General features: G+C 49.2%; 1 protein-coding gene across 1 annotated transcript; it reads right to left on the reverse strand.

The window, feature by feature from the left end:
* Positions 1-14,129: 14,129 nt before the first annotated feature.
* Positions 14,130-57,008, reverse strand: LOC144766831 (apoptosis-associated speck-like protein containing a CARD). The gene is made up of 2 exons (XM_078650551.1): positions 56,710-57,008; positions 14,130-14,295 (listed from the first exon to the last, which is right to left on the reverse strand). The coding sequence occupies exons 1-2, from the start codon at positions 56,981-56,983 to the stop codon at positions 14,264-14,266; spliced, it is 306 nt and encodes a 101-aa protein (XP_078506677.1). The 5' UTR covers positions 56,984-57,008; the 3' UTR covers positions 14,130-14,263.
* Positions 57,009-72,089: the final 15,081 nt, after the last annotated feature.

The raw sequence follows: 72,089 nt of genomic DNA on the forward strand, positions 1-72,089 counted from the left end.
TTTAACTAAGCCCAGGGTTTAGCATCCTTCCCTGATAGAATTGAAACATATTACTGTCATATTATTTGTATTTCAGTCCTTATTATGTTAGCATTCATGTAGCTATCTTGTATTAAATTCTTGCTATATGTATATGTAATTAGTGAGTGCAGGTATTATCTAAGTCGGGTTGACATCTGTGCCACCATTTTGGTTTTCATAGACGCCATTTTAGGCATCAACCGAAACTGCTAATTACATTTACGGGAAATAGTCTTTGTTAAGTTTTGTTTCTCCAACACTCTAGCTCACATGCCTTTCTTGTTGCATAGAAGCCTTCTCCCACTTGTCTAGAAAGAAGAGTTGACCATACAACCTTGAATAGTAGATAGCTGGTGCAAAGCTCCAGGATTTGAAACTTATGTTCTGTGCCCCCATTGTATTATGACTGTAAGAAATGGGGTTACCCAAATCTCCAAGGGGGTAGCATGGAACCAAGCGGGCAGGCCAAGCTTCGAGGACATGTGAAGCACTCACGCAGTACCTACAGACAACACACCAGGCACACCACAAAAGAGGCAGGACACCAGTTTGAGTTGGAAAATTAAGAAGTTTAGTATCTCCAACCTGCAAAACAAAAATGCATAACAGTGGTATCATCACATGGCGCCAACTGGCACCAGAGCCAAGTGTATCAAGGGGGAATTATTTACATGGGACGTAAGGGCTGAGTCTGTAAGTCCATACCTGAAATATAAAAATGTGACTCAATTAACATTGAACCTGGGGCCAATCTGGCGGGGCCAACTCAGGCTCTCATCCTTAGTGAAAGGCTGTAATTGCAAATTACTATCAGCAGGAGTACACACCGTTCACTATAACTCCAGCCCGTCCCCTGCAAAGGAAAACGTCAGGGCATCAAGTAAATCCCAACATACAGGAACACCTGCAATAAATCAGCATAGGGATATCAAACATCAGGCAGGAAGCATTAATATGCATTGGCATCAGTAACATCAACAACAGGGGGTACCCTTAAACATTTCCTTCCCCAGGTTTCCTTAATAACTGGGGGACCTCAGGGCAACCCATACAGCAGGGATGATCAAGCACTTCCTCTAACCCGGTCACTGTGCAGGAATAAACATTTCACTAGTGCATGACTAGCCATTTCACCAGGCAGGGATGAGCCTCTCTTTATGTAAAGCAACCCTAGAAGTATATCCCTGTCAGAATCTAGGCGACATTTCAGTAGGGTGGCAAGAACAGCCTGCCATCAGAGGGTAAACAGCTCATCCGAGTACTCCCCAGTCAATTCCTTACTTATTAACCCTTTTCTTATGGGCAAGAATCATCAGGCAGTCACATTAGGCCCAAACACATTAGCCCGGAACATGAGTATGGGAGCATGGGGCCACAGACCTACAACAGCAGTAAAGGGACCACCGGGCCTCCTCTCTCCACAGGGGCCCCCTAATCACACTGGGGGGACCATGCTCTCCACAAAGACCTTTACTCAGGGCACCTTGCTGGGTTTGGTTCGGTCCCCACGGGCAGCTGCATACCGGTTGATAGGTCTTTTACTGATGGAGTCCCCTCCGGGACTCGGAAGTCATGTAGGTCCCTCCCGGGGCGGCTCCGCTCGAGCTCCCACTCACCGGCTTCCCCAGGGCTCTTCTTTCGCCTCAATGTGGGCACAGGACACCCGCAGGGCTCTCCTCCCTGCTTCACCAGGGCCCTCTGGAGCTCTCTTTCGATGCGGAGGAGGGACCGGCACCGATCCTATGCCTCGACGCTCCTCCCTCACGACGGCAGGGCTCCCTTTCCCACACGGAGCCCTGCAGATGATGCACCGCTCTTCTCCTTCCGTGGCGGGGGCGCTCACCGGCGGGATGGGCACCCGCTCCGGTGTCCAGGCAAAATGAGGGCTCCCTCCTCACTCCGGGGGCCCCGCAGCACCGCCGGATGGTCTCTGCGGCAGAGGCGGGGCAGGCACCGATCCTGTGCCTCGATGCCCCCCTCCTCCTCACTTACGGCGGTCTTCTCGATCCAGGCCACAGACCGGCGGGGTGGACTCCCGCTCCGGTCGTTCCTAATGGGGCTCCCTCCTGACCACAGGGGGTCCGCACCGACTCTTCACCCGGGTCCCCCTCCTACCTCACGGGGACCCGGGGCTTCGACTCGGCTTCTTCCTCTGGTCTCCCGGCCAGCAGCCAATCGCTGCGCGGCCTTCAGGGGGCGCGGCCGCTGGGCCAATCCGTGCGCGGCGTGGCTAGGGGCGTGGCGGAAGACGTCACCGGCGCCCCAGCCACGTGATGCGGGTCAGGCCGGCTTCAGGGCCTAGCGCGGCCCTCTCTTCACATCGGCGGCCCTCTCCTGGCACCGGGGGCCACCGCGACGATGCCGAACACGGCGGGGGTCTCCTTGACGGCAACAATAAGGGGTAGGCACCCTTCGATTTAATTATTTATATGGCGCTATTCACAGCGCACCGCTCTTCCCTCGGCCCACACAGCTTTCAGGGCCAACAGCACTTCGGGGGCCACACCAGCCCCAGCGGTTCCACAGGGGTCACAACTTCCCAAGGGGGGGCGGACAGTCCCAGAACAGCTCCTCAGGGGCACACTCCCACTGCCGCGCTTGATAGGCAGTACCTCACAAGGGGCAACAGTTCCTCCAGGCAGCCCAGGGGCACACTCCTCACCTCCTGGGGCTTCTATCGCGCTGCGCTGGCGCAGTTCCAGGTCCCAACAGCGTCAGTGTCCTGGTTAGGGGCCCTTCCTTGTCAGGGGCCCAGGGGACAGTAGAGTAGGGGGTTTTAGGGGTGCAGGGCCCAGCTCACAGGCCCATGTGGCGTTAGCTCCTCGCAGCAGGTCCCCTCTCTTTCTTGTCCCAGCGCTGACTGACTCTCTGGTGGCACATCCCCCTTACTTATACCCTCCTCCCAGGCAGTGCCAGAACCTTCTAAAATGTTGGCAAAGCTGGCCTAAACTGGTTCAAGGGGAGGGGTTGAGCCCCCTGGGTGCCAGGCTTTCCCTCCAAAAGCTAGGGGTAGCTGGGTAATATTATCTAGACCGCTGACCTATGGCAGTTCAGTGGCAAAACCCTTGGCCATGGCATCCATTTTAAACATAGGACATTTCAGTCAGGTGCATTTTACAATTGGGGGAATTTACAAGTGCTTACACCATTACATAGCATTACAATTTAACAAGGTGTCTCACACCACTCATGGAATATACAGGTTTAATCCCATGGAGGAGACATTTCAAATTAGGGGGGTAAAAAGCGAAAAAGTTTGGGGAAAAAGGGCCAAGTCCAACAATGACCAACCAGTGTTTTTTCTATAGTAGGCGGGTCTTTATGGGCTCCGCAACATATATAATGTAACTTTATCCTTGTTAGAGTTAATCCCTCTTCAGCCATCATAGGAGGCTGTTCTGATTAGGTTCCACTGCAGTGAATAAAATAGTTTGCTTCTATTCTCTACTGCGTCATCGACTCTTCATTTCTTGGAAGGCTAGAGGAGGTCAAAAGTGACCTGGGTGGCCCTAATTGCGTCACTTCCTTCAGTTGGTGTCCAAACAGGGACTCCGCCAGGTGACCCAGCCCACCCGTGATCGGGTAAAGTGAGGTCGGGGTTGCATCTGGTCGGATGGGCGGATCGGGGATCCCCATATTATAGAGCTCGGTTCTCGCGGCTGCCCCGCCTGTCAAATCGGGTGACTCCTCATCTTGCAGTCACCTAGGCTGGGGTCCTGAAAAGGCGAAACCCTTGGATTTGGCCGTTTGGTCCGAAGAGTCTGCAGTGGATAATAGCCTTGTTTGACCTGTGTGCAGCAGGTGAGTTTTTTTGGAGTCTGGTATATACAGCGCAGTCTTGGTTGACTTGGTGGGTCTGTGGACCTTTGTGATATTTAATGTTTCCGAATGCTCCGCCAAGCCACTTGTTGAATTCGGCGTATTCATGAAAAGGCCTGGGGCTAAAGCCTATCTTGTCTTGGTGCAGTCTGAGGACTGTCTTATATTGGTGCAGTTTGAGGACTGTCTTGTCTTGGTGCAGTCTGAGGACTTTCTTGTATTGGCGCGGTCTGAGGACTGCGATTTCTTGAGAGTTCTTTGTGTGTGTGTGGGTGTATTGATCGGGTGTGTGTGAATGCATCTCCTGCTAGAATGCCTTGTTGGAGTAGAATGATGTGTTTGGGGGGTCGTCGTTCTGTTGAGCATCGACTGGAGGAAAAGCAGCCTGCGCCTCCAAAACGTACTCCGGATTTTGGGGTGTCTGTGAAGCATGGTATTGGCCCTATTATGTGTCGTACATTACGGCACAAGTATACGAGAGACAATATTGCACCTCAGTGCCCACAGGATGGTTCTTTTGGTGGACAAAAATGTAATTATTTGCAGGATAAATTGTTTGCTAGGAGAAATAGGCCGTCAATGTTCGATTCTTTGCAGGTGTGGCAGAAGGAAGCTAAGCAGCGACGTATAAGAGCAGAGAAAGACTATAGAAAGAAAGCAATGTAAACAGTGGTTCAGAAGGCTGTAGCTTATGACAAAGAACATAAAGAAACAGATATCGAATGTGCAGATAGGAAGTTTCAATTCCAATGTAATAAGTCGTTTGTTGTTCGAGAGGAAGAAGATCCCTTTGTGGAGGATCTGCTGGAATCCTGCTCTCCACCTCCCTATGCCCGCAAAAAATATATGCTGTTGTTCCCTCATCTCAGTCTTCTGTTGTTTCTTCACCTCCTTCTAGTTTACCTTTATACTCGATTGCCTCTGCTCCAGTTCCGCCTATCTACCCTCTGGTTTCACAAGCTGCAAGTGTGGTGATTGCAGTCACCCCTGCAGTAGCTACTGCTTCTGTTAATGTGTCTTCTTCTCCTTCTCTTATGCCTACAACTCAGCTACTATTAATGTTATCTCCATCTCTGCCATTTGTGTCTCCTTCAAGTATTTTATCTCCAGTGGTAAGTAGTGTTGATACACCTGTGCGTGGAGGGTATGCAGGGTTTTGGGCAGCAGCATAGGAGCGAGTAGGAAGAGCATTGATTAGATCTGATGTGAGTGAACAGGATGAAAAAGATGGTGGCAGCGTAATTTGCTCAGAGCCAGATTTATACTATTGATGACATATGGAGTGTGAAGAAAGAGTTTGAGACGTTTATGCAACAACATGCCCTTCAGCATATGTCAGTCACATTGATTAGTTTGTGGGAGTAATGTGTTGGTGGCACTGCCCCTCAAATTATTAATGATATTTGAGATCATGTTTATTCGGCTGATATGGCCCCTGCTGAAGTTATCAATAATGTTGGTACACTTCTTGGTTATCGGAAGAGATTATGTCATCAGACTCCACCTGTTGCATCCCAATTCCCAATGAGAGAGGTACATCCTATTTATCATTCTGAGATTCCAGAGCAGCGTAATCAGGGCGGACAAGTGATTCAGCAGAGAATGGAGGCTCATTTTCAGGAACAGTAGGTTTATACTCTATGGAAGAGAAGCAAGGTGATTGCTATTAAGAATCAGTTACTAGATCCTAGAAAAGATCCAACTGCATATTACAAATAATTGACTGAGGCTGCCTCTTCGTCAGTTATGACTTTAGCAGATATTGAACTGTTCTTCTGGTGCTTGGTGCCAGTGGACATTTGGCGGCAGGTACATAAGCAGGATCATGTGGCAGAGTTGGGTGGCACTTGGGATGAGATAAGGGCATGGGATAAGGAGAGGAAGGCTGGTGAAAACCCTAAGGCAGATGTTTTGGCTTTGCCAAATCGTAATATTACCTTTATGCATTCTCTTATTCCACCTAGACGACTGGATTGGGGCAAGTTAACAGCGTGTCATCAGAAGAAGGAGGAGAGTTTGTCTGATTTTTTCACTCGTTTTGAAGGAGTGTGTAATGACCAGCATGTTCTGTATTACATAGTGTCCAGCTTGTCTTCTATTTCTTTGTGCGTGCTAAGATTCTCTATTCTAGAGTGTTGATAGAGTTTGAGATGGTGTTGAACTCTAGCGTGTCAGTTGCTGCTGGCAATGCGTGGATAGGACGTTTTCATCTGTAGATGCCTGCTTCAATAAAGATCAACCTTCAGATCATCTCTCCGTGTTACGAGAAACATTATTACAGAGTGTTTTTTTCTAGTGGGCAATATTTGTCAGTAGAAGGAAGTGTTTGCTTGTTTGTTGATAGGTTTGTTACAAATCTGCTTCCTAAAATTGTAGCTCCGCTGCAAGTCTTTGAGAGTATTTGGACTACCTCCTCTACTTCGTGATAATGAATATGGCTCAGTATTATGAGTACCGGGAGAATGAAGAAAAAGAAAAGGTAGAAAAGAAGAGCAAGGGGGCCTGGAAGAGGTAGAGGTGGTGGTCTGGCTCAGAGGTTGTGGGGTGCTGATAGAGTTGGTGCACCCCTGGGGCTGAATCAGTGTGTGTATTGTAATAAGAAGGGTCATTGGCGAAGCGAGTGTCTGGATTTGTTAAAGAAGATTGTGGTGCCCAGGGGACTGGGCTCAGGTGGAAGGGGCAGTGTACAGGTTGGTCGGGATGAAGATCAAGATGGTGCACTTACAGGGGGTCATTCTAATCAGAATTACTTTGATGATCCCGGGGAAGCAGTATTATCATGATGACTATGAAATGGATTCCGTTGCAGGGATGTCCTACAGCTAGGACAGCGAGGGACAGGGTGAGCGACCAGTCCAAATTCATGTAGATCTGCGTGGTCCTTATGTCACAGCAGATTTACATGGTTCAACACAGAAATTCTTGGTGGATACAGGTGCAATGAATAGCTCTGCTTCTCATTTGATGGTCCTGGCAGCCCTGTCTGGCCATAATAATATCTCTGTAGGTTTTTCAGGCATAAGGGTTGTGCGCCCCATTTCAAACCTCCTGCTTTGACTATTGGTCCTTTTACTATGGACTCCCCATTCTTGTTAACGGAAAATTGTGGGGAAAACCTGTTAGGATTGGATTTATTGAAGAAATTATATGTCACTATTTATTGTTCCCCGGGCGGTGTTTATTTGACTTTTCGACCTAATGTGAGCAGTGCAAAACAGTTTTTGGCGAAGGATGCCCTGCTTCCTGTTGAATTTAAGGCTGGACCATCCTCTTTGTGGGCCACAGGGAATACAGATGTGGAGCTGTTACAGATAACACCAATTTCCATAAAGGTTAAAGACAATGTTGTTCTTCCTCGCATTCCCCAGTACAAGATATCTTAGGCAGGGGGACAGACTTTGCTGCAGATTATACAGCATTTGATTAAACCAGGGGTGGTTGAGGAGACTCTAGCGAATGTGTGTGTAATAGTCCTAGCCTCCCCATTCTTAAAAAGGTCACCAGAGAACTTCTGAGCTGTTTAAGAGCCACTGTGCTGCGGCGGTCTCAATTCGGCAACTGGCAGGGCTCGTTCTTAATCATGATCTCACAGTAATAGTACTGCATGCTGTGGATTTACTTTTAATTTCAAATGTGTTTTTATTAAGTTTAAGAACAAAGAAGACAGGCAAAGCAATGCAATAGACATACAGTGGGCATATATGTGAGCGAGACAGACATACATGTCTTCTCTACGAATCGATAAAAATGCAGATAAATCATGCCTATATCGAGAAGCGTTGCCTACAGATCGGTAAAGGTGCCATGTAAGAGCGGTGACCGAACAAAACAATACTAAAAACCCAACCTCCCCCCCAACACCCAACGCCAACCCCCTCCCTCCTCCCCGACCAGTGTGCCAGTTGTCCATAGTCTCCATCATAGCATTTACAGGTTGATTTGCATCAAGGTGTATAGGGTCGTGTCTGGTCTCGTGGGTGTTCCGTAAGCCGCAAAATGCGGAGATATTTCGGGCACGTGATTTCGTGAAATTCTCTGGACAAGAGTGACAGGAGCGGTTGCCAGGTTTTCTGGAATGAATCAGCAGTGTGTGTGAGCGTGGCCTGGATACGTTCCATGCCTAACGTGAACCACAGTTTGTGTAGCCAGCCAGTGTGAGTGGGTAAGGTGGTCGATCCCATAGTGACAGGACGTGTTGTGACGCTGCTTGCATGGCAATGCCCATCTGTTTGCCACGAGGTGATATCAAGGGAAATGTAAGCGCATTGGGCAGCCCTAGGATTGTGTATGCTGGAAAGCGCGGGATTTCGGTGACAAATGTTGAGTCTATATCATCTAAGACTTCTTTCCAATACCCCTGCAGAGCGCGGCAGTCCCACATATTGCCCCTGGGCAGCTATGCCCGTCCCAATGCTCCATCACCTGACTTTGGCTGCGATCTACAGACCTCCACGCAGCTCCCATATCTGGGGATCACTCTTACCTTCTCCACGGACTCAACAGTGACCCTTAACTATAAAACATTGTCCTCCCAAATCCGAGCCGACCTCACGCGTTGGTCGAAACAACCCCTCTCCCTGCTAGGCCGCATAGCGGCAATAAAAATGTCCGTCTTACCTAGGATCTTGTATGTCTTCCAGACCCTCCCGGTACTGCCACCGCCAGGCGCGCTTGCAGACCTACAAAATGCTATCCACCAATTCATCTGGGAAAAGAAACGCGCACGGCTACACAAACGGGTGGCACATAGGAGTGTCGATGAGGGAGGCCTCGGGATCCCCAACCTCCTGCAATACTTTCAGGCCTCACAACTCCGCTATTTGGTGGAATGGTGCAGACTCGAGTCCGAGAAGAGGTGGCTTTTTCAAGACAGGGCAATGGCTCAGACATCTCTGTGGAAGATCCCATTCCTTGCCCGCCATCATAGACCACGATACCTCCTCCGCTCCCCTATTACACGCACCATCATGAAAACCTGGGACATGGTGGCGGTCAGGAGGGGTCTGACGACCTTCCCTTTCCCACTCACCCCTCTCTTTGACAACCCTGCATTCCCACCGGGCACCCAACCTCGCGCCTTTCCACAATGGCGTGATACGGCCTGCCGCTCGGCCGGCCATCTCTTCGATGTGGAGGGGTTTCTCCCACTCGCCGATATCACGCGAGACTACGGAATGACTAAACCCCACATGTTCCAATACTTCCAACTCCGCCACTGGCTCTTGCACCCGGAACGTGCCCCCCTGGTAGGCCGGCAGATGACACTATTCGAACGCTGGCTGGTGTCAAAGGACTCGGATAAGCACCTTATCTCAGACCTCTACAAGATGTTATCCCCTGAGACCGACCCGGTTAAAACGGCGGGACAGAAACGCTGGGAATCGGAACTCGGTAGGACACTTTCGCCCAAAGAATGGGGTTTCATACACTACAGAGCTGCACACACCACTCGCAATGCTAGTGCCAGGGAATTGGCGGTGAAACTGGCCATCTACTGGCATCTCACCCCAGCAAGACTCAACCAGGGTAACCCTCTTCGAAGCGCGCTGTGTTGGAGGGGCTGTATCAAGGATTTCCCCCGGTTAATTTTGAAGCCGGACACCGCTCCAAAGCTCTCCAGTTCCTCCAGGAAAGCAGGTATTGAGCTGGACGGTCGGTCTAAAGCAGCGATAATATCATCGGCATAAAGCCCCACCACGTGGGGTTCATGGCCGAAGGAGACGCCTGTGATGCGAGGATTGTCCCGAATCTTCTGCGCCAGGGGTTCCACGTATAGGGCGAATAGAAGGGGCGAGAGAGGGCACCCCTGACGTGTGCCCCGCTGTATCTCGAAGGGGTCCGATTTAAGGCCGCCTAGTCTGACCCGAGCCATGGGGTGGTGGTAGCAACTCGCGATCCAAGCCTGGAATCGGTCGCCCAGGTGGTATCGCTGCAGGACAGCTTGCAAGTAGGTCCAGTCGACGCGGTCGAATGCTTTCTCTGCGTCGATGGCCAGTAGTGCCGAATCCGAGTCCTGAAAGTGAGTTTTGTCCACGAGGTGCAATAACCGCTTAGTATTGTCGCTGCATTGGCGGTTCGGGACGAAACCCGATTGGTCCGGCTCGAGGATGCCCAGGAGGCAAGGACCTAGATGGGCCGCTAATACCCCCGTAAACAGTTTCAGGTCTAAGTTAAGTGAGGAGATGGGGCGGAACGCAGAGCAATGTGTCGGGGGTTTGCCCGGTTTGGGCAGCACCACTATGTCAGCCGCCAGCATATCCGGTGGTATGGAGCTTGGGCCCTCAAAGGAGTTAAACAGCCTCGCGAGTACTGGAGCCAGTATGTGGCCGAAGGTTTTATAAAAACCCGACGAAAAGCCATCAGGGCCTGGCGATTTAAGCGGGCGGAGGCGTGCGATGGCAGTAAGGACTTCGTCAGTATGAATAGGAGTGTCTAGGGCCTCTGTGTTCGCTGGGCATAGTGGCGTGATGTCGGCCGATTGCAGGTACGAGTCAATAGCCGTCGGTGACACTCCGTCCACGCTGTACAGGGAAGCATAAAAGAAGCGGAAGGCGGAAGCTACCTGTGCATCTTCGGCAATAGTGTTACCGGAGTCGTCCAGGAGCGTAGTGATTTTTGAGCGTTGAATCTTGGCCTTTAAGGCGCTGGCCAGGAGTCGTCCGGTGCGATTGCCTCCCACATAGTACGTGTGGCGGAGACGAAGAGCGGCAAACTCCGCTCTGTCAGTGTCGAGACTGGCCAGTTGAGCTCTGGCAGCTTTCAGTTGGCGCCAGATTCTCGGGGCACATGTGCGGCTATGAACCCTTTCTAGTTCAGCCACTTTAGTCGTGAGGTCAGCCCTCTTTTCTTTACGAACATTGGCATCAGCGGCAGCAATGGCTATCAGTTCCCCTCTCACCACGGCCTTCAAGGCCCCCCAAAGGGACGACATCGAGACTGCAGGGGTGTCGTTAGTGGCCAGGTAATCCGAAATGCATTTATGAAGTTGTTGGACAACGCCTGGTCTCTGTAACAGGGGTTCGTTGAGCCTCCACGAGCCTGGAATGCGTGGTGACCTAGGCACCTTGAGTGTCAATTCCACCGCATCATGGTCAGAGAGGGCTGCAGGGACAATGGAAACTTCGGTGATGTGAGGAACTAGTTCCGAGGAACCCAAGAAGTGGTCTAGACGCGCATAAGTGTGGTGTACATGGGAATAGAATGTGTAGCGCGCTGCGTTGGGGTGTGCCGTCCTCCAGAGATCTAAGAGGTCCCTTTCCTGTAACCAGGCTCTGCCTGCCTCTGAAAGCGCGCCAGTGTCACCATAGTGGTGCCCGGATCTATCCTTATTCGTATCCATGACGACATTGAGGTCCCCCCCAATGAGCAGCTGAGAGTGAGGTGATTGTAGTGTTTCGGAGAGTGCATTTTTTGAGGAAGGGTTCCTGACTCGTGTTGGGAGCGTAGATGGAACCTATCGTAAGTGCGCTAGCTCCTATCAAGAAGGTGTGGGCCAAGAGGCGTCCCTTGATCTCCCCTGTCTTGGCTCCCACCCGGCCCCGGAAACGTCGGGACACAAGAATGGCCACCCCTGCTTTCTTGGACGGGAGAGAAGAGAAGTATTGCTGGGGAAAGGCTCGGGAGCGCATCCTGTGCCAGTCTTTAGCCAGGAGGTGGGTTTCTTGCAACAAGCATATGTCAGCTTCTGAATTTTCCAAGTAGGAGATGACTGCCCTCCATTTAATCGGGTTGTTGAGGCCTTTTGTGGATTTACTTTTGAATAAAACGAAGACGCAGCACCTTTCTAGTGCTCACATGACTGAATTTGAATTGACATTGTTTGCACTTTACATTACTATCAAAAGGTGTGCCATTCTAAACCCAGCTCCATTACTACCCCTTCCTCCGTGAGCAGAGGACAAGGATGTCCATGATTGTTTCTTCAGGACCGAGGAAGAAACAAAGGGACTGGTAGACTTGATTGATGTTCCCTTATCTAACCCTCAAGGGGAACTATATGTTGACGGCTATTGTTTCAAATTGTCCTACAGTGGCGTGTGCTATTACCATGCTGTGCACTGTAGTTGAGACATCACTTTTGTTCCTTATCAATCTGCGCAAGCTGCTGCGCTGATAGCTCTTATGCTGGCATGCGAGTTAAGTGAAGGACTGACTGTAAATATTTATACTGACAGTCAATATGCCTTCGGGGTGGCGCATAACTTTGGGCACCTCTGGACAGAGAAAAGGTTCTTGACATCACAAGGGGCCAAGATACAACATGGGTCGTTGATAGAGAGGCTTTTGGCAGCTTTGACTCTTCCCAAGAAACTGGAAATAGTTAAGTGTAGTGCTCATAAAGCAATTACTGATGATGTAGGGAAAGGAAAAGCTTTTGCAGACCAGGTAGCAAAAGAGACAGCTAGATCGAGAACAATGAAGATGTTCGTGGCAGGGCCAGCTAGATGGGTACCTGATGTTACTATGTTTGAAACTACATTGGAGAGTGTCAGGGAAATACATACAGAGTGAGGCAACATTCAAGGAATTGGCAGTATGGCAGGAGAGCACAGGGTGACTAGATGATGAAGGATGCTGGACTGATAAGTCCAAGAAACAGATGGATGTTGCCTATTGCATATGTATTTCCTGTAGTTTCTACGGTGCATGGTCCAGCTCACATTAGCGCCATAGGCAGCTGCAAATTGCTAGATCCTGTGTGGCAGAATGACGACATTGCAAAAGTTGTTGTTCATTTGGTTAAACATAGTATGATTTGTTTAAAGCATAATCCTGGGAATGGTACTCCTACACCTTCTGGTAATTTTGCACCCCCTTGTTCCCTTTTGAGGTACTTAATATGGATTATATCGAGATGCAGCAAGTAAATACTTTGAAATATGTATTAGTGGTGGTTTGTGTATTCAGATTGGGCTCCACTGCAGTGAATAAACTAGTTTTCTTGTATTCTCTACTGCGTTATTGACTCATCATTTCTTGGAAGGTTAGAGGAGGTGGAGAGTGACACGGGTGGCCCGAATCCGGTCACTTCCTTCATCCCTTTGTGAACTTGCCACTGTATATGCTGCTCCTTACCTGGGCAGTTTCTTCAGGTGCAAAACCTTCCTATGATTGCGGCTGTTCACTGCAAGAGGCGAAAACGGAGGCACACAAGAAACAGAACATTTACTGGAACAGGTTGAAGGTCCACTGTATCTGCTACAGGCGTGTCCTTGGGTATCACAGTGCTCACATCAGTACATACCCACTCCAACAAACAAGAGTGCACCTCACAGAGAATCCTCAAATTCACCGGATAGAACCCAGAGAAGCCATCCGCTGGTATTATGGCTTGACAGCAGTACCCGCGATCTCTCGTAAGCACACTCACCAATCTGTCAACAAGGTGCAAGCCAAATAATCTAGGCAGCACTTACGGTAAGCATCTTGGCAAAAACTACAACCACACTAAGCAAACCTTATAGCCCATCAAATTATCAACGATAAAACATATCAGGTTTAGATAATAACAGAAAAACTACAAGAATACCAGGGCCACTAGAATTATGCAGCAGGAAAAGACCACATTACGTGGCAAGGTTGACTTAATTATGTGGCAAGACAAGGCAAAGTGTAGTATAATGTGGCACATTTTGTGATAGCATTGCTTCCTTATTTTGACATTTTTATATAGGTTAACACTGTCTAGACAAAGTTTCATTAGTATTAGTTTAGCACTGAAATAGAGTACCAAGCAACTGAATGGGGACCATTCAACATTTGCAAAGAGGCTCCCACTCTGTGGCAACATATGCAGATGCATTTTTAGTAGCTTTTGATCCATTTGAGATAATAATTATTTTTGCAGATTATGCATCAGATGACTGATTATGTGGCAAATGTGGCTAATCCATAAATATGCAGAAAACAACACAGCTGCAAAATCACATAATTCCTGTGGACCTGACTAATGCTTACAACGCAAACAAAACCAAACTCCAGCCTGTGATGTAAATCTTGAAACCAGAGCATGAGGTAAAAGCCTTTATAGCTCTAAAGAGACATCATAATGTGTACGGCAGGGCGTCTCTTCCAGAGGGAAAGAATGTACAGTTTTTAAATCTATATCAATAAAGTTTAATCTCAACGATGTTCAGATTTATCGAAGGTTAAAACTGTGAACTATATCACAGGCAATGACAACTGGAGACATTTTGGAGGAATCCTTTTATTATTGGTAATGACTACAGTACGTCCTGGTTTCTTGGTTCTTCCCCACACCATCCACCATGCAGAGCTGATCCCTTTCCGGTACCGAATAGTCCTGATCTTCTCCAGTCTTTCACCTTTCAAGATTTTCAAGCTTTCCAGTTCCTCGGAGTCTGTAAAATGAGTCGCTCTGCAGTGATGTGTACCAGGAAATCATCTTGTAAACATTCAGGCCTCATCTCTGGTCAGGGCCGGCACCTTTGTTTTCTGTAGAGAGAAGCAGAGAATATGCTGATTGTGTGCCCGTCTAATATTTAACCTCGAGACCACCCCAATCGAGAAAAAAGCTCAGTTAACCACGGATGTATGAGCACTTCCCTGATTCAAGACTATTAGCACTGCCCTACTTTTTTGTTGTTCAAACAGAGGGTCTACTTTTTATCATAGGGTACCCCAGGCCCGTTCTGCCCACACCTGAAGTATGAGCCCCAACGTAGGCCCTGCCAGCCTAATTTGTAGGCCTTTTGATAAGTTGACCAAACTCCTGCAACCATCTTTACTGAACAGCAGGCTTTGAGCTTGTTTGACCAAGAATCACAGCAAGCCTCTCTCAGCGAGGCCTCCTGCTCCAAACTATAGAGCCCCCACCCTACCCGTGTGCGAAGTTCACTGGCGCAGAGTTCAATGTCTCACTTTTGTTTTAAAATATGGCTCATCACATCCTGGGTCTGTACATGAAAATAGAGAAGTTCCAACCGCAGCCACATCAAGCTGGGGCGATGAATAGCCAGGACATATATCCATATATGTATATATTTCTGCTTGCCCTATGCAATTTACAACGAGCGCTTGGCCTGTGAATATAACCTTTCACCTAGTCTACGTTCTGATAAATGTGCAAACCATGCAATAAGTGACGTAGGTAGAAGTGGCGTGAGATGACGTTACTGTAGGCGCTTCTCATAGCCATATAGAGAGTATAAAAGGGGAGCCCACACAGTTATCGTTGGACTACCCCACCAGTCTGTTGGTAGATGGCAGGCAGGTGTGGGTGGTTTCCAAGAGCTCGCTTTTTTGTTTTAAGATACAATTTAACTTGCCAATATATTTGCTGTATATGGCATGTATACTATTTTGTCTCCAAATTGGTGTTTTCTTATTGAGAATTGAATGCCTATATTACACTTGCAAGGCTGATTTCTTTTAGGTTCAAGCGTGAGTATTCTCTAGGGGTGGGCGTAGTTCGTGAAGTAGCGCTACGCGTAGCTACGCAAAGTGCACTTCACACTACGCGAGCTACGCGTAGCACTACCCGAACTGCGTAGTAGCATGTTTGCACTGTGCAAGATGTCGTTTTCAATGATTGTGCAGTGCGGACAAGCATCCGGCACTGTGCAATCATTTAAAACAGCATCTTGCACAGTGCGAGCTGTTCTTTTCTGCCGCTCAAGTAGATTTTTACTCGAGCTGCAGCTTTCTCAACGCAGACTGGTAGTTTCTCATCGCGAGCGTTCGCGAGCATGCGCGACCACTCGCAATGAGAAACCTGACCTCCCCACGTTGAGAATCTCGCCGGGAGGTTTATTTTCCATGCTCGCGATCTTCAACTTGATGTTGCTGATCACGAACAAGGAAAAAGTCTTGCGAGGATGTCATTTTGCTTGCTCGTGGTCGCCAACTTGACGTTGAGGACAGCGAGCAAGCAAAAAATTACCCCTGCACTACGCTACGCATGTTTGCATTGTGCTACGTGCAGTTCACGTAGTGCGAAGTTGCGCAAACTTACAAAACTACGCGAGCGTAGCGTAGTGCTTTGTCCAGGGTTAGTATTCTCAGCATTTTAGATCAAATGTGTTTTGCATTCTGAGAACATTTTCCTAGGTTCAAATCATGGTACTTATGTTGCATTTATAGATGTGTCCTTGAGATTTTTAATCTGCACGTTACATTACATTGCATTAGCTGAAGCGTCTCTTTCTTCAATGGCTTCAATGCTTCCATTTAAAAGTGCCTTCTGATCTGAGTCTGATCCCCGGGAATGCAAGGTCATTATATTTTATATTTTGTATTTTAAATGCCTTATTCTTGAAGTTGCATCTTCTAAATAAATCTTTTGAACCTTTTGGCTTGGTTTCCATGACTCACACATCTGTTTCCTTCATTTTAGAATTAGCGTTCCCGTGCATCCCGCCTCAAATTAAGGTGCCCCTTTTGCCCCTAAATCACTCCCTCGATCATTCGGTGAAGATCCCAAGTACCCCTGTGCCCCCTAAAAACGCTCCCTCCAACATGTGTTGACCTCGACTTGATAGGCAGCACTGGCTGATGACAGTAGACCCCACTGGGACCCCGGACGCAGACTACCCTCCGTGCCTCTTTTCTGGCTTGATCATAGAGAACAGCGCTCAGGTAAGTCATTGCTGCCTGATGTGCTGTGTGCCTTGGGAACAGTTTTAGGGGATTGGCCAGGGGACATCTGTGTTTGTTGTTTCAGTTTTCCTGTCTAGTTAGTTTCGCTTATTAAAAAGAACATTCACAAACTGAGGAAACGTGTGCGAAGTGGAATTCTAAGCCAAAGAGTGACGTTAGGAAGTTGTTTGAATTATTTGTTTATCTTTTTATAAATAGACATACGTTATTACTGTACTTCTCGTAGATTCAGAAGAAAGATTGCATCTGGCGTCTTGCGGTGATCATTTTGTTTTTATTATTGTTATAACTGTGTTTTTTCAGTGCCTCTCTGACAGTCAGAGATGGGGCCTGTGTCTACGTGTAAGGACTGACAGGGAAGGGAAGATTGCATCTGGCATCTTTCAGTGTTCAATTTAGGGTTGCTTATAAAATATATTTAAGGTATACCTCTGTCTACTTATAAGGTTTGATAGGGAAGGGATAGCTCTCAGTCAGTAGTCCTGAGAAAGAAGTAGGAATACTGTATCTGTCTGGCCAACAGGTTAACGATTTCCTCTTGTGTTCAAGAGTTTACGCCTATGCAGGAAGGTAAAGAGTTTTGCATGATGCAAATCTCAGCTATTTGCTGGCTCAGGAGCATCCGAGTCCCAGATAAAATGTCCACTCTGTGTCTTGTGACTGGCACATGAGGATTTATGATAAACAGTTATCAGACTTCCTTGGCTTTTGCAAGGGACTGCCAGTATATATTTTTATTTCCAAAGACAGTCAACATAAGTATTGTCTGATTATGGTTTGTGAACAAAAGGCTTTCCAATGTGGTTTTCTGTTCTCTTCCTGTGTTAAAATGAAACGTAAAGAAGTTTATTTTTTTCTATGTTATTTTAAAACATCCTTCTGTGCGCAATTAGGCCAGCAGAGGAGAATGCGCAAATAGTTCTGTGGGCTTATATATATATAGATAGACGTGTACATAATATGCTTCACATTTTGTATAATTGAAGTGCGAATATTTTATGGTCAAATATCTTTTTATTGTGGCCTTTTAGCATGCATTGTGGTTGTCTTTTTAAGCCTCTGTGTCTGGCGCACTGACCTTTCATGTATTTAGTGAGACCAATAATGACTAGAATTATAACTATATAGGAAAGCTGTTGCCTTTTTGTGAATAGAGAGTATTATCTAGTTACCCCTTGCCCCCGCCTAGCCCCTGTTTGACCCATGTGGCGCAGCACCACATTTAATTAGTACAAGTCACTTTCAGATAACTGACCACGTAATGCACAACAACAAACACTGATTTGTTGAATTAGTTCTTCACATTTATATTTTAAAGTAGGCTCTTGGTGACAGGAGGTTGCTTCTGGCGTCTCCCACTTTCTGCCACAAAGACATGTTTATGGGACTGCGTCTGGCAGCTCACATTTGTTCTGAATTTGATTAACTATTTGGTGTAAATTGTATTGTTTGAACGTTTATTTCTGCAAGGAATGGGAGGCATCTTATCGCATTGAGATTCACAGTGTCTTTTTTCAACTGCTTGCTTTTAAAAGGGGAACTTTTTTCCTTCATCATATCGCCTTGTGGGTTCCTCTCTCGGGCCTGGCAGCAGCCAACGCCTTTCAACCTCTTTCTCTTCATGGTAAAAAGTGTCCTTTGTTCTCCGCCTCTTTTAGCTACATGCGGAGTACTTTAATAGATATAATGTCTGTCACCTTCTCTCCATTTGCAATTTGGCGTCTCTCCCTCTCTTCCCTAGCTTATAGGCCATTCTCCCAGAAGTGACGCAAATACTGTTCAATAGATGTTCAATTTGATTATGATTCATGGTCAAACATCCTGTGACTTTTTGAGAAACCTTTTGCAGTGTAGGTGGCACTTCTATTTTCTTAAATATTTCCCAGAAGTGACCAAAATGCGTCATGTCCTATAGGTCAGAGGCACCTAATAATGTTGTCCTTTTGTGATCAATGGTTCATCATTAAAAGAGTAAAAAGATCTGCTCCTTAGTCCATTCGACGGACTACCCCGCTGCAGTGACCCCTTGGGTCGCTGACGCCTGTGTGGTCTCCTTCAGCCCTCTATATGAGCATCTTTGGCTGAAGCTCTAATTTCTTATTGTGCTTTGAAATGGTCTCATGCTCTTATTCTAAAACATTATTGCAAAGCAATAATGGTTGTTCCTCCTAACTTAACGTGTGCATTCATAGCATTTCAGTCAAGTATGTTGCATTTTGAAAGTATTTCCATTGACTTGAAATATATTTGCATTGCATGAGTTTGATCTTCACTCCAGAAATGTGTCTTTAAATGCCAACATTTTGTGACGACTCCCAGGCTATATATTGAGTTTTAAAAAAGGGTTCTTCTTTCATATAAATCAGAAAGCTGCATTTCTCCATCGTTTACACGTATATTTTGTCAAAATTTTGCAGAAGCACTCCCTTAAATTAAGCTGCCTTGATGCAGTGCCCCAGGACCATGAAATTTCATCCTTTCATTGTCTTTAAATATACTTTGACGTTGTAAGTTCTTGCATGGTTAATTTTCGCATTCAAGGGTTTGTGGAGAAGTGTGGCTCACTGGTTAGAGGAGGCAGACCCGGACACTGAGATCAGACCCGGGACCAAGGTTCAATTCCCGACGCGGCAGGGTCTTGAGCCCAAAATGTCCACGGACTCGGTAATTCTTGCTTCGGTGCCAACTCGAATCACAGGTTCACACTCTGCAACTCTGGGCAATTGCTTGCTTAATCTCCACTACGGCCCCCCGCGGCGGGATGCCTGGCTTTCACCTTGGGATACCCAGTAGGGGCTATCTCACAGGGAAAAACCAGGACGGGTTCCCAATGCAAAGCGCTTTGAGACCTGACGGTGATATTGCGCTATATAAAAACCTATCCATCCGTCATCACGGCACTTGAGCGTCATAAACATCTTTTCTTGTGTTGCTATTTCTGGCTGATTACAATTGTAGTTTTGAACAGTATTTCTGGAGCTAACAAATTGACAAATATATTCTCTCTTTGTTTCACATCTGTGTTCATTATTTTTAGATAAGCAGTGTTTGTGTGGCCCGTGACCACAACAGAAGGGAAATACTTACCATTCATCTCTTATCTGGCTTATGTGCCTTTCTCATCTCTTTCTCTCACAGTGGTACAACAGGTTTTCAGTACTGTTTAAATGAGATCTTATATATAGACGTACTTCTCTCTTGTGCACTCCAGTGATAAGTGATCAGCAGGAACATCTGGGTACGTGCCAAGCACACCCACTTTAACTGAGTCAGGTTCAATTAGAGACCATGCAACTGGTGCGCGGTGCATCCAGTGAATACTGTGTTTAACTTCAGAGTAGCTGCCTTCACAACTCTTAATTACGCCTTTTTTTGATCACGGTTTTAAATAGACTCTGTATACCCCAAATTAAGTACATTCAGTTCCTTTACAGTCACACCTCACGCTTCACACCGTGCCTTTCTGGCATGCTTGGACTATTAGTAATGAAATTCTCCCACTTGAATATTCAGTCAATTGGCTGAAAGAGGGGGAAGAAGGCTTTCGCATGCATTTCTCGCCACAACACACAGCCACCTTTTTACGTTTTCTGGTTGTTATTACACCCTAGACTTGGCCCAGCGTCAAATGATAGACCAGCGACATAAAGGAAAAAATGACAAAATAAGGTAAGGTCAAGGACTGCCATCCCTTACTGCCCGGAGCACAATGATAGAAGATGTTATACCAGGTGGTCACGGGGAGGGCCTAATCATACTTAGTTCCTGGACTTTACGCGTGGAGGAATTAATGCCCCACCCGGTTACTACCTGTTTAGGGCAGTTTGATCTTTTCCAGGTATGTGTCAAAATTGTTTCATAGTGCTTTTCATGATTTGGGAAAGAAGTAGAGTTTGTGACTACTGTTGTAAGCACCTCTTATAGATCATACCCATGCCCACCACGTGTGGTGGGAGACATTGGGTAGGAGAGTAGGGTCTGCTTTCCTATGGTCACCCCACTTTTTGCTTCACTGGTTTTCGACTTAATGTGGCTGTGGGCCTGCTAATCAGACCCACAGCCTGCTGTTCTCTCTCTAAATTCACATCCATGTACTTTAGGTACATCACCAATTGGGATTGGGTCACCCTGTGAGCCCCTGTACAGTGTACTATAGGTACCCAGGGCATGGGTGCATCCAAGGCCTACCAGAGGCTGCAGCATATCTTTTGCCACCCCTGGCTGGCCATCCAAACTGACACAACTGGCTGATCACTCAGCTGGGGCAAGGTTGTGTAAACACCCCTTGCTTAGATATAGTATACCTATATCTAAACCTATATCTGGACACATATATACCTATAAGTCACTCCTAGGGCAGGCCTTAACAATCCTGGAGGCAGAGTGCTTGGTTTTATGTGAGATGGAGCTCTGGAATGAGCTGAGCCTGTCTGCAGCTTTCGGAACCATGTCCTTATAGCTGTTCCAGGGTATTGTCATATCATATACTCCTAAGTGCATTATAATCCTCGCGGTTAGATGCTATCTTTGGTTTGGCTTTATCAAAACATGTCGTGTAAGGTGTCATACGCTTTGGAATACTACCCCCTCACCAATTCTGGCAACCGGGGTAGCATTCCACCCTTCTAGAGGGGGAAGACATTTGGGTAACAGTAAACGCGGTTACAACTAACCAGAGCCCCAGCATCACAAAATGGATGCTGCTGCCACAGACACAAGTCTGGCCTCCTGCTGCTGACCGAAACTCCGGAAGGGGAGGCCTGGACAAATGGTATCCTGTCACAGGGAGGTGTTACACCACCCCAGACAGGAGATAGTGGATTGAGGCAGGCAGGGCGAGTAAAACTAGACACTGCCTGGGGCTCACAAGGCGTCCCATGCATAGCCCAGTTCAAACCGGTGCTGGGACACTCCAGCCCCAGCTCTGGCACGATACTGGACAAAGGAAAGGGGTGTAACCACCCCCTTCCTGGGTCCCACCCATAGGAGGGACCTAGCAGGAGATCCAGCCCCTTGATTTGGAATAAAGGTAGGAGCTGTGCCATAAAGCAGTAGATCATCCTGACTGAAACGTTGAAACGAAACTCTGGAACCTTCGACATCCTACTCAATGTAGAAGACTGAAGAATCTCCCTTGTGGTAAAGCAGTGATCACCCTGTGCAAACAGGCACCATCAAGCGCCCAACGGTTTGCTTTGTTGCAGCTCCCGGAGGAGCTCGAGAGACAGAGATCGATAAAACCCAGATTCCCAGACATCCAACAGCCCGATCCACAGTCCCAGCAAAGCTGAGACCCGTGGAGGCGACGTGAGACGTGGACCGGCCATCTTGGAAAGCCTGCAACGTGCTTACAGTGCAGCTCCCAAGGCACCCTCGAAGCTGTGTGTTGGGCATTGAGAAGCCCCAGTCCACCGAAAATCTCCCCTCCACACTCACCGAGTGCTGCGTGGGGCCCTTTTGCATTTTCCTGCTCGACGCGTCTGTCCGGTCACTGGCCCATTGGCTAGTGGCCTCTGTGACGACGATCCTACAACACTACACTGCTGGTCTGGTTGCTCCAGCCTGGCCCTCGCTCCCCTGAAAAGGAGGAGCCTCTCTGTCCTTGCTGGTCTGAGTAAGAAGCGATCTTCCAATCCTGCGTGGGTTGCATTTGCCAAGGCCTGTTGACTCCAATCCGGAAGCCGACATCGCCGACAGTGAGAGCCTTTGTGGGACAGTCCGTGTTCAACTCCTAGTCATCGTCGATACCCCCGGGTCCACGTGGCAGCGGAGACAAGCTTCACGACAACTACCTGATTGCGCCCGACATCGCCTGGTTCCTTCCTGGTTCCATCCTGGTCACTGGCGAGTGACCCAGACTCTTTCCCCTCTGCTTTCAGGTCCTCTACATCTTCGATCCACCCTTGGATCCAACCGGACTCTTCTCTCCTGGCCGGCTGCAGCATCTTCATCTCCAGGCTCCATAGAATTCCATGACGACACCTGACGCACTTTGACACCTATGCACCCACTTCCTGTTGGTGAGGTAACGAGAGTACTCCGGTGCTCCTGTAGTGGTTTACACCTCTAACCTCTAGTGTCCTAGTTTAAAGTGGTTAAGTTCTAGCCCAGTCGGAAGACTTCCAAAACAGTAACTTTGCAACTTTTACGCACCAATGACTTTGCATTGGTGCACGCTGGTCCTTTAGGCACTGCACCCGTATCCTGTGGGCCTCCCCAGTCCTAACTACTGTTAGTCCAGTGTAGCCCCAGCGATTCACAAGGCCCTAGGCCTTAACATTGTTCGATACGTGGTTCTTAAACCACTATTTTAGTATATGGTTTTAGGGGCCACCCGGCCTATCCATAACTGTGCAACTTGTGTATCTTTAACTGTGCTTTTGTTTAAACGCTTGTGCCTCTGGCCTCATATTGAGTACAGAGGATCATTCTAGTAATAAATACATATATTTTTATAATATATACCTTGTGTGGTGTCCTTTCATTTGATATTAAAAGGATTGTATATGGTAAAACAGCTGGCTTCACATGCCCTCTTGAGTTTAGCCTAAGACTGCTTTGTCCATGCTACCCCTAGGATAGCTGGTCTATAAGGTTGACTTTACAACCACCACCATAAGGGTTGTTTGGACTGATACAAGGTGCTCACTAGAATAGTGAACATCATACATCAGGCCAACTTCTCACACATTGTTTGTATTTTTCCAGTTAGCCTGAATGGTTTGAATCCCAATGGTTAATAGTAAGTCGAGGAGGCATGCATCCCTTTGCTAAGTGAGGAGTCTAGGGCTAGAGTGTACAGGCCTAAAGTCACTATTGAAGGAGTATGTGAGATGGTAGTAGGGAAAATTGAGTTGAATGTCGTTTGAATACTCCTTGGTGGGATTGCAGTGGTAAAGTAGGTGATCTAGATCTTCCATCCCATCTGTACAGCATTTATTAGAATCATGAAGGCCCCATTTGTGAAGTTTGTGTTGGGTATAAAAGCATTGATAAAAGGGGCAGAATTTACATTGGTTGAGAAGTGGGGAGATCTAAAATAGGAGAACACAGTTCCTTATGTTTCTCAATTCTGTCTCAGTTATAGGATATTCCCCATTTTCTTTGAATGTGGCTAGTGTTAGGAGTAGAGCATTGGTCCATAAATCTATGTATCCTATAATGTGGTCTTGGTAAGCAAGGAACAGGAAATGTATGCAATCAAATGAGTGAGTATTCCCAATTCTCCTGAAAATGACTTTGAGTTTGAGAAAAATTTAGAAGTCTATTAGATAAAGTTTAAATTTCTCACATATAATGGGTTGTCTGGAGCGCCGAGATCGTTAAACAGAAGTGTACCTGCAAAGTCCCATTTCCCCCAGAAAACTGAGCAGCCATCTATTGTTATGTGTGGGTTAAACCATATTGAGGAGCCAACAGAGCCTTTTATTTGGTCATGGAAGTAATCATCTGAGACTTTTAATGAAAATTGATGTGTGATGAATGATCAGGAAAGAGTGTGGAACTGGAAGAGTTTTCAGTGTAAGTGTTTTTATTAAGGAGAGGGGAATAACTAGGTCTAGTTCAATATTCAGAGGTCTCTGCTTTGAAGTCTGGCCTATCACGCGTTGCTGCCTGGATGCACGACCATCTGCTCAAGCTCAACGGTGATAAGACCGAGGTTGTTATTTTGGGCAAAAATAAAGATCTGTGGGGCCCTCGACATTGGCCCTGCGACATGGGTCCTCTGCCGAATCCAACCCCCGTAGCCCGCAACCTCGGCTTCTTTATTGACGATAAGCTCTCAATGAGACAGCAGGTAACAAAGGTCGCTGCAATCTGTTTCTCCACCTTAAGATGGTTGCAGAAGATCCTATGGATGTTACCTTGCTCTACTCGGAGAACTGTCGTCCCGGCTCTTGTGATCTCCCGCATCGACTATGTTAATGCGCTTTATCTTGGGGCCGATAAGGCCACAATAAACAAACTCCAGGTGGTGCAAAACTCATCAGCTCGTTTATTGTGTAATGTACCCCGGAGATCCTCTGCAGCCAAGGCTCTGTGTGACCTTCATTGGCTTAAGGTCCCGAACCGCGTACAATTTAAAACCTTATGTCTTCTTTTCAAAATTCGGCTGGGCTCTGCTCCTAAATACCTGCAGAACCTGGTTCAAGTCTATGAGCCTGGTCGTACTTTAAGATCCTCCACCAGTGGCAATCTCGTGGTCCCTTGAATTAAATTGGCCAAAATGGGCGGCCGCTCGTTTTCCTATCTTGGTCCAAGGATGTGGAATGCTCTTCCGCCGGCTCTGAAAGCCGAGACTGATCTCCTCTCATTTCGGAAAAAATTAAAGACCCTTTTGTTTAATTGATCCTTCTGCACTGTTTGTTCTGTTTGGGCTTTTTGCTTGCTTTCTTCTCTTGTCTGTCCCTGGCGCCGGGAAACCCATTGAGGGTAGCTGTGCGCAATACAAGTTTAGATAAATAAATAAATAAACAAAATAAATATTCTGCAATGGGGGTGGTGAGGGTTGGAATGGGTCATTAGTCTTTAACCATCAAGTAGCTTGTCCAGCCAGAAAGACTGTTAGGAGTTTGTTAAAGTCTGGCAGCCCTAGTCCACCTTCTCTATTTATGATTTGTGAGTTTCTTATGGGGCATTCTTGTCTACTTATCTTCCTAGTGTAGTTTCAAATTAGCTTGTTTTTAGTTGTATGAAAGTTTGGGCAGAGGAATAGGGGGACCAGAGGTGTGGCCAACATTTTAACAGTTTCAATCCGACCCCACGAAGACGTGCCCTGCTTTATCGCAATGTCACATTCCCTGCCTTAGAGTTATGAGACCTGCCTTACCTTGCAAAAAACACCAACTGCACTATTATATTAAGTTTCAAATATGTGAGTTGCCGCTTATTAACAATACTCTACAGGAGGCTTATATTGTATGATGATGCAAAGCTCTGACCAACTGATTACACACAGATCTTTGTTGCAAAAACATTAATGACTGGAGCTACAGTGGCACACCCATCAAGTTGCTGCATGTGCTGAACTCTGCTGCAGGTCCCTTAACACCCTATATGCCCACCCTCCTGATTCAGGTGAGAGACTATCGATTGAAAGGCTAGTCTACCACCTCCTGATTCCTGTCTGGAAAAAACAGATTCCTCAGCAGGCTTCTGCAGACGTGGACTGGTCTTGTGTGGCTTGGAGTGTGCGCTGTTTGCACTCCCAGTAACTTGCACCTGCAGGGCAGTGCACAACATTTTTGTCATGTTCTCTCTCCCTGCCTGCCATAGCTTTTCCCTCTGCTCCTGACAGGTAAGGAAAAAAACTGGTATTTCCATTTAGTCCTAGTACATTACAATTGACCCGATTCAAGCATCAATAGAAGTCAATTGGAGTAATACAGTCTCCCTATTATTACAAAATAATCTCTCACTTTCTTCTCCTAAAATGTTTGCATGTATGCGTAGCACCTGCTACAGTATATCTAATATTAATTGGTACGATAGATCAATGATCATGTTCCTGCAGAATTAGCAGGAGGGAAACCTTAACGTCACAGGTATGCGCACCCTTGACACCGGGACACAGACCTAGTAGATTTTCTCTGTGCATGTGCATGCATACATGGTGGCCATCTTGGGAAGATTTTTATTAAAGAAAAAGAAGACTCCCATGAATGCACCAAGATATGAGAGATGCCGCACCGAGATTTGAGTTATTCACATGTCTGCACTACTAGCCTGGCATATCACTGACTGAACGCGCCCTAATCTCTCAGAGACCCCTGCCTGCTGTGACATTTCCATTACAGAGGGGTGTTCTTTGCTTGAGGGCAAGTCTTCATGGCAGTGAGCTACTTGAATTCATAAGGGGAGGGGAGGGGGGTGTATGCCTGCCTGCGCCAGTTCTCCCAGTACAATCTGGTAGATGCTCTTCTCATTAGGGTTCATTCATACAACCATTTAAGTGTGGGCACACCTCGTGCTGGATATCGTTAGACATGCATTTTGTGCCAACTAGCACTCATCGGCAAGGAGCAATCCTTTGGTTTGGGTGATCACAAGCAACTTTCGGTATTTCAGGTTCTGTACCACTCCAAGCAAGCTGGTACATTGCTAGGGTTCGCATTCCAAAATCCCCCAGGAAATATAAACTGTGAGGGAGGGTAGGACACCGTCTGCCTGTCACACCAGTTCTCTCAATGCATTCTGGTAAGCATTGAACACTACTAAGAACTGCATCTACCAGAATGCATTTGGAGAACTGGCGCAGATGTGCAGGCAGTGTGGTCCCCTCTCCCAATGGATTGCTCTTTGCCCATGAGTGATGATTATCATGAACACTTGCTCAAGGGTATCCATCACTTGCTGTGCCAACACTGCTTTGCAAACTCTTGATTAGTTGTGAGTATGAACACTTTTGAGGTCTCCTGAGCTAGCGCAAGAGCAGTCGCTTGCAAGACATTTTGCTTACTCAGAGGGGGCTTAAATTCCATCGATTTCTGACCATTAGTTGGCCTCATTGTCATTCTTATTTGCTTGCCTCTCTTTGTTCAGAGTGTGCCAACATCACCGCCATTTCTTGTGTTAGGCCCTCCACTGAAGCATAATCCAAATTCTGCTTCCATGCCCAATGTTCTTCCCCTGCCCGCTGTCCGTCATATTGCTTGCCTCCTCCCCCAGCCTGTTGCATTGCTTGCCCCCTCCTGCTGCAACTGTGTTGATTGCCCCTTCGGCCCTGCTCCTGCTGTCCGTTGTGTTCCTTGCCCCCTGCCCTGTCAGTCGTTTTGCTTTCCCCCTACCATCTTCATCCACTGTCCGTGTTGGCCCTGCCACAATCCTCCATAACAAAAACACACTATGGCACGGCCAGCGCTGGCCCTGTCAAAGCATTTTTTTGTACTTAATGTTTTCATTGCCTTCAGCATTGGCTTTGTCAATGTGCTTTTCAGCCATGTTGTAATTGTAATTGTAAAGCTACTTATATAGCGCGAACTGTCACCCTACAGGTAGCCTGGCGCTTAGATTAAAAAATAACTGACATGCAAACGGGCCAAAGCATCAGGAAGAGAGGAGTCAGTCCTTGGGAAATAGCCAGGTTTTCAGGCTCTTTCTGAACTCAGTCAGAGAATCTATTTTTCTGACACTCTGTGGTAGTTTGTTCCATAAATGTGCAGCAGCCACACTGAAGGCCCTCCCCCCCATCCTAGAACGCTTAAATCTAGGAATCATCATCAAATTACCACTGGAGGAGCTAAACTGCCTCTTAGGGAGGTACCAGGTGAATTTTTCCTGCAGTGGAACAGGCCCCTGATCGTGTACCGCTCTGTGCACCACACAGAGCGATTTAAACTGGACCCTTTCCCTGATAGGCAGCCAATGTAGGTCTCTTAAGGCCACAGTATTGGAGGACCTACGTTGCCTATTTAGCACCAGCTTTGCTGCTGCCGACTGGACTCTCTGCAACCCCTGGAAGATGTTGCTCAAAAAATGAGGCTGTTGTAAAGCCTGGCAGAAAGCATAAAACAACACTATGTTGGGGCCAGTGCTGACTGCTTCATGGTGTTTTTTCCCCACTTTTAGCCATGGTGTACAGCAGCCTCACTGCTGCACCACATGGCTAAAAAATAATTGACGAAGCAGGCTATTGTATAAAAAAACTCATGATAACTATCTTTACCAATGCTTTTTTTCCCAAGCCCACACCTGTTTTTCGATTACCAGGAAAACATTCACAGTGAGACAACAAAAACATGAGCAATCCCCTCGGTGGTCTCCATCACTTTGGTGGTCATATGGCTTCTGTGTTTCAGCTACCCCTGACTCGCTCACTCTCACCCACACTACCAACCGCCGAGTAGATTGCAAAAAACATGAACACATGTTGCAATGGGCTCACTGTCACTAAAACAAAACGTCTTGTCCTAGTAAAGCACCACATTCCCCCAATCTGAGCCATTTAGGAGACGGTGTTGAATACTAAGGGGTATATTAAGATTTCATTCATAAGGCCTCCCACCTCAGGTCGAAGGCCTTATGACCGACATCATCGGTTTCAATTCCTACCGGTTGATCATGATGCCGCTGGTCAGACTTGAAACTGGACGGTCATTCCGGCTGCTTCCAATAGGCTCCATGAGCCCGTCTGCTACTCGTGGACCGGACCTAAATCCAAATGGAAGGTGTTTCCGCCTTCTGGATTACTATGCACGGCTTCCGGCAGGGTTTCCATGCTGTCCTTTCCGACATGGAAACCCTTTCGGAAAGTGTGCTTGGGGTCCCTAGCAGGGCCCCCTTCTGTTTTCGGCCTCTGGTTGGGGGCCAGGAATGTGCTATAGGTGCCCCCTTGTTAATCCCTGCACCTAGTGGCAGGCACCTTTAAGGTGCCTGCCAGAGGGTGCAGAGATGAACACAGAGTCCCATTCCTCTATGGGAGCTTGTGTTATGGCGAGTTTACAGCCGTAACACGAGCTTCCATAGAGGAATGGGAGTATGCGACTGAACAGTGTTCGGTCGCATCATATTCAGGCGGTTGGGACCGCCGTCCGTAAGGATTACGGACAGACCTCTGACTGTCTGACGGGCTCCTTGAGCCTGTAGGAATCCAGCCAGAATGCCCGGCCAGTTTAATTTTCGACCGCCTACATCGTAATGCAGAGGTCGAAAGTGAAACCCCCGATGAGACCCGGAAAGTTGGAAGCTTTCTTGGTCTCATCGTAATGAGGCCCAAAATGTCTACCAGTGAGGACTATATGTGACTTCTACACCTTATAACCAGCATTATATAATGTAGGACGAATTGCACTTTGATTTATACACTTGAATGATTTATTGTCAGTGAATACTGTGCGAGTGTGATATAAAGTTCTCAGACACCCAACATGAGTAGCGCTCTAAAATAAATTTAAAAAATAGTATTTAAATTGATATTAGTGTAAATACTCGTGCAGATTGATACATCTGACATTCTTACAGTGCATGCAGATCTGTTATCTACAGGGATTCAACAAAGTGAAAAACTTGCGTCCAAATCATAGTTTCTCTTAAGTACTTGTGAAGTGATGGCAAGCTGTGTGTCTTTGTTTCCCCTCCATTCTATTGGTATCTAGGTGTTGGGCTCCATATAGCTCCCAAACAGAATCATAATTGAACAAAAGGAAAGCTGAGGGCCTCTTACCTTCACTTTTGTTTTGGGTCCAGCTGGAATCTAAAATAAGAAAGGCTCTTCCCTTCCTGCAGTTGCTGTTTAGAATGGATGCAGATAATGTGTGTGCACTGCTGAATGTGTCCCAGTATAGGCAAATTACACCAGAGCAAATCGAGCATATTTCACTGGGGTCCAACTTCTTGGCAAGGGCAACAGTGTCAACTCTGTGAAAAAATGGGTGCACACTGTCCACCCATGTGTACCCCGGACTTCTGCCCTGATAACACCAGTTTAAAAAATAATATATGCTTTAACATAACACTTTAAAGTTCACATATCTAAGTGCTGAAATAATATGTTCCTGTTACACAAATCAATAGGATTCATTTTATCAACCTCAGTAGGTTAAAAGGCTAAGTTAGCCCTTCAAGAATCTATCCACATGACCCAATCATAACAATACAGTGGCTGCTTCAAACTAATGAGGTAACTTACCATTTCCTGTCAGTGGCCCTGGCATCAAGGGAAGTTGTTGTAAATCTGATTCACTGGCAGAAGGGAAAGGTAGGCAGACTATACCATGTTTACCTTAAACGAAACCGACACAACAGTGACCCATAAAACACCGTATATTAGGAAGGGGGAATAGATTTAATAAAGAATTCCTGAATCTGGATGTAAGTGGGCAATTATCTTAGCATTTTGATACCTGTTGGTCATGATACGTTTAGGTAGTTGGACACCTCATGGGGTGAGTGCCTGCAGCAGACTTCTGTGAGTAATGCAGGTAACAAGTATGAACTGCAACAGGGCAGATGGAACCTCCTTCTGTAAGAGGTGGATAAAATGAATATCATGATTTTACTAGGTAATGTTGGCAGTAATCAGTAAAGGGGAATGACATATTTCATTTTGTGTTGTGTGCTCTATAACATTTTAATTTGGGATGCCTTGTTCATGTTCTTTTCCTGCAACCAGCTGCCTCGAATCAGAACAGACATGGTAGCCTAGCCCCATTCACACCAAGCCAAAGATCCCTCCCCCATAAATTGCCCTTCCTCAAATAAAATGTATTCAATGTCTGGTCAGTCATCCAAAATTCAGCTGGTGTTGTTGCTAGCCCCTCTCTAATGTTGGCTGTCCCATCCTCCTTTTTGTGTTGTTGCTTGCCTTAACCCACTGTTTGTGTGGTATTTTGCCCATCCAGCCCTCCAAGTGGCCACTTTCCCCACCCCCTTCCGTGGGGATGACTGCCCTCGCCAACTGTCAATGTTGTCTATGTTGTTGCTCCTGTTACTGTTTGCCAACCCAAGCCCCATCACGCCTGTCCCACCCACCGGCGTAGCTAGGGGGGGAGGGGGTCCATCTTCCCCAGGCGGCACAATTTTGAGGGCGGCCGCGCAACACTGGTGGCCCGTTGCGGCCGCGGCGGCCCTTATAATTTATTTGGGGACATAGTGTCCCCAAAGAAATTATAAGGGCGGCCGCAACGGGCCACCAGTGCCGCACGCGCGGCCCTGGCAGTTTGAAAGTGTGTGCTGCACGCACATGACCTGGGCCTGGCTGCTTTTGTTCCCAGCTCAACTATTCGTCCGTCCCAGCCTTCAGGGCCGTCAATCAATCTTGTAGCGCACAAGCGCTACCAATGACGGCCCTGGCTGCTGGGCGACATTAAATGCTTTAGTTTGGCCGGGCCAGTCCTGCCCCTGCGATGAGATTGACATAGCAGTGACACGTCACACGCGTCACCGCTACGCTCTCTCGCGCTCATTCTGGCCTGTTGCTGTTGGGGCAGTCAGTGGCAGTGCTGCTCTCTGGGGATTGGTCTGGCTGCTGAAACAACCACCCATACCTGCCACAGAGACCCTGGAGCGATTCACGACGAGTGAGGTAAGACTGTCACTGGAGAGTTTTCAGAGGGGATATTTAGAGAGTGGCAGCATAGCTGTCAACAGGGCTTTAAGTGGGATGAAAAAACTGGGGGGTTTCTCAAAGGGGGGTGGCAGATTGAATTAAGGGCATGGCTTTAAAATACATATGCTAAAAATCTGTGTTTAGCATAGTGTGCCGCCTGACTTGTATTTTGCTGTTTCTGTCATTGCATCCAGAAATGTGATACAACAAGTAACATCATACCTACAACCAGGTGCGGTTCTACCAAATCAACATTTTAAAGTTCTGAGTGGGGACGTGTTCGTGGGAGAGCAAAGGAGAGAGAGAGGGAGAGAGAGAAAGAGAGGGGAGAGAAAGAGAGGGGGAGAGAGAAAGAGAGCAACAGAGATGGAAAGAGAGAGAAAGGGAGAGGGAGAAAAAAGAGAGAGGGGGCGAGAAAGAGAGAGGGAGAGGGATTGAGAGAAAGAGAGAGAGCGAGAGAGAGAAAGAGGGGAGACAGAGAGCGAGAGAGAGATAGAGAAAGAGAGTGAAAGAGACCAAGAGAGAGAGTGAATGTGGTACTGCAAGGCTGAGAGTAAGTTTAATATTGACTGGACATTAAAAGATGAAGTGAGTGGGGAGAGAGAGAGTGTCAAACAAGGATTTAAGTGGCTCAGGTCTTAGCACCGGCCGAAATTAGAAAGAGCAACTGTAACGGGTTATTTTTCAGGCTCTATATGCATGTCAGGCCCCCACAAGTCTCACCTGTTACTTGTGGAGAAATCTCGCGGGGACGACGTAAGCAACCTCCTCCGCCCCCCTTCCCTACCTAATCCGATGTAGAACGTCCAGACCTAGGCAAGGATGGGACCAGGGGAAGCTGTCAGTGACAGGGTAGGGATGTTGTAGTGAAGGCCGGAATGGAAGTCACCAGGGACGTCGCCAGCTGAATCGTAGGAGTGTGTTCCTGATGGAATAACCGCCCAGGAATGATACAGGAAGAGCAGTAACCTTGGCGTTAGTGGCTCCCACGAAGAAAGAAAGGATGGAGGCTGCTTTTACCACATCTGTTAGACCGTGATCACGCTTCTCTGTGCGTGTCGCTGTTCTTGTGAATAAGGCGCTCCTGCGCCGAGCCAGCCAGCATCCACAACCAAAGGAACACGAGCACGCTTCCTTGTGCGTGTCGTGTTGAATAAAAGAAAAGGAGGCTCTACTGCTCCGAGCCAACCAGCATCCACAAACAAAGGAACACGAGCACGCTTCCCTGTGCGTGTCGTGTTGAGTAAGAGAAAAGGAGGCGCTCCTGCGCTGTAAGCAAGCAAGCCGTGCCCACGCTATCCTGTGCGTGACACGGGGGAAAACAAATGGAAGGCGCTCCTGCGCCGAGAGTGCAGTAATGCCGCGTCCACGCTATACAAGCGTGACGCGGTCAGTAGGGATAAGGCGCTCCTGCGCCGAGAAAGGCAAGCGTGTCCATGCTATCCCAGCGTGACACGGGGGCAAACAAATGGAAGGCGCTCCTGCGCCGGGAAAGACAAGCCGTGCCCAGTGTAACACGGATGCAGACAGGCAGTGAGGCGCCTCTTCTGAGGAAAATACGAGCCGTCTTGGCAGACTCTCGGCCGGGTGAAGGGCAGCAGCACCCGTCGTAGGCAGTAAGAGAAGCACTGACGGGTCTGTGCGCTGCGGCTTTACGCGGCTCACCCGGAAGTGCTGCCCATGACCAGTGTGCTTCTTGCTGTCAACTAGACTGCTGCTTCGCCTAGCGGCGCCTGCGCGCATGCAACCAGAACCCACTGGACCATACAGCGCCACCTAGGGAGAACCATGACAATGAAGTGGCGTAGCTACGGGGGGCGGCACTATTTTGTGGGCGGCGGCCTCGCGGTACTAGTGGCCTGTTGCAGCGACCTTTATAAGTTATTTGGAGACACTCACTGTCTGACACTTTACAGTAGTGTCATTCAGTGTCCCCAGTCCCCAAATAAATTATAAAGGCCGCCGCAATGGGCCACCAGTCAATCAGAGTACAGCCCAGGCCTGATGTCACCAGATCGAGACATGAGTGACACCTGCTGGGCGGTGCCTGCTCTCAGTGGGCCTGCCACCCCACCCACTCCCTATTATGCCACTGAAAAACAGGATTTGCATAGCGCTACTTATCACCTGTGAGGGGATCTAGGCGCTGGGGGGTGGGGGCGGTGCTGCTGATGAGGGGCGTTAATCGAATAACCATGTTTTTAGGCCCTTCCTGAAATCCTGCAGGGTGGCAGTCTGTGTGTTCTCCTTGGTACTGCCGGTTACCGGTGTATTCACAACAGTGTAGCCATGGACTGTGTCATGTATGTGCATGTAACTTGAATGATCGAGGTAACTATTAGCAGTGGTACTACCCCCCCCTCTTCCCCCCCCCCAGGGGCGGCACTCTGAGGGATAGCCCCGGGCGCCACAAGCTCTAGCTACGCCCCTGGTCCCACCCTCCTTTTTGTGTTGTTTCTTGCCCTAACCCACTGTTTGTGTTGTATCTTGACCCTACAGCCCTCCACGTGGCCGATTTCCACCACCCGCCTCCGTGTTGTTGATTGCCCTCGCCAACTGTCTATGTTGCTTGTCATGTTTTTAGGTCTCGCCTATCCCATTCCGCACGGAATGCATATGGGAGAATTATAGTGGTCAAAATCGGTCTCAAACCATCGGGCGGATTTCCAACAGTTCACGTGAACACAAGCACGCGCTTTACCCTCGGAGAGCTTCACTTCAAAGGACTCCCCCGCCCACTGCTTCACACTTCACAGCCGCCAGGCCGTGTCTCCCATTTCTCCTCCCCGCCCCCTGCTTCACACTTTTCACGGCCGCCAGGCCGTGTCTCGCATTTCTCCTCCCCCCCCTCCCCACAGCAATGCCAAGAGCTTGTTTCTAAGAGCGGGGACTTGGAAACCGTAAACTTTTGTCATTTTTCCTTATTAATCAGGACTTTACATCCCACACACCTAAAATACCTCATCAACAATAACAGTATTACCAGATACTCTTTTCACAGAATCACCATCGACCAAATAGCACTTAGGGAAACTATGCTTACATCTGGTCTGCTTCTTTTTAAATTGATTTGAAAAGCCCAAATGTTTGACAAGCACGCGCTTTTCCCCCACAGGCTTTTTTTACACGACCATACAAGAGCTTTCATTGGCTCTTCACTTTGTGCACGCTCCATTCAAGCTGCTCACTCCTCCCACCCTCGTCATCCCACTCTCTGCCTTTCAAGCGCAGAAACACACAGGCCATAGCTCCTCTCCCATTCAGATGCCTGTTCTTCCCCACCCCCTCCTCTCATGCGCGCTCTTCTCTATACTTTATTTTAAAAACTCAACACGCAGACCACAGACTCTCTCCCATTCAGCTGCCCGTTCTCCCCCCTCCCTCTCATGCGCGCTCTTCTCTCTACATTTGTTCACAGACTCTCTCCCATTCAGCTGCCCGTTCTCCCCCCTCCCTCTTATGCGCGCTCTTCTCTCTACATTTGTTTGCAAACACCTAAACTTGTGCCACAGACTTCCACCAAACCCACAGCTTCTGTTTTCATTGGCTCTTCACTTTGTGCACGCTCCATTCAAGCTGCTCACTCCTCCCAACCTCTCCCTGTCCAGCGCGCGCCTCTCGCTCATCATCCTCCCCTCCCTCTTCAGCATGCCAACACTCAGACGTGCACGCTGCCCAGTCATCCCATCTCCTGCCTTTCCAGCACGCAAACACGCAGACAACTGTCTCTCTCCCATTCAGCTGCACGTTCTTCCACCCCCCCTCCCTCTCATGTGCGCTCTTAGCTCTCCATTTGTTCTCAAACCCCATTGACCGTGCAGGCAGCATCAGTGCAAGCTTCACCCACGTGCACTGCACATGCGTGGTGCAGGAAACAACAGTGCAAGCTCCCCTCACATACTCAGTGCAACCTTCCCTCACATTCACAGAACAGACAGGGTGCCATCAGCATCAGTGCATCCTTCCCTCACATTCAAAGAACAGACAGGGTGCCATCAGCATCAGTGGAAGCTACCCTCATATACACAGAACAGGCACAGTGCGGGCAGCATCAGTGCAAACTTCCCTCACATAGAACAGGCACGGCATAAGCAATATCAGTGCAAGCTTCCTTCACAAACACAGAACAGGCACGTAATAATCAACATTAGTGCAAGCTTCCTTCACAAAAAAAACATGCAGTGTGTGGCAGCATCCAAGCAATCTTCCATCACGTACACAGAACAGGCCTTATGCAAGCAGCTTCAGTGCAAGCTTCCCTCGCATACACAGAACAGGCATGCACAATCAACATCAGTGCACGCTTCCTTCACTAAAAAGAACCGGCAGGGTGTGGCAGCATCCAAGCAAGCGTCCCTTATGTACACAGAACAAGCATGGCATTCAAGCTTCCCTCATATACACAGAACAGACATGCACAATCAACATCAGTGCAAGCTTCTCTCACATACACAGAACAAGCATGGCATGCAAGCTTCCCTCACATATACAAAACAGGCATGATGCAAGCAGCATCAGTGGAAGCTACCCTCACATACACAGAACAGGCAGAGTGCAGGCTGCAGCAGTGCAAGCTTCTCTAACGTACACAGAGAAGGCAAGGTGAAGGCAGCAGCAGTGCATGTACACAGAACAGGCACGGCACAGGCACCATCAGTGCTAGCTTCCCTCACGTACACAGAACAGGGATGGTGCGGGCGGCGTTTGAGCAAGCTTCCCTCACATACACAGAACAGGCACAGTGCGGCCAGCATCAGTGCAAATTTCCCTCACACAGAACAGGCACGGCATAAGCAACATCAGTGCAAGCTTCCTTCACCAACACAGAACAGGCACGGAAAAAGCAACATCAGTGCAAGCTTCCTTCACAAAAAAGAACATGCAGGGTGTGGCAGCATCCAAGCAAGCTTCCCTCACGTACACAGAACAAGCATGGCATGCAAGCTTCCCTCACATACACAGAACAGGCATGATGCAAGCAGCATCGGTGCAAGCTTCCCTTGCATACACAGAACAGGCATGCACAATCAACATCAGTGCAAGCTTCTCTCACATACACAGAACAGGCACAGTTCAGGCATCGAGAAAAATTACTTGGTGAGGGTCCAAGGGCCAGATTAACGACCCCAGCATTACTCAGCGCAACCCCAGCATCACTCAGCGCAACCCCAGCATCACTCAGCGCAACCCCAGCATCACTCAGCGCAACCCCAGCATCACTCAGCGCAACCCCTGTATCACTCAGCGCAACCCCTGCATCACTCAGCGCAACCCTTGCATCACTCAGCGCAAACCCTGCATCACTCAGCGCAACCCTAGCATCACTTAGCGCAAACCCTGCATCAATCAGCGCAACCCCAGCATCACTCAGCACAAGCCATGCATCAGTCAGTGCAACCCCTGCATCAATCAGCACAACCCCTGCATCACTTAGCACAACCCCTGCATCACTTAATGCAAGCCATGCATCACTCAGCGCAACCCCTGCATCACTTAACGCAACCACAGCATCACACAGTGCAACCCCTGCATCACTCAACGCAACCACTGCATCACTCAGCGCAACACCTGCATCACTCAGCGCAACCCTTGCATCACTCAGCGCAAACCCTGCATCACTCAGCGCAACCCCAGCATCACTCAGCGCAACCCCAGCATCACTCAGCGCAACCCCAGCATCACTCAGCGCCACCACAGCATCACGCAGCACCAACACAACACCAGTAAGCACCACCACAGCACCACCATAAAACAACCACAGCACCACTCAGCACCACCACAGCATCACTCAGCGCCACCTCAGTATCACTCAGCACCACAACAGCACCACTCAGCGCCACCTCAGCATCAGTCAGCACCACCACATTATCACTCAGCACCACCACATTAACACTCTGCACAACCACATCACTCAGGGACACCACCACAGCACTCAGGGGCACCAACACATCACTCAGGGGCATCACTCAGGGGCACCACAACATCATTAAGGAACACAAACACATCACTCAGGGACAGCACCACATCACTCAACTCCACCCTCCAACTGCACCCTCCAACTGCACCCTTCAACTACACACTCCACCCACCAACTCCATCCTCCAAATCCACACTCCAAATAAACCCTCCAATTCGACCCTCCAACTCCACCCTCCAACTCGACCCACCAACTCCACCCTCCAACTCCACACTCACCCCCCAACTACATACCCAACCTCGAACTTCACACTCACACTCCACCCTCCAAATCCACCCTCAAACTCAAACTCCAACCTCCAACCCCAACTGCACCATCCAACTCCACCCTCTAACACCAAATCCACCCTCCAACTCAACTCCACCCTCCAAAACAACTCCACCCTATAACCCCAAAATACAACCCCAGCGTCCAACTCCACCCTCCAACTCCACCCTCAAACTCCAACCTCCAAATCCACCCTCCAACTACACCCTCCAACTACACCCTCACTCTATCTATCGCCCTCCCACTCACTCTACCACTCTACCACCCTCACTCTACCACTCTAACGCCCTCACTCACTCCAACGCCTTCTATAATTCCCTGTTCACTTCTCTTCTCCTGTAATGAGCTACCACAGCGCCCTTACCGGCCTGGTTGCCCCACGATCCCCGCTCCTGCTCCTGTGCCCTCCTGCAGCCTGTGACGCCCGACCTCCATCGACGCCTGCTCCCGGCGCCCCAGCCGCCGCAGGGCCGCCAGAGAAGCCCGCACCCGTTTTTCCCGCCGCCGCTGCCTGCCTGCAGACCCGCCCCCCCGCCAGCCGATTGGCTAAGACGCTCCCGCCCCAAGCTGACCCTCCCTCACGGCTCCCTTCTTATGACGCCCCCAGAGCGACCGCGCAGCGGACGCGCGCAGCGGGAGCACCGACTGAGCGCCGAAGGTGCGCCAAAGGTAAGCCCGTCTGCGCCCGTCCGCGCCTGGACCGCGCCCAGTGCCAGGACCCCTGGGCCCCGCAGACACCAGCCCACCCGCCGGACCTACGACGCCGCCACCCTCAGCGCACTCAACACCGGCCGAATCCCGGGATGCTACCGAGCCACCCCGAGACGAACCCACGGACCCTTCAGCTGCCACGCCTGCAAGTTCACCTGCATCCGGACCTGTCCCGCACCAACACCCGCCAAGCCGAACACCAGCAGCAACCACCTGAAGTGCATCCTCCTCAACACCCGTTCCGTCCACAGACACGCCATCGAACTCTGGAACCTCCTCGACACCACAGCCCCTGACGTCGCCTTCCTCACGGAAACCTGGATGAACGACTCCTCAGCGCCCGACATCGCCATCGCCATTCCGGAGGGCTACAAGATCACCCGAAGGGACCGCATCAACAACACAGGAGGAGGCATCGCCATCATCTACAGGGACACCATCCGCATCACGACCAACACCGACGACACCCTGACAACCGCCGAACACCTGCACTTCCAGATCCACACGGACCCCAAAACCACCCTCAGAGGCACCCTGATCTACCGACCCCCGGGACCACGCACTCAATTCAGCGAGGACATCGCCGACTTCATCAGCCCGCATGCCCTCCCCTCCGCTGACTACATCCTCCTGGGAGACATCAACTTCCACCTGGAGAACAACAACGACCGCAACACCATCACCCTGCTCGACAACCTCGCCAACCTCAATCTCAAGCAGCTGGTGTCCACCCCCACCCACCTCACCGGACACACACTCGACGCCGTCTTCTCATCCAGCAAAGATATCGCCTTCAGCCATGCCACCGGACTCCACTGGACGGACCACAGCTGCGTCCACTTCACCCTCAAAAGAACGACGATCCACCACCACCAGCAACAGGTCGCTCGAAGAAGCTGGAACAAGATCACAGCCGACCAGCTCGCCGCTTCCCTGAGCCAGCACCCTCCCGCCAGCTCAGCGAACCCCAGCCAGGCCGCTGACAACCTCACGAAGTGGATCAGCAACTGCGCGGACGAACTCGCCCCACTGAGGACCCCGCCCATCAGACCCGGCAGCAAGAAGGCCCCATGGTTCACCGACGAACTCAAGAGCTCCAATAAGAACTGCCGAGCCCTCGAGAAAGCCTGGAGAAGGGAACCAACACCGGACAACATGACCACCCTCAAGCTTGCCACCCGGAAGCACCACCAACTGATCCGCGCCACCAAGAAAACTGCATTCAAGGACCGGCTGGACAACAACTCACACAACTGCAAGGAACTCTTCAACATCGTGAAAGAGCTCTCCAACCCCAACGCCGGAAACAACGACATCACCCCATCGCAAGACCTCTGCAACTCCCTCGCCTCCTACTTCCACAACAAGATCGTGGACATACACAACAGCTTCAGCACTCAACCGACGCACGCCACGACCGAACCACCGCCCCCCACCACCACCCTCCGCGCCTGGACTCCGATCAGAACCGAAGACACCGTCCGCGGGATGAACTCCATCCACTCCGGATCTCCAACCGACCCCTGCCCTCACCACGTCTTCAACAAAGCCGACGCTGTCATCGCACCCTACCTGCGGGACATCATCAAAACATCCTTCGACACCGCCACCTTCCCGGAGAGCTGGAAACACGCCGAACTCAGCGCCCTACTCAAGAAACCCACAGCGGACCCCACCGAACTCAAGAATTACCGACCCATCTCGCTCCTCCCGTTTCCAGCCAAAGTCATCGAGAAGACCGTCAACAAACAGCTGGCCGCCTTCCTCGAGACGAATGGATCCCTCGACCCCTCACAGTCTGGCTTCCGAGCCAACCACAGCACCGAGACGGCCCTCATCGCTGCCACCGATGACATCCGAGCCCGGATGGACAACGGAGAAACAGCGGCCCTCATCCTCCTAGACCTCTCCGCGGCATTCGACACTGTCTGCCACCGCACCCTAGTGCAGCGCCTCAGCAACGTCGGAATCCAGGAGAAGGCACTGGAATGGATCATCTCCTTCCTCGACGGAAGAACACAGAGAGTCCGTCTACCACCGTACAAGTCAGAGGCCACCGAAGTCATCTGCGGCGTCCCTCAAGGATCCTCGCTGAGCCCCACCCTCTTCAACGTCTACATGAGCCCCCTCGCGGCCATCGCACGCCAACACAACCTCAACATCATCTCCTACGCTGACGACACCCAACTGATCCTCTCCCTGACCAACGACCCCGCCGCCGCTAGAGCCAACCTTCACGAAGGGATGAAAGACGTAGCCGAGTGAAACTGAACTCAGACAAGACGGAAGTCCTCATCCTGGGCTCCTCGCCCTCCGCCTGGGACGACTCCTGGTGGCCCCCAGCCCTGGGCACCGCACCCAAACCGACAGACCACGCACGCAACCTGGGCTTCATCCTGGACTCCTCCCTCTCCATGACCAGACAAGTCAACGCCGTCTCCGCGTCCTGTTTTAACATCCTACGCATGCTACGGAAGATCTTCCGGTGGATCCCCACCGAGACCAGGAAGACGGTCACCCAGGCCCTCGTCACCAGCCGTCTGGACTACGGCAACGCCCTCTACGCCGGAACCACCGCCAAGCTCCAGAAGAGACTCCAGCGGATCCAGAACGCCTCAGCCAGACTCATCCTCGACATCCCCCGACGCAGCCACATCTCCGGACACCTGAGAGACCTGCACTGGCTCCCCGTCAACAAGAGAATCACCTTCCGTCTCCTCACCCACGCACACAAGGCCCTACACGACCAAGGCCCGAGCTACCTCAACAACCGCCTCATCTTCTACGCTCCCAAACGCCACCTCCGATCGACCAACCACGCCCTCGCCGCCGTCCCCCGCATCCGAAGAGCGTCAACAGGAGGAAGGTCTTTCTCCTACCTGGCCGCCAAGACCTGGAACTCCCTCCCGACCGACCTGCGCCTGACCCAAGACCACCTCTCCTTCAGGAAGAAACTCAAGACCTGGCTGTTCGAGCAGTAGCAGCACCCCCCCTCCTCCCCCAAGCGCCTTGAGACCCTCCGGGTAAGTAGTGCGCTCTACAAATGTCTTTGATTGATTGATTGATTGAATGATATGCTGCTCTCTTCCACCGCATCCTTCTCTAGCTCACTGTTCTCTTCTCTTCTCCTGTGCCGAACTGCTGTTCTTTGCGACCCGCCTCCTACTTTAACTCCCAGTTCTCTTCTCCTATGCTGATCTGCTGCTCTCTTACACACCACCTCCTTCTTTAAGTCCCTGATCTCTTATCCTGTGCTGATCTGCTGCTCTCTTCCACCCGCCACCTTCTTTAACTCCATGTTCTCTTCTGCTGTGCACACAAAAAAAAGAAAAAACAGATACAACACATACTGCTCACTCACAAAAAGTACAGGTGACAAATGGTGATGTGGTGCAGCTGAGTGATAATGTAGCGGTGCTGAGTGGTGCAGTGGTGTTGCCGAGTGATGCTGTTGTTGTGCAAAGTGCTTCTGTGGTGGTGCAGAGTGATGCTGTGGTGGTGCAGAGTGGTACTGTGGGGATGCTGAGTGATACTGTGGTGGTGCTGAGTGGTGCTTTGGTGGTGCTCAGTGATGCAGTTGGCGTGATAAATGGTGCTGTTGTGGTGCTGAGATATGCTGTGGTGCTGATCAGTGAACACCAACACAGCAGCACTCATCATTAGCACAGCACCACTCATCACCACAACAGCATTACTCAGCGCCACACTAGCATCACTCTGCAACACACCAGCATCACTCACCACCACCACAGCCCCGCTCACCATCACAACATCATCACTCAGCGCTACTAAAGCATCAATCAGCACAACAACATTATCATACAGCACCACCACATTATCACTCATCACCACCACAGGACCACTCAGAAACACCAAATCACCATTCAGCACAACAATATTATCACTCATCAACACAACATTATCACTCTACAACAACACAGTACCACTCAGCACAACTACAGCAGTACACATCACCACTACAGCACTAGTCACCACCACAACAGCATCAAAAATAGAAAACATAGACTAATTTTAAAACATATCCTGTTTCAGTTCCACAAGCACCTCTCTGCATCAACACAACAGCATTACTCAGCACCACCACAGCATCACTCAGCACCAACACAGCAGCACTCTGCACCACCACTCAGCAGCAACACCACAGCATCACTTTGCACCACCACAGCATCACTCACCACCACCATATTATCACTCAACACCACTCAACACCAGCCCAAAATCACAGGGCACCACTAAGGTGGTGGTGCTGTATGATAATGTTGTTGTGCAAAGTGCTGCTGTGGTGCTACAGAGTGATGCTGTGGTAGTGCAGAGTGGGACTGTGGGGGTGCTGAGTGATACTGTGGTGGTGCTGAGTGGTACTTTGGTGGTGCTCAGTGATGCAGTGGTCATGATGAGTGGTGCTGTTGTGGTGATGCGTTAGGCTGTGGTGCTGATCAGTGAACACCAACACAGCAGCACTCCTCATTAGCACAGCACCACTCATCACCACAACAGCATTACTCAGCGCCACACTAGCATCACTCTGCAACACACCAGCATCACTCAGCGCTACTAAAGCATCACTCAGCACCACAACATTATCATACAGCACCACCACATTATCACTCATCACCATCACAGGACCACTCAGAAACACCAAATCACCATTCAGCACAACAATATTATCACTCATCAACACAACATTATCACTCTACAACAACACAGTACCACTCAGCACAACTACAGCAGTACACATCACCACTACAGCACTAGTCACCACCACAACAGCATCAAAAATAGAAAACATAGACTAATTATAAAACATATCCTGTTACAGTTCCACAAGCACCTCACTGCATCAACACAACAGCATTACTCAGCACCACCACAGCATCACTCAGCACCAACACAGCAGCACTCTGCACCACCACAGGCACCACTCAGCAGCAACACCACAGCATCACTTTGCACCACCACAGCATCACTCACCACCACCATATTATCACTCAACACCACTCAGCACCAGCCCAAAATCACAGGGCACCACTAAGGTGGTGGTGCTGTATGATAATGTTGTTGTGCAAAGTGCTGCTGTGGTGCTGCAGAGTGATGCTGTGGTAGTGCAGAGTGGGACTGTGGGGGTGCTGAGTGATACTGTGGTGGTGCTGAGTGGTACTTTGGTGGTGCTCAGTGATTCAGTGGTCGTGATGAGTGGTGCTGTTGTGGTGATGCGTTAGGCTGTGGTGGTGATCAGTGAACATGAACACAGCAGCACTCATCGCCACCACAGCAACACTCAACACCACAACAGCATTAGTCAGCGCCACACTAGCATCACTCTGCAACACACCAGCATCACTCACCACCACCACAGCACCACTCACCATCACAACATCATCACTCAGCGCTACTACAGCATCAGTCAGGACAACAACATTATCATACAGCACCACCACATTATCACTCAGCACCACCACAGGACCACTCAGCACCACCAAATCAACATTCAGCACAACTACATTATCACCCATCACGACAACATTATCACTCGACAACAACACAGCACCAAACAGCACAACCACAGCAGTACACATCAGCACCATAACACTACTCAGCACCACAACACCATCACAAATTAGCAAACTTATACTAATTAACAAACATATACTGTAACAGTTCAATATAAAAATACACAAAAATATAGCATTGCAATAAGTACACAAATTAACACAAAGGAATTAATACTGATATGTGGTGAAAAATGTAGAATAGGTATACATTGTTTCAAATCATCAAACACAGCCAAAATGAGTGCGCATCTATGTTAATGCAAGCAAAGCATTTCCAGTACAATTTTATGTATACCTTTAAAAACATAGGTTAACTTTTTAGATGCACAATATTCAAACAATTACTGATGTGTATCTTTTTTGATTCTGCGCAAATACCAGCATCACTCAGCACAAACCCTGCATCAGTCACCACTAGCAGAACCCCTGCATGACTCAGCGCAACCACTGCATCACTAGGCGCAATCCCTGCATCACTAAGCACAACACCTGAATCCCTAAGCACAACACCTGCATCACTCAATGCAAACCCAGCCTCACTCAGCGCAATCCGTGCATCACTAAGCACCACACCTGCATCACTAAGCACAACACCTGCATCACTCTGCGCAAACCCTGCATTACTCAGCGCAACTCCCAGCATTAATCAATGCAACATCTGCATCACTCAGCGCAACCCCTGCATCAGTCACCACCAGCACAACCCCTGCATCACTCAGCACAATCACTGCATCACTAGGCGCAATCCCTGCATCACTAAGCACAACACATGCATCAATAAGCACAACACCTGCATCAATCAACGCGACCCCCAGCATCACACTGCGCAATCCATGCATCACTAAGCACAACACCTGCATCACTAAGCACAACACCTGCATCACTCTGCGAAAACACTGCATCACTCAGCGCAACTCCCAGCATCAATGAGCGCACCCCTGCATCACTCACCGCAACACCTGCATCACTCAGCGCAACACCTGCATCACACGGCACAACTACAATGTCAATCAGCAGCACCACTTTATCAATCAGCAGCACCACATTATCACTTAGCACCACCACAGCACCACTCAGCACCACCACAGCACCACTCTGCATCACCACATCATCACTCAACGCTACCCAAGCATCACGCAGCACCACCACATTATGATTCAACACCATACACCACAACAGTATAACTCGGCACCACCACAGCAACAAATAAGTAGACCAACGACAAAACAGGTACTATTACAGTCTATAAAATAAGTGTGAAATAAATTAACACATAGCAATGAATACAAGGCCTAAAACAACCTAAAATAAATAAAGCAACTATAAAACGCCACCAAAAACAAGTGCCAAAGCACAAGCACAAGATAACTCGGGGAATGTCACAACTATCATTCAAATAAACAAAAAGTACCAAAAGATCTTTTACTCAAAAACTAAATTAAAAATACACTAGCAACAAATAAACAAACAAACCGATACTATGTAAATTAATCTCACCTTTAATTAACACTCACCAAAAATATTCAATATTGTCAAAGAAAACGAAAAAAAAGACGATCGCAGGATAAATGGAAATAAAGTGAACTTACAACTATAACGGTACTGCAAACCCAAAGGAACACCAACATGTGTTTTTAAAATTTGATGCATAACAAAAGTCTCATATTTCATTTCACCCAAAAATAATAATAAAACACAATCACTAAAATAAAGATTTACACACCTTAATATAAACACTGTGCATCAAATACTACAGTACAATATAAGGTAATACCTTTACAATAATAAAAAATGTACATACGCACAATAAATAACTGTCACAATATGTATCAAAATACAATGCAAGCAAAAAACCAATATAATATACTTATAAAAAGATACATTAAAACATAGCACATCAAAATATTCTATAAATAGACACAGAGTACATACCCAAAGTCGGAAAAAACAAGAATATGTAGGGAAAACGTCGCATACAAGCAATAGATTAAAATATAATCATTTCTCCAAAACATATACATAAAACATCGACATAAAAACATTTACATACCTATATACTAAGTACATACGATAAAACAAATACAGTCGCAATACACAAAATTCGAAATAACATAAAAACAGTAATAAACATTCGTTAATTTGTACACACAATCAATACTACATTCACAGACGAGGAGCTTCGCGCGCAACTGAGATGGTCGCGTGAGCACAGGGCTCCCGGACCTTCGCCACCTCCGGCACTTATCCTGACTACAATCCGGACTCTGACGATGGATTATTGAAGATGCAACCAAGCTGATCTGCTAGCTGCTTTCAAAAATCGATTTGGTCCACGGGAACCGATTTTATGACGATCTGAACTTTCCTGGCCTGTTCCACGGATCTGCCCGGGGCTCGAGTTGATATTTGCCTGGGCGGTAGTCGAACAACAACGGCTGCCCCTGATCTGGCTATCAACCCTGGACGTGGCTTTCAGTTTCGGTTTCGTTTTTGGTCCGGACCCTTCTGAGCCGCGGACTCGTCCCACCGCTTGAGGTTGGCTTTACTCAGTGGTCCTACTTCAGGGCCGGGACCATGCATCACCGATTGGTGTGGGACGCGAGACACACTATCCTTTGGATGAGCATCTGTGAGTGACTTTGACGTAGCCATTTTCACCAGATCTCAGGGTCCCCTCGGGGACCTCGCTTCCAAGATGGCCGGCAAGCCCGAGGTTGAAAAGCGAAAGACCAAGTCTGTTCACCATGGGGGCTCCGTACAAACTAACGTTATGGATCGATACACCCATCCTAAGGGATCCCCTGGTGGAGCGGGAAAGCATCCGGCTGACAAGGGAGATGACTCTACAGCGGACGATGACTTGGCGCTCCACGATGTCATGGGCGCCATTGCGAGTATGAAGACCTCAATTGGTGAGCCGTATGAAACCCTGGCACAAAAACTGGATACAGTGGCGATTGAGGTCAACTTGATCAGGGCGGATTTAGCTAAAACAAATGAAAAAGTTAAATCCCTGGACTTGAAGACTTCTAGCCTCACGACGGATGTCTCCGACCTACAGACGGAGGTCCGTAATTTAGGGACCTCCAATGATTTCTTTTCCCGTCGTCTGGAGGATTTTGAAAGTCGTTCTCGGCGAAACAACGTCCGTATTGTGGGTGTCCCTGAAAATTCTGACACCTCAAACGTCGAAGACCTCATCGTCAACCATCTGGCACCCAAAGGCCTCAGTAAATTCTTTGCGGTGGAGCGGGCCCACAGGGTGCCGGGTGGTAAACCCAAGTTGGGTGCTACCCCGCGGCCCATAATCGCAAGGATATTCAATTTCCGTGATCGGTACGCTCTCCAGCAGGCGTCGCGTTTGGGTGGCCCCACGAAATTTGAGAACACTACGGTGAGTTTCTACCCAGACTTCACTCAGTTGGTGCAGAAACAGAGGTTGGGGTTTCTGGGAGTGAAGAGGCGATTGAGAGACAGGGACATGAAATATGCAATGCTATTTCCAGCCCGGCTACGTGTGGTACATGCAGATCGAACTTTCTTCTTTGATCACCCTGAGGCTGCAAGTGACTGGCTCGACTCGCTGCCCGGGCGGCAGGAACATTCTGGACATTCTGGTGGAGCCGAAGGTGGTCCGGTGGAACAGGAATAGTGATGGGATCTGATCCGATGGACTTCATATAGACCTTTCAGCTGTGGTTTGCGGATCCTTTCCTCCGCTTAAATTGACTAGGTCTCCGGGGGTGGCGGGGGACGTGGGTCTCTTCCTCCTCGGGGGTTCTTTTCGTAGATTAGTTATTTGCTAGGGCGACAGGCACACTGCAAGTTGGGGGGCCTTCGAGTCTAACGCAGGGGTGCAGGGTGGGGGGTTTTGTTTCTGGGGTTGGCTGGGGGGTGGAGGGGGGAAGTCGTTTTTTGTTTGGTTCATTTCAAGGCACTGTATTGATGGACTTTTGGAATTGGCTGTCGCGACTAATGTGGGGTGGATGCTGCTATCATGTTTGAGATGGGGGTAGGGGGCTGAAACTGCTATGTTGGAATGTTAACGGGCTGGGGGACAGGATAAAACATGGTGTGGTATTACAGCTCCTGAGACGTCTCTCCCCTGATATTGTACTGTTGCAAGAGACACACTTGATTGGGAATACATGTCACGCCATGAATCGTAGGGGCTACCGCCTCGTTGCACACTCTGGCTTCACCACTGGCTCTAGGGGGGCGGGGATCCTGGTCAGAGCCTCCCTCCCCCTTGAGATCGATGCCATCATGCTTGACGACAGGGGACGTTACGCCGCCATTACTGGAAGATGGGAGGGGGAAGTCATCTCTTTGCTTTCCGTTTATGTCTCGCCTGGTTTTCAGGCTACAACCTTTTCTGATTTGGGGAGGATGGTCTTGGGGCTCCCAGAAGGCATTCTTGTTGTAGGAGGAGACTTTAACTCGGTGGTCTCCGGTTGTAGCGATCGCTACTCACCCAGGGATCTTGGGAGGTCCCAGTCTTGGTTGGGTGGCTTTCTCGACACCCTGGGATTGATAGACTGCTGGAGGCTGCTACACCCTGAACAATTGCAATATACCTTTCACTCCGGTGCACACGGTAGCCTCTCGAGACTAGACTATATCCTGATGCCTGCGACACAGGCCCCGTTGATTAAAGAAATCAGACACTTGGCTAGGGGCATTTCAGATCATTCCCCTTTATGGCTTGTAGTGAAAGCTGGGCCGGGGACTGAGGGCCGGATAGCCCCGATCAACCCTTGGTATCTCCGTGACCCTAAGATCCGAACGGAACTGGTCAAATCACTGGACCATTATTTTGCGGCTAATGTAGGGTCTGTGTCATCATCTGTCTCGCTATGGGAAGCTTATAAGACCGTCATCCGCTGTCATGCTTTATCGTTCATCAATAGCGCTAAGAGGCGTAGGTGCGAGGCAGTGGTCCGGCTTGAAACTGAGATAGCAGATATAGAAAGAGACTTGGAATCTGATGTTACTAAGGACAGGTTGCACCTTCTCAGCCTTAAGCAAACTGACTACAGAGCATTGGTCACTGATGCTGCGAAGGTGCTGAGCAGGGAGCAGCAAGGCTGTTTGTATGACGTGGGTGACAAGGCCGGAAAGTTGATTGCCTGGTTGGATAAGAGGGAGAGGGCTAGCCGTGTGGTTCCCTTGATTGAGAAGGCGGATGGTGTGAGAGTGACTGACCCAGTAGAGATTGTGGAGTGTTTTTCCGAGTATTATCAAACTGTCTACTCCCCAGTGTTGGATAGGCCGGAGCAGGACTCGCACCTGCTCCTCAGGGACATCGCTTTGCTCCGCTTGTCGGATTTGGATAGGGAGCTGATGGACGCGACGCTCTCCGTTGAGGAGGTCGCGGCCGCGGTTCGCTCTGTGAGGTCCGGGAAGGCCACAGGTCTGAACGGACTTCCCATCGAACTTTATAAGCTACGTCCAGATACAATAGCACCACATCTTTGATCTATGTTTTTGGAGTCGCTAGAAGCTGGTACCCTCCCTTATGACCAGCGACTTGCATCTATTGTTGTGATCCATAAGGAGGGGAAGCCTCTGGATCGTTGCACGTCGTACAGGCCCATCTCTCTCCTGAATGCTGAGCCTAAGATCCTCGCAAAAGTGCTTGCGAATGGCCTGGTAACTGTTGTCTGCGACCTGATCCATCTGGATCAGTCCGGGTTCATTCCGCACCGAAACACGGCATTTAATCTTCGGCGTCTACATGGCGCCCTTGCGAGAGCGTCCTCACTGCGTGAATCGGCCATTTTGGCCTCTTTGGACGCCACCATGGCGTTTGATACATTGGAATGGCCGTATCTTTCGGCCGTCCTCGCCAAGTTCGGTTTTGGCCCAGTTTTCATCGGTTGGGTGAAGCTACTATACCAGGATCCCTTGGCCCAGGTGGTAGTTAATGGTCGTGTCTCCGGCTCGTTTTTGCTCGGGAGGGGTACTCGCCAGGGGTGTCCGCTGTCCCCGCTTCTTTTTGCCCTTGCTTTGGAACCCTTGGCAGCTTGGCTGAGGTGGGAGCCATCAATGAAGGGTATACGTTGGTCCCCCGATTTCGAGGATAGAGTGTCGCTATATGCTGATGACATCCTGCTATATCTCACCTCTCCTCGAAAGTCACTAATAGTGCTGTTCGATGTATTGAGCTCCTTCGGTAAAAACTCTGGCCTTGTGATCAACTGGTCCAAGTCCTGCATGTACGTTCTTTCGGGAGATTCTCCTCTCTTGCCGCGTGGGTGCCCGATACAGGTGGTACAGGCGGGTTTCAAATACTTGGGGGTATTTATTACCTTGGATCCCGCTGTCCGTTTTGAACGTAACCTGTTGCCGCCGCTTCGGCGCCTGCGGTCCGATGTTGAGGCATGGTGTAGACTCCCACTGTCCCCGCTCGGACGGGCAGCATTATTTAAGATGATGTCCTTGCCCCTATTTCTCTATGCCCTCCAGAATACTTTTGATACCATCCCAGCTAGTTACTTCCGAGAGGTCGAAAGCTTACAGAGACAGCTGATGTGGGTGGGGGGTCCCGCATAGCCCTTGCCAAGTTAACACTTCCTTGGTACGACGGTGGAATAGCTCTCCCGGATATTAAGCGCTATTACTGGGCCTCCCAGCTGGGGGCGATTAACCACGGCATGTATGACCCTGCGTCTAACCCCGCGTTCGAAATGGACAGATGGTTGCTGCCTGGTGGGGACTACAATAGGGCGCTTTATTCGAAATCCGCTGGGAGGACGCTCACTGGCCCCACCAGGATAGCTGTGCAGGTATGGCATCGCGCCAACGATGCAATGGGATGGAAGGACAGACTCACACTCTCTATGCCTCCGAGAGGCTAGGCTCCCTGTGGAAGACGAAAGGTTTTGATAGGTGGGATGTTATTGGTATAGGCAGGGTGAATGATGTATGGACTAAGGATCGGGTCAAAACCTTTGAGGAATTGAGACTGGAGTATGACTTGAGTGACAAGGAGTTTTTTAGGTATGCTCAGATCCGTCACGCGTTGATGGCGGTTCTTCCCCGGGCACTATTGTTCCGGAGGCTTCGCCGCTTGAGGACCGGGTGCTGGACGGACACGTTCCCGACAGCACGATTTCGCTTATTTACAAGAGGCTGATAAACAATAGGATCGACCTCTTACAGCGACTCAGGGAGGCTTGGACCGGTGATGGCTTGGAGTTGGATGACGAGGATTGGCAGTCGGCCATATCCTCTCCGAAGGAGGTTGCAATTCCGGCCCGCCTCCGGTTTGTACAGCTTAAGATTCTCCACAGGATCTATGTTATTGGTCCACGATTGGTCAGTATGGGTTATGCGTCGGATGGGCTGGTTGCGGCTTATTGGGCACTTTTCTCCATATACTCTGGGAGTGCCCGGTGGTTGTTCGTTTCTGGAATCGAGTGCATGCAGTGATGGAAGAGGTCACGGGTGTTGCGTTGTTGCCTGAGGCTAGACGATGTTTGCTGAATGTTTGGGAACCCAATGATTATGATTTGGCCCAGACTCAGTGGGTGACCCTAGGTAATATGATCGCAAAGAGGGACATCGCCCAGTTGTGGGGTTCCCAGAGGCCGCCCACAGTCTTGGCCTGGAAGGAAAATATGGACTGGTGCATGTTCAGAGAGAAGACGGTGTATGTTGCGCGTGGAAGGCCCCGTAAATGGGGCAAGATTTGGGGTCGATGGAATTCCTATTGGGGAGACATCTGCACCCCTCCCTTCACACACTTAGTGGCAGACCCTCCTTCCCCTTGACCCGACATTCCTCCTACTGTGTTGCTTGGATTGTCTCCGGACTCGCTATGTTCCTCTTTCCTCCCATCCTGCAGGGTCACTGTTTGTATTATTTTCTCATGCTTCCTCCCCGCAGGACGCTTCGCCATTCAATTGATTGTACTGCCTTGTTGTTTTTTCTTGTTTATGTTGTTTAAATACCGTACCAGTACCAGTAGCTAGGGTCAGAAACCTGGGAATAGTTTTTGACGAGAAACTTAACTTCATTGCACATGCCAACCAAACGGCGGCAAATGCCCACCACAAACTTAGGCTTATTCGCAAAATCATCCCACTTCTTTCAGAAAGCGCGGGCAAAACTGTGGTGAGCACCCTTGTGCTCTCCGCTTTGGACTACTGCAATGGCCTATTTGCCAACTCACAAAACCGGGTACTCTCCAAGCTGCAACTGATTTAAAATGCCGCAGCAAGAGTACTTTCTAGGACCCCTAAATTTAAGTTTATCAGTCATACCATCAGAAACTATCACTGGCTAACAATCAGGAACCAAATTAAATTTAAATCCCTTTGTCTGACATTTAAGGCCATTCACAACCAAGGCCCAATGTTCCTGCGAGAACAACTTACCACCTACTGTCCATCTAGACAACTGAGATCTATGTCACAGCACCTTCTGGCAGTACCCCGCACCAGGACAGTCACATGGGGAGACAAGCGCTTCACAGTGACAGCAGCCAGACTCTGGAACTCGCTTCCGTTAACAATCAGATCTTGTCATTCCCTTTTCCAATTCCGGAAGCTGCTGAAGACGTGGTTGTTTAACCAGTAACGAGTCCTCTTGCCTTAGTGCGGCCACCTCCAGAGATCCTAACAGTAATCTTAGCGCCAAGACGCCCACGGGCAAACGTATGCGCTTTATAAATTTCAATAATAAATAAATAAATAAATAAACGTTTCAATAAAAAGAAATATTAAAAAAAAGAATCTTTATCACAATACTACATTCACAAAACTTCAAAAAAAACTATAAAAATGGACACTTACCTGCCAAATGACGCAGCAACAGCACAGGAAGCACAACACGCCTTCCGCGCCCGACGATTCTCGATGATCTGTGGAATTCCCAGGTGACGCACGCCAATCGCAACGCTATGTCAAAAACATAGCGCTGCGATTGGCTGGAAGAAACGTCAATCCAAAATAAAACACGTAAGAAGCAGGGAAAAAAACTAGAACGCTAACCTACAAAACGTAGGTAGCGTCAAGGGGACGCATTGCGTCCGCCATTTAGAAAAAAAAAAGAAAAAAAAGGTAAGTATATTAAAGCACTCAACACAACACTAACACACACGCCACACACAAAATATTAAAACACAGACACAAATAAACACACATGTTAACATAGGAAACAAATTTATAACATACTAAAAAATCACACTTACACACCATCACTTCAGCAAAAATACACATCACACACTAAACATAGCACCACTGCAATACACTCATACGGCGCCAGCACAGCATCAATCACAAACACCACAACACCACTCAGCACCACCACAGCACCACTCAACACCACAACAGCATCACGATACATCAGGAAAGCTCCGCCACAGCACAACTCTACAACACCACAACATCACTAAGCACAACACATGCATCACTAAGCACAACACCAGCATCACTCAGCGCAACACCTGCAACACTCATCGCAACACCTGCAACACTCAGCACAACCCTGCATCTCTCCGCGCGACCCTTGCATCACTCTGCGCAAACCATGCATCAATCAGCGCAAAAACTGCATCACTCAGCGAAACTCACAGCATCACTCAGCGCAACACCTGATCACTCAGCGCAACAGCGTCATCACTCAGCGCAACACCAGCATCACTCAGCCCAACACCATCATCACTCAGCGCAACCCCTGCATCACTCAGCGCAACCCATGCATCACTCAGCGCAACCCATGCGTCACTCAGCGCAACAACTGCATCACTCAGCGCAATACCTGCAGCGCGACCCCTGCATCACTCACCACCAGTGAAACCCCTGTATCACTCACCCACAGTGCATCACCTGTATCACTCAGCGCAACCACTGCATCACTATGCACAATCCCAGCTTCAAAAAGCACAACACCTGCATCACTCAGCGCAACACCTGCATCACTCAGCGCAACACCTGCATCACCCACCGCGACACCTGCATCACTCACTGCAACACCTACATCACTCAGCGCAACACCTGCATCACCCACCGCGACACCTGCATCACTCACTGCAACACCTACATCACTCAGTGCAACACATGCATCACTCAGTATGACCCCTGCATCACTCAGCGCAACCCCTGCATCTCTCAGCACAACACCTGCATCACTAAGCGCAACTCCAGCTTCACTAAACGCAACCCTGCATCACTCAGCGCGACCCCTGCATCACTAAGCGCAAACAATGCATCAATCAGTGCAACACCTGCATCCCTCAGTTCGACCCTGCCATCACTCAGCACAACCCCTGCCTGGATCACTCACCACCAGTGCAACTACTGTATCACTCAGCACAACAACTGCATCACTAAGTGCAATCCCTGCATCACTCAGCGCGACCACTGCATCACTCAGCGCATCCCCTGCATCAGTCAACACAGCTCCCAGATTCACTCAGCGCAACGCCTGCATCAGTCAGCGTGACCCCTGCATCACTCTGCGCAACATCAGCATCACTCAGCACAACACCAGCATCACTCAGCGCAACTCCTGTATTATTCACCGCAACACAAGCACCACCACTTTATCAATCAGCACCACCACATAATCACTCGGCACCACCACAGCAACAGTAAGCACCACCACTGCACAACTCAGCATCACCGCATCATCACTCAACGCTACACAAGCATCTCTCAGCACCACAACATTATAAATCAACACCACAACATTAACAATTTAAATAACCACAGCACCACTCAACACTACAGCACCACAGCACCACTCAACACCACAGCACCACTGAACGCCACATAATCACTCAGCACCACTAAATGCCACAGCACCCCTCAACGCCACAGCACCCCTCAATGCCACAGCACCCCTCAACGCCACAGCACCACTCAATGCCACAGCACCACTCAATGCAACAGCAACACTCAACGCCACAACACCACTCAACGCCACAGCACCACTCAGCGCCACAGCATCCCTCAACACCACAGCATCACTCAACGTCACAGCATTACTAAACGCCACAACATTATTCAACGCCACAACATTATTCAACGCCACAGCATTACTCAAAGCCACAGCATCACTCAATGACACAGCATCACTCGGCACCACTCAAGGGCACAGCACTTCTAAATGCCACAGCATCACTCAGCACCACTTAATGCCACAGCATCACACAGCACCACTGAACGCCACAGCTTCACTCAGCACCACTGAAGGCCACAGCTTCACTCAGCATCACTAGGCCACAGCATCACTCAGCACCATTGAACGCCACAGCATCACTCTGTGCAACCATTCAACAACAACTTGTTCTAATATGTTCTCTCAATGTTTCAAGATTTATTACAAATGTCACAAAAACATGTTAATATTTCAATGCGGTTATTGGATTTGCATCACAATGAAATACAATTAACACAATCTTCCCAAAAGATAGTTACAAAACTTTAAGCTATTGCCATTATACATTACAATAAGTTTTAAGTATTAATTATTATTTTTTTAAAAAAGCATTGTTAATAGTAATATTAATACATCTAAGTCATGTAAATACAACACTGATTGCATTACAAATGCTATAGGTGTCACGTTTGCGGAAGTTAAAACTATTGGCATTGTAAATAACAAAGCTATTATTATCGATATTTACAAAACCAACACATACATAAAATATCTGTCACTTACAATACCAATTGCTCAAACTTTCCAAATGCGAGGCCTATTGCATTGCAAATGCTTGTTTTTACTGTTTGCCACCCCAAGCAGGGTCACGCGGCCAGCGCTAGACATGTCATTGTGCTTTTAAAAAATAAAAATAATAATAAACTTTCAGAAACGTACCTCTCATCCCGCCCATTACTGTTGCTTTCCCCATACCCCTGCCTTCTATTGTCGTTGGTTGCCCCCTCCCATCTCCTTTGTCGTTCCTTGCCCCTACCCACCTACCATAAATACAACAAAAATCACTGCTGCAGACTCCGCTGGCTGAGTCCTACTGCTTTTTTTTGCCAACACCGATCATGTTGCAAGTATTCGTTCCCTCCCTCCGTGATGCCTACAATCGCAACCTCTCCGGATAAAAAAAAGCCCATATCCCTAATAGGCGAGACCTATTGGCTTCGCCAATGCTCGTTCTTGAAACGTCCCTCCCCTTCTTTTTTCCATCTCCTCCCTTTCCACCCATGCAGAGCCACCTTTTTTAGACCAATCTCTTTCTTAAACATACCCTTTCTATCTGAAAGCCCCCTTTTCCCCCCCCTTGTATCTTTGTCTCCCCCTTTCTTACTATTTGAGGGCAAATCGAAATAACGCCACTGCCTTTACTAGCAAGAGGGAAGCCCGGAGACCATGTCGGTTGTTGGAGTAATAAGCAGGCTGGAAACTGGCCCCTTCTGGGTGGCTCTGTGATACAGAGAAGAAAAGGAAATGGAAAGGGAAAGCTAGAAATCACATATGGTCTGCGACTAAAGGAGTATTTTTTATGTGGCATAGTGTGATAGAGGGAAGAGATGGGAGCAGCACTTTACTAACAATTAACTTTGTGAGGATGCCCTCTGTATCAGAGGGATGCACAGTCCTGTGCTATTCTTCTCAGCCTGTTTAATGCTGGAAAGCCCTACCCTCGTTCCGCTTTTAGAAAGTTGTCAAGTATGAGGGGCTCTCCCCTGACTGCCCCCTTCCTCTCACCCTACCTTCTGAATCTGCCCATGTCTCCTGGAGCTGCTTCACGTTGTCCTTAAGACCCATATTTGCGAGGATCTTCGCGGTGAGTTCAAGCCCGGTTCCCTCGGTGTAGCGGTCGTTGATGAGGGTGGCCACATCCAAAGACATGGCCTTCTCCAACAGCCCCCATCCGATCTTCTGGCTGCTGTCCGCGGGATTTTCATCACTCAGCCTCTGCTTAAACTCCTGGAAGTGGTCCCCACCCAGCTTCCTCAGGGCGCCCAGGATCAGATACTTCGCCATGGTCCGTCGTTCGCAGTCTGAGCGGACACGAGGTATGTTATGGCAGGATCCGCGAAGGTGAGCCCCGCCCTCGTGTGAGCCCCGCCCTGGCGAGCGGAGCGCATCCGAGACTGCCCCTCCCCTCCCGGGTCTCACACAGGCCCTGGCCCGGCTCTAGGACACTCACTCTCTGAAGGCCAGAGTGAATGGGTAACGAAGATGAACGGGCAGTGGGCAAATAAAAAAAACAACACATTATTTCCAAGATTGATATTTTGGGTACTTACATCAGTCGACTTTTGGCATTTTAACGGAGGCCAACGAGGTACATACATACTTCGCTTTCTGTGAAGTTCGCCTGTCTACGATGATGCAACGTTTGCGGAACAAAGAAAGATTGTTTTCTATGTTGAATAAATAGGTCCTGGCTGGGGAAGGGAGTGTTGCTGACAGAATGTATGAGTATGAATGTATGGCGTGCATGAGAAGGATTGAAGTGGATTCGAGGTGGGGGGGGGGGGGTTGTGAGCGTACGTACGGTACTAATAACAGCCTGATTCATCAAGGGGCCGTTTTGCGTGGCCCTAATAGCGAATCATAGCGACTCGCTATTGAGGACACGCAAAACGGTATTCATGTAGGAATTGCTAAATAAATAGCGATTCCTACATGTTCTCTATTTGCGAGTAGCAATTTGCTACTCGCAAAAAAAGGAATAACTCCCCATTCATTCCTATGGGCCAAAAGGCCCATAGGAATGAATGGGGAGTATCCCTTATTTGCGAGTAGCAATTTGCTACTCGCAAATCAGATAGCGATTTTAAGGGTGCCAGGGGTGTCCAAAGGACACCCTGTAGCACCCCTAAAATGCACATTTGAACAGGTGTTGCGCACACACATGTCCAAAGGACATGTGTGTGTGTAACATGCAAAAGAAAAAAATGCACTAAAGTGCTTTTTACACTATTTACGCAATTTACCACCAAGTCAGACCTGGTGGTAAATTGAGACCAAATATAGCGATTTCGCTATTTCTATTTGGTTGATGAATTGCATTTAAGGAATCTCATTCCTTAAATCCAATTCCTCGCAAATATGCGAATTCTTAAATAGCGATTTTTGCATTTGGGATGATGAATACCAAATGCAAAAATCGCACTCGCAAAGGGCCAGATTCTCAGAATCTGGCCCTTTGCGAGCGCAAATCAGCTTGATGAATCAGGCTGTAAGTACCGGCACTTTTTAATCTTGAGAGGGAGAGTACCGAACTTCTCAAGAGATATGCAATGCTTTTAATTGGAGAGTACCGGCACTTCTCAGAAACACGCAGGTACTTCGGTACGGAGTACCTGCACTTCTATTTTTCCATTTGAAGCACTGATTGTGACACCCGCTAAAACGTCTCATAAAAGGATGTATCTTGTAATGCATCGTAATAGTTTGATGCAATAGACATCGAGAAATACAATAGAGACTGAATATGAAAGTGAGGTCAGCTAATATTTACATGATTAATCTTTTAGGCAGAAGAAATACAAGTTACAACTGTTTACAACTGAGAGGGTTCACACTTCGCTTTCCCTGCTGTGCTTCCTGCTTTGTGGAAGGGGTGGAACGCTGCATGCAGATGGCCTGCTGTTTGCTCCTGCTTATATGCAGCAGCAGAAACGTTCATGCTGCCACGCATGCACTCACTCAAGATTTATGAGCCCACTCAAAGTCATGCAGAGTCAACGCAGCGCAAATTGCTGCGTCGTCTTACTCTGCGCCAGGGAGGCGTTCCATGGACGTTGCAGTCGATTTCCCACACAACAACCATGTAATTTGACGTGCCCCAGATTTACAAAAACATGTAAACCTGGGGAAGTGCCAAATCTGTATGCCTCCCATGGTGAGGCGTAACAAGGAGAACTATGTTTCTTTCTCCATGTTTTTGCCGCACACAGAGAAAGATGAAAGCTGCTTCTAGGATTGTTTTTGTGCAGGAAGGCACTGGCATATTAAAACTAGAGGGGGCCGCCCTGCAAGGTGCATGGAGGGGCTCCTCCAGACTTAATCTTGAGCTCTGCAGCCAGAGTATTGTGCGGAGGGGGCCCCCTGGAGCTTGGGGCCCCCGCACCACGGCGGCTGTGGGGGCCTTTCTTACGCCACTGCAGGAAGGTGCCCTTTTCTGCACAAAAAAAATCCTGCATGCACCAGAGGAACTCTTTCACCATGGTGTAAGTGTGCCTACCTTGGTTCTAGGCTGCCAAAATGGTGCTAACTACGGGAGAAAGGACAGGAATGCACTGTATTGCTTAAATACAGTGCATTCCTGTCCTTTCACTTTGGGGTACGGCAGCACAGCAAGGTGCTTTGCTGCGCTGCCCTACAAAAAAATCCCATAAATAAGCTCCATGGTCCCTTTGCAGCTTTTCATTTTTTCCCCCTTAGAAACGTTGGCAGCTTTGCAATGTGCTAAGCACTGACGTATAAAAATGCAGTGCAGTAAACCCTGCGACTACCTTTGCACTTCACTAGCTAATACTATAAATGCAGACTTTACCATTGTTAGATTTAGGGGTCTCTAGTTGGCACAGGGAGGTACTTGTGACAAATAGGGACCTTCTCCTCTAGTCAGGATAAGGGGATGACACTCCTAAAATAACCCCTGCTCACCCCCTTGGTAGATTGGCACGAGCAGAAGGGATTTACTTCAGAGGCTATGTAAGTTAAGCAGTTGTGACCACATACAGTAACCCAGTGACAACACTACAAATGGACACCACACAGGTATATATCAGAAAATAAGTAGACTTTATATAGAGTTACCACAAGACCATAAACAACAAAAATACGCACTATGATTACTTTAAGATGGTATATTTAAGCTTAGTTCAGTTCAGTTCTTAGATGCAATACTCTGCGTCAATGTACCTTAGGTTGCGTTGTGCTTCCACGACAAGCAATGTCGTAGCGATGGAAAAAGCGGCAAAGTTCAGATACAAATAAATAAAGACGTGAAGATCTTCCAGATGCGGCATACTTCTCGGCAATGCAAGAAGTTCTCGGTTCGATGCATGGACTGCAGCGGCGACACCCTTACGATGCGACGACAACAGCTCCAGGGGCGACGCTCTTCTCCCACCTTGCATGAAGCTTCCGCTCGATGCGACAACTACAGCGGTGACATCCAAGATGCGACGGCAGCTGCTCAGATGGCGGCACACTTCTCGGGGATGCGAGGTGCTCTTGGTCGATGCGGTTCAATGCAACAGTTCCAGCGGCGACACCCTCCTTCGGAGTTGCGACGGCAGGCACAGCGACAGGCTCCGACCTCATTGCGAGATTCTTCTCCTGGTGCGGTGCAGTGCGACAACTACAGCAGCGACACCCTCCTTCGGAGTTCCGACGGCAGCAGCAGCGACGGCGACACGCTTCCTCTTCGTTGCGGCACGCTTCTCTCTGATATGGTGCAGTGCGACAGTTCCAGCGGCGACTCCCTCCTTTGGAGTTGGGATGGCAGGCCCAGTGACGGCGGCACGCTTCTTCTTGTTGAGTCGCGCTTCCAGCTCCTTGCGACACGCAGTTCCTCAGAAGGCCCACAACAGCAGCAGGCACTTCCAAATGAACTCTGGGGAGCAGGGGGGGCGTGAAGTCTATTGTCCCTGAGACTTCAGCAGGAGGCAAGCCCTTTCCAAGCCCTTAAAGATCCTTCACAAGTTGAAAGCAAAGTACACAAAGTTCCTTTCTCCTTCCTTTGGCAGTAAGGCAACCACTGCAGGCCAATCCCCCAAGCAGCACTCCAGCTTGGGAATAGTCACTCCTCAGTTTCTTCAGGTTCCTCTCCTCAGTAAATGTTTCTTCTTGTAGTCCAAAGTGATCTAATTTCTTGGGATCAGGATCCCAATATTTATACCCCAAAATCTTTTGTCCTCTAAGGGCTGAGGGGCCTTTGCCCAGTCCAAACCAGTTCTGAAGCACTCTGTTCACATGACTCCTTCTTTCCTTTCACGGTGCAGAGCAGAAACATCAGACGCCCCACAGGAGGTGGAGCCAGCATTGTGGAGGGAAATCACAGTCCTGGAGCACTTTGTTGACAGGCTTCTTCTTTTCTTTCAGTGTGCAGGGCAGAAACATCAGCCGCTCCACAGGGGGTGGAGCCAGCACTGTGGGGGGCGGTCACAGTCCTATTCTGGGCCCAGGTGCAACTCCTCCCTCCCATCTAGATGCAGATCTCTCTATTCACCACTGGGCTGACTCATTCTGTCTCCTGGATTCCCCCAGCCCTGTCACTCAAACTCCAGACAAGAAATACACAACCTAGCAGAGGCAGGCCTGGATAGTTAGACAAGAAAATACCTACTTTCTAAAAGTGGTATTTTCAAACACAGAATGTTAAAATCAACTTCACTAAATTATGTATTTTATCATTCTGTGTTTAGGCATACTAAACTCGAATTTCTACCATGTTCCCTGAGTCAGTTAGGATTATAAGATGTAATCATTTAACTGGCCATTCTGGCCTATGGAGAACAGGTAGCCTTGCAATAGTGAAAAACAAAAATGGCGGTAATTCACTATTAGGATATGTCACACACACACACACCAGGGCATGTCCTACCTTATACTTACAATGCACCCTGCCATTGGGCCTAACATAGGGGTGTCTAATATGAAGAAAAGGGAAGGTTTAGGGACTGGCAAGTGGGTGCACTTGCCCAGTCAGCATGGCAGTCCCAGACTGCACGCAGGCTCTGCAATCGCAGGCCTTAGACACACTTTTACAGGCTCATTCTCTGGGTGGCACAACCAGTGCTGCAAGCCCACTAGCAGCATTTGGTTTACAAGCCCTGGGCACATTCAGTGCACTGTACTAGGGTCTGACCAGTAAACTAAATCAGCCAATCATGGAATCACTAATCCATACATCAATTTACAATAGGGAGAGCATATGCACTTTAGCACTGATCAGCAGTGGTAAAGTGCCCAGAGTCATAGAATAGCCAGCAACAGGTCAGAAAAAATATAGGAGGAAGGCAAAAAGTTCAGGGATGACCCTGCAGAAAGGGCCAAGTCCAACACAACCCCATTCCAGCCAAAACGCCGGGTAGACCAGTCACTACCTTGATGGGTTTCCCTGCTAAGGGTGATAGAACATGGACCTGGCCTGCAACAGCAGGGGCATATTCCAGTTCTACGCCAATCAGAACCCATTTCAATTCCTCTGTCCATACTCTCAGGGGCCAGCAAGCTAATCCATGGGGAACCCTTCTCTTCACCTGTGGACACCACCTGTGCAGCATCTAACCTTAACTTGCTCACCGGCGTGTCCCAACAGACAGACAGCAAGTCACAGTGGCCTCTGACAGTAGTCACGGATAAGAGCAAGGTCTTATGACACTCAGGGCTCTCAAACCTCTGTGGCATCAGAGAGTGGGGGGCAGTAGCCCCAGATGCTTGCCACCCTTTGTCCGCTCTCCCTCTTGTCAGGTCAGGTATGATATCCTGGCACTGACCCACCAGCCCTAGGCCTGTACCCGGCAGCTGGACCAGAGACTGAGGTGGCCTTTCCCACACCCGGTCCTCCTCCTTGGGGCTCTGTACCTTCCCACCTGGAAAGGTACACCCTTCCAGAATTGTCAGGGTACCTGTAGCAGGTGTCCTGCATAATTCTCTCACCATTTCAGGGGTTCTATCCTGCAACTGAGCTTCCAGGTCAGGGGGGATACCCTGAACCTGGCCCTCTAACCTAGGGTCTAAACCCTCAGGCTGCACCGGGGTCAGATGTGAGGACTCCCTCCCTCTGCACCCCCTTCCAGAGCACTGCACCCTCCCAACTGGAGTGGTACCCCTAGAAGCTACCTCGGTCAGGACACTGATTACAGTTGGCCATTTCTCCAGGTGAGAAAAACACCTGAACCTGACTTCCCAACCCAGGGATCAAACCCTGCGTTTGAACACTTGCCTAGCAACCCACGACTTCCATGGGAGCACATATGCTCCCCCGATGATGACAAATAACTCATGTGTCATGTGACAGTCTGCCTGGCGCAGATCTCCCGACCCCTGTCCATCTGACAGTGCGCGTAGATCCCCCAGGACAGAAGTGGTGTCACCATGGTCATTCACTGGTGACTCACCCCTTCTGGCTGACCCCTGACCCATGGGTTCCTCCACTGGGGACTCTTTCCCCTCCCACCCCTCAGTCTGGACCTCTGTACCCTCCCAATTGGAGCTGCACTGCCAGACACCAAAACTGATGGAGGTCTGATTAAAGACACTCCCAGTTCACCAGACACTAGTGGATGCGCCTCAATGGGCGGCCCATCAGGACAGCCTAGGCTCCCCACCTGGTGTTCCTGTAAAGAACCATCCAGGCTCTGAGACTGGGTTTTGGGCACCTGGGGAGACGCAGCCCCACACTCACTCGTTCTCCACTGAGACAGGACGTGAGCCCCTACACCCCTCCCACTACAATGGGACCTAGCGGGGCTACTCTGAACCACTTCCACCACTCTGGGTTGGAAGATACCTGAGCCACTTCCCACAGGGTCACTCCTCAATGCCTCTCCAGACCCTCTGGCATCCACCAAAAGGTCTGCCTCCAATGTGAGCTCCCCGGGGTCAGAGAGCTCACTCTCCAACAGGTGTTGCCATAGCTCTGGAAAACAGGGACTTACAATACGCTCTCCCATAATTGGATCACACAGCCCCCTACAGGGGTTACCTAAATATCCTTCACCTCACCATCCAGTGCCTCACACACAATACTCCACACCACTCTCCTGAGATTGGCAAGACAGTATCTGACTGTCTCTGTCACTCAACCCACACTCTTCTGAGTGGTCTTCACACTCGCATACAGGACTTCAACTTTGGGGGAACCCCTCTCCCTGCACCTCTCATCCTGAGTCAGAAGAGAGTCCCTCCCACCACTAGGACCATGAACCCCTGCGCCAGTTTCCCCATTCTCCTCAGGAACACTGCGCAGTCCTGGAGCTACCTCCTGTCCTTGATTCTCCTGGTGTATGTTAACCCCCTCCAACTCAGGCACCACATCTCTGGGTGTGTGTACTACTCCCTCAGCACTAGAAAATTCAATTTTGCTGCCAATATCTGAGCTGGACTCCACCTCCAACTCTGCAAAGCTCAATCTCTGATCTACACACATTTCTTGTTGCTGGGCTGAGACACTCAAGGCCTCAAGCCTCTCGAGCTCCACATCAAGTTTCCTCATTATCAAGTCATGCTTAAACTGTATTTTATTTTCCTCTACATCTAATCTCCTATTTTTTATTTCCAGTTGCCTATTCACCTTGAACTTGGTCATCTCCATTTCATGCCTCCTAGATCTCTCTCTGTCCTCTAACTCCTCTGGAGGCAGACTCTTGTTAGAAGCACTGCTACATGCGGGGGAAGGTACTTTCCATCCTCCTGAGCCCAATGGCTCTTCCTGTTGTACATCTGCTTTGTCACCCCCTTCCTCAATTTCAGGGGTTTTCCTTGCTTCTACCCAGGCCCTCAGCGCCTTGTAGAACTCTTCTTTCTTGGTGCACCCAACAGTGGAAACCTTGAATTTCTTGCAGAAGTACTTCAGGTGTCTTACTTTGTAGCTTTCTAGCCTCTCTTCTTCCCATTCACATTCAATAGAGGCTATGGATTCTGCTCTCTCTACTATAACTGAATCAGGCATCTTTCAAAAATAGAAAAAATCCAAAAAGGAATCTACCGAAAAGTATGTGGTTGCGTTATGGTCTGCACTCACTAAGTAGCATTCACCAATCACTGTACATGAGTCACAAATGCAAATGCAGAATCCTCACCGCTGACCACCAATGTTAGATTTGGGGGTCTCTAGTTGGCACAGGTAGGTATTTCTGACAAATAGCGACCCTCTCCTCTAGTCAGGATAAAGGGATTACACTCCTAAAATAACCCCTGCTCACCCCCATGGTAGCTTGGCACGAGTAGAAGGGCTTTACTTCAGAGGCGTTGTAAATTAAGCAGTTGTGAACACATGCAGTAACCCAGTGACAACACTACAAATGGACACCACACAGGTTTTATATAAAAAATAAGTAGACTTTATATAGAGTTACCAGAAGACCATAAACGACAAAAATACACACTATGATTAATTTAAGATGGTAGATTTGAGGCTTAGTTCAGTTCAGTTCTTAGATGCGACACTCTGCGTCAATGTACCTTAGGTTGTGCTGCGCTTCCACGACAAGCAATGTCGCAGCGATGGGAAATGCGGCACAGTTCAAATACAAAGAAATAAAGACGTGAAGATCTTCCAGAAGGGGCACGCTTCTCGGGGTTGCGAGAAGTTTTCGGTTCGATGCGTGAACTGCAGCGGCGACACCCTTACGATGCGACGACAACAGCTCCAGAGGCCACACTCTTCTCCCACAATGCGTGAAGCTTCCGCTCGATGCGGCAACTACAGCGGCGACATCCAAGATGCGACGGCAGCAGCTCCGACGGCGGCGCTCTTCTCGGGGATGCGAGGTGCTCTTGGTAGATGCTGTGCAATGCAACAGTTCCAGCGGCGACACCCTTCTTCGGAGTTGCGACGGCAGGCACAGCGACGGTGACACGCTCCAACCTCGTTGTGAGATTCTTCTCCTGGTGCGGTGCAGTGCAGTGCAACAACTACAGCGGCGACACCCTCCTTCGGAGTTGCGACGGCAGCAGCAGCGACAGCGACAGGCTTCCTCTTCGTTGCGGCACGCTTCTCTCCGATGTGGTTCAGTGCGACAGTTCCAGCGGCGACACGCTCCTTTCGGAGTTGCGACGGCAGGCCCAGCGACGGCGACATGCTTCTTCTCGTTGAGTCGCTCTTCCAGCTCCTTGCGACACGCAGTTCCTCAGAAGACCCACAACAGCAGCAGGCACTTCCAAAAGAACTCTGGGGAGCTGAGGGTGAAGTCTGTTGTCCCTGAGACTTCAGCAGGAGGCAAGCTCTTTTTCAAGCCCTTGGAGATCCTGCACAAGTTGAAAACAAATTACACAAAGTTTCTTTCTCCTTCCTTTGGCAGTAAGGCAACCACTGCAGGCCAATCCCCCAAGCAGCACTTCAGCTTGGGAATAGTCTCTCCTCAGTTTCTTCAGTTTCCTCTCCTCAGTAAAGGTTACTTCTTGTAGTCCAAAGTGATCTGATTTCTTGGGATCAGGGTCCCAATATTTATACCCCAAAATTCTTTGTCCTCTGAGGGCAGAGGGGCCTTTGCCCAGTCCAAACAAGTTCTGGAGCACTCTGTTTACATGACTCATGCTTTCCTTTCACAGTGCAGGGCAGAAACATCAGACGCCCCACAGGAGGTGGAGCCAGCATTGTGGAGGGAAAGCACAGCCCTGGAGCACTTTGTTGACAGGACTCCTTCTCTTCTTTCAGTGTACAGGGCAGAGACATCAGCCGCTCCACAGGGGGTGGAGCCAGCACTGTGGGGGGCGGGCACAGTCCTATTCTGGTCCCAGGTGCAACTCCTTCCGCCCATCTAGATGCAGATCTCTCTATTCACCACTGGGCTGACTCATTCCGTTGTAATACTTTATTCGAAACAAAAATTTCATAAAAGTACAAATGTTCAGCATATGAAATACATTGCAATATTACAATCCACAGACATAAAAACAAGAATAAACTATTCTTGCTATAATGAAAAAATATCAGACATCGGGTAAAAATTTTGACCTGATATACCATGCATTCGCCACATATTTGGCCACCCCACAAACAATATACATTGAAGTAGCATTAGTTAAAATGACACGCATAGCTGTTCTATGGTCCCTCACCCCAAGCTCCCTACAAACAGGTTTCAGCCATTTTGCTCTTGGTTGTTTGTAAGCAGCACATGCGAACAGGAAGTGGCCCAACGATTCTTTCGGACAGGAACAACCTGGACATTTTAGGTCAGTTCCTCTACGTCCCTTCCACCCTTCCTTGAATGAATTGAGAGGTAATATACCATATCTAAATTTCAAAAACAGCGTTCTGTCGCGAGGAACCTGGATAAAATCCAGGAATGGCTCTAGCTTTCTAAGAGGCTTGTGGTCGAGGAAGGTGTTAGTAAAGGGACCCCAATTTGGGTTCCTAAGTTCTTTTGCCACAATCCAGTCCCAATAAAGTTTTTTAACAATTAGTTTGGGTGGTGGCGTTTGTGAAATCCAACTATTCTCCAGACCTATAGATATCACCAGCTTCTTTAAATTGTTGAGCCATTTAATTTTATTAGCTACATTCAAACTAATCAGCTCATCCAGAACCAAAGCGTAATTAAAAAGTTCAGGGGTCCTTCTAAGCCGAACCCAAAATAACAAGGGGCGTATTTGGACCAAATCAGAAATCGATCTTTTACCCAGATCTAAAAATAATGGTTTCAGGGGGGTCGATAGAGGTAGCGAAACTATATCTCTAATAAACTTGTTTTCCGCCACAACCAGTGCTTTAGTATTTCCCGCACCCCACAATTCTGAACCATATACTGCCGCTGCCAATCCTTTCCCTTCATAAACTGCCAAGGTAGGAGCTATGGGTCTACTGGTAGATAGTCGCTGATTCTTTGATATTACTCCTGATACCCTTTTGAGATTTAAAACCATTTTAGCGATATGGGAAGACCAACTCAAGTTGTTACTAAGTCTTACTCCAAGGTAATCAAATTCTTCTACCACCTCAAGTGGAGTGACATTCAACGAGAGGTTAACCCTCCTATATTTCATTTTGGCGGTCAACACCATCAGCTTTGTTTTAGAGGTGTTTACTGACAATCCCCTGTCTTTACAAAAGATGCAAAAACGATCAAGCAATTTTTGCAAGCCCATTGGGGATTTCGACATGAGAAGAGTATCATCGGCAAAGAGGAGGGTAGGTGTTTTCTCTCCTGCAAGGACGGGGGCATCAGCAAGGTCCTCCCTTAAATGGTCCACCACCCCATTTATAAAAAGGGAGAACAAGGTTGGAGCCATCACGCATCCCTGTCTCACTTCCCTATTAACCGGAATCTTCTCTGTCAGTTGGCCCTGGGTTCCCCATCGAATCCTGGCATAATTCCCCTCATGGAGTTTAATAATAAGTTGCAAAAGGTAACTAGGAAATCCCATATCAAATAGGACTGACCAGAGCTTGGCCCGTGGGATGACATCAAAAGCTGTCTTCAAGTCTATGAAAGCCAGATATAAACTGCCCTTGGCAATTAACACTGACTTCCAACAGACTGCACAAAATCGAAAGACCTGGTCTATTGCACCTACATTACGTCTAAACCCGGCCTGAAAATGGGACAGAATGCCTTTATCCAAAAGCCAAGATTCTGTTTGATTTATGATGACCCTGCCAACTACCTTTTGGATAGTGTCTATCAGACTTATCGGTCTGTAATTGGCAGGGTCATCCCTTTCGCCCTTTTTAGGGCTCGCTGGTACTGCATCCGAATGATGCATCCAGCTGGAGGCTTTTAGTTGCCTGACTCGGAGGAATGAGGGACAAAAGGGTGTTACGAGCTTGGATTTGGGTGCACGAACGTGCACGTTCCGTCCCGCGCCATGCACATGCGCGCGCATATACACAGACAGACACAGCCAGCCCCCACCCCTCTGCATGCACGCACACACATACACACGCTGCCGCCCCCACCCCCACCCCCACCCCCCTGCACACACACAGACATGCACGGATACATACGCCGCCGCCGCCGCCCTCTACCCCCCCCTCTAACAGGCGCGCTGGGCCTACCTCCTTATTTAGCCCCCCCCTGACGCGCATCTCGCTGCACTCTTCATTACATCCGGGTGCTTCTGCCGGTGTGCATCTCGGTTACGGCACTTTCAATTCCAGCCGTGTGCCCCTCAGTGTCCCACTGGTAATTTAAGGGGGCTCCTCGCCCAGGCAGGTCTATTTGGTAACAGTCTTCCGGCCCTAGGGTCTACAGCCGCATCTCCTCGCCCCCAGGGGCCCACGCAGCAGTCCCAGGCTCACAATGAGCGAGAGAGAGGGACTTTGGCGATCCGTACCGGGGCTCTTCAGATGGCTGCGGCTGCGGCTGCTGCTCTCGCGGGTGCTCGTTGTTTCTTCTTGCCCCGCCCCCTTTGCGCTCCAGGCCTCACTTTCGTCCAGGGCTCCCTTGTTGGGCCCGTGAACTGGTGCTGTCTTCGCATCCTGGTCTACTGCAGTTCTGGTCTTGTCCTGTGAGTTTGTGACACTTCTTACGTATTTTTTTTATTGTTCTCTTCGATCCTCATGAAACTGCTAATTTGGCCATGAGCTACTCCCCCCCCCGCCCCCCCCGCTTGCATTTCCCGTACTTGTTTGTTAATCCGCGCTTGCAAATTCCTGAAGCGGCAATGAAGGAGTTACAGCGCCACCTGCTGACTGCGTGTGTTTGAGTAAATGTCACCGAAGGCTTATTGCAATCCGTTTGGCGTTTAGGACTGAGGGAGTGAAACCGTGATAATGCAAGTCTGAATGGAATGCATTATCGCCGTCAGGTTTTGTATGGTGATGCTTCACAAACGGTGCTTGTTTCCCACGCTGTAGCCTGTGTCTGTAACTAGAGACTTTCGTGGACTCTGGCTAGTTTTCTCTTATCTTTACTTTCACAATGTCTTGTGTAGTAGCGCGGTCTAGTGTATGCACGTCACGTAAGCTTACGTGACGTGCCGGCGGCCATGTTAGGCTGCGCGCGCATCGCGTCTGAGTGGCGCGAAGAGCCGGTACGAGCAGGACAGGCTCGGCGCTCTTTAGGGACTGTAATTACCTAATAAATAGTTAAAAGAGCACAGTGGCTGCAGCGTCTTATTGGGGGGCACAGAGGATACTACAATGGCGACGAGGGTGGGATGACCAATCCCCCAACCCCCACAGAGAGAAAAGAACACAGAGGAACACAGCAATACACCGGTGGACAGGAGAGACCAAGCCAATCAACACCACAGTGAACCAGAGAGCCAAGAAGACCACCGGCTACCACACAGGTACCCTAAAGAGCGCGACAGAGCCCAAGAGCAACCACAGGGATAGGGCAGCCACCACAGGAGGGGACAGACCCCGGGAAAGCACAAGAAGCGCGCCAGACCTAGCCACCACCCATAAACCAAGGGAACAGAGCTGGATATCTCACAAAAGAGCGAGGGGGCTGACGCAGGTAGTCCCCAGAACCACGCAAGCGAGGAAGAACAAGACAGCACGCCGGGGAGCCCCAGGGGCCCAGCAAGCGCACAGCCCAAGGTCAAGAGTGAGAAGATGAGTACGCAGGCTGGGTATGCGATGGCGCCGGTGCAATTCCTACCCAGGCCCGGTGAACCACTGATGAAGTGGGAGGACTGGAGAGAGTACATAGACAATTTCATAGGAGTATTAGAAGACGAAAATGAGGAGGTGTTCAAACCCCAGAGGAAGAAACGCATCTTGTTACTGAACTTAGGCCCCGAAGGGCTGAGAGTGTACAAGAGCTTAGTACCAAAGCAGAGAACAAGCACGGACGACGACGTATACGCCCATGCCATTGAAGACCTCAACGAACATTTCAGGCCGGCGGTGTGCGTGTCGGTGGATAGATTCAACTTCCGACAAAGAAAACAGCGCCAGGGAGAGACGGTAGAAGAATACGTGGCAGCACTGAAACGACTTGCGGCCACCTGCAAATACGACAACTGGGAGGAAGAATTCATCAAGGACCAGGTGGTAATGCACACCACGTGCACGTCAGTACAAGACAAACTATGGGCCAGCGGAGGCACCACCCTAAAAGAGGTGTTGGTCATCGTCAAAAGGGCAGAGTTAGCAAAGAGGTGCGCAGATGCGATGAAAAGAGAAACCGCGTCCAGCACGATGGTAAACAGAGTGGACGACGAAGAGCCCCGTAAGGATCACCTGAACAAGAAGACAGCAGATAAAGGACATTCCAAATGGCAAAGCTACAGGGGTCCTCCGGGGAAACAGGCGGGAAACAACAGGAAGTCCTGTTACAGGTGCGGAAGCTGGTCGCACGAGGCCCACGACAGAAAATGCCCGGCGTTTCGCGCCAAATGCTTGTACTGTGGAATAACAGGACATTACGAGAAGGTGTGCAGGAAAAAGGCCTCCAAGGGCGCAGTGAGATACGTAGGCCAAGACAACGACGACCAAGAAGAAGCGACGGAGCAGGACGTGGTTACGGTTCTGTGTATATACGACCAGGTACTGGGCGTCGAGGGGCAAGTGCTCAGCATCGATGGCAAAAGAACAATGAAACCCATCCTGGAAATGAAGATAGGCGGCATCACGATCAGTGTGGTGGCGGACACTGGCTCACCATACACCATCGTCCAGAGAGCAGTATGGGAGGAGAAATTTGCGCCGCACTTAGGCCCGGAACTGGAAAAGCTAGACATCCGCCCAGTCACATACAATGGGGACCGAATACCAACGGCGGGGTTCAGACCGCTAAACTTTGAGTTCCGCGGCCGATCGGCCTACTGCAAACTCTACGTGTCAGAGAAAGGCCCCTCAGTCCTAGGATGGCTGGACCAGGGCGACCTAGGTATCAAGCTAGACCCGGGAGGAAAAGAGCAGATACTACTGACGGAACCAGGAAACTGGCCAGACCTGGAAAGGTGGAAAAGCGAATCCCCCAAGGTCTTCGGAGGAACGGTGGGGAAGTTAGAAAAATTTTCACACAAGATAATTCTAAAAGAAAATGCGGTGCCAGTAGCCCACAAGGCCAGGAACATCCCATTGGTGGTACGTGAAGCAGTCCGGGAAGAACTCCAAGACCTGGAGAGTAAAGGGATCATCGAGCCTATCACGTGCGCCGAGTGGCTGGCGCCCTTGGTAGTCGTCAAGAAACCCAGTGGCAAGGTCAGGCTGTGCGTCGACTTACGCGAACTGAACAAGAACATCGTGGTGGAAAGGTTTCCCCTACCCAGAATAGAGGAGATGCTGGCCAACACCAGGGGGATTAAATGGTACTCCACCATCGATTTGACCTCCGCCTACCACCAAATTGCCCTACATCCGGAAAGCCGCCACCTCACATCGTTTATCACCCCATTTGGATGCTATCAGTTCCGCCGTATGCCGTTCGGGCTGGCCTCGGCGGCAGCTGTCTTTCAGAAGTTGATGCACCAGCTCTTTCAGAAGACCACCGGAGTGCAATAC

This window comes from Lissotriton helveticus, chromosome 7, assembly GCF_964261635.1.
Source record: "Lissotriton helveticus chromosome 7, aLisHel1.1, whole genome shotgun sequence".
Taxonomy (NCBI): domain Eukaryota; kingdom Metazoa; phylum Chordata; class Amphibia; order Caudata; family Salamandridae; genus Lissotriton; species Lissotriton helveticus.

What these genes read in the sequence shown, in the direction of transcription:
- LOC144766831 (XM_078650551.1), bottom strand. Translation starts at nt 56,983, where the DNA reads ATGGCGAAGTATCTGATCCTGGGCGCCCTGAGGAAGCTGGGTGGGGAC. An exon ending in GACATGGGCAGATTCAGAAG is followed by an intron (nt 14,296 to 56,709) that starts GTAGGGTGAGAG and finishes TTCTCTCTACAG; the next exon opens with AAAACAAAGGTGCCGGCCCT.